Source organism: Gopherus flavomarginatus, chromosome 3, assembly GCF_025201925.1.
Source record: "Gopherus flavomarginatus isolate rGopFla2 chromosome 3, rGopFla2.mat.asm, whole genome shotgun sequence".
Taxonomy (NCBI): Eukaryota; Metazoa; Chordata; order Testudines; family Testudinidae; genus Gopherus; species Gopherus flavomarginatus.
In genome coordinates, this window is record NC_066619.1 from 56,965,345 (window position 1) to 57,037,433 (window position 72,089).

Genomic DNA, 72,089 nt, shown 5'->3' on the forward strand with positions numbered 1-72,089 from the left:
TCAACTCATCGAACTATTCCAAATACTCTAGAAAGTAGCAGCATATTTTCCCTATCTAGAAGGCATTATTATTTGTTATTTACTTGTGTAACACACTGGCCACCTTCATCTGTGTGTCCACCTTTATCTGATTGATCTACAGAAGATAGTTCTACTGCTGCCCCCACCTAATGGATTTACTAGGGCTAGATTCACAAAGAAGCTTAGGCATGATGACATTCAGCATCATCACATCTAACTTTTAGGCACCTAAAAAATCACTGGGATTCTCAAAGCCTGAGTTCAGCGTCTATGCTCCCTATGCAATGAACGGGGAGAGGCAGGTGCCTCAGAATGGAATTCACAAAGGCCAGCTCCTTGCCTAAAATAGCCAACAGGAGATGCCATGCCAAGGGCTGTGTGCTAAGCCCTACCCCTCTCAGAGATAGGTGCCAAGACCAAGCTGCAGTGAAGTGCCTCCCCCTGCTTGGGATTCTTAGCTGCAAACCCTCTCTTGGTGCTGGGTGTCTACATCATATTAGCAATGGGGGGGGGGGGTTATGGTGGTGCCCACCTTATAACTTTTAGCCAAGTGGTTAGGGTACTCACCTGGGATATGGGAGATCCCCCCATTCAAAACCCCCTCTAGCTGAGGGGGAACAGAGATTTGAAGGGGAAGCTGCCACATCTCAGATGAGTGCTCTAATCACTGGCCTATCGGGTATTTCTGAGGTGGTGTTCCCTTAGTACTCCTGCTGAAGTTATTCCTCTGTGGATTATTACCAATATGTATATATATTGTCTCAGGTGAGCTGGAATCCCGGGTCCCTCAGGTGAGTGCTCTGACCACTAGGCTACAGAGTTATGCTCATGTCTGTACCCAATGTGCCCGCTAACCCAGTGATTCTTTCATTATTTATCCACAGTGGAACAACTTCAACAGATGATATTGAGGGAGCCCCACACCAGAATATCTCATAGCCCAGTGGACACAGCACACACTGGCAGATTCCAGTTCAAATCCCTTTTCCCCCCTCACATGGAGGTGGGACATGAAGCAGGGGTCACTCACATGCTAGGTGAGTGATCTAGCCACTGGGCTAAAAGTTTTAAGGTGGGCTATCTTGTGTAAACTCATCTGTAGTGGCCCGATATCTGAGCACGTTTACTGGATCAGGCCCTGCAGGTGGTTTAGGAGGATAACTACCTGTCTTCCTCTGGTTTGTGCATCATTCTGGGGCTAAAGTGTTCGAATGCCTGGCAAGGGGCTGCAGTGTGCATGCTCAGAGACAGAAACATAGGTGCTTAGGCAACTTTTACAGCAAAAATATAGGCATCTGCAAGGGTTTAGCAGTTGAGGGGCGGGTTGTGAATCCCAGTGTGGCCTGATTCTGGGATTTAGTCACCTAAAGAGACCGTTAGGCACCTAAGTTCTTTGACAGATCTAGCCCTTAGTCTTCAAATACAAGTAGTAAAAGCCTATGCTTTGGAGACAGAAGCCCCCAGGTTTAATCCCTGCTGATGACTGAGTCATATTACTGTAGTACCCGGGGCCCCAATCAGAATCTGCATTCTTACAAATATACAGTAAGAGACAGTCCCAGTTTCAAGGAGTTAAATATATATTTTGGTCATTAAACTTTAAATTTTTAAATTTAAAAATGAGAACAAAATGAAACATCATCACAGAGAAAAATAGAGGGACCAGTTCTGGGCTGTGCTCCAGCTACTTTGTATGGCTGCTGGTGCAAACCAAACTTAAGCCTGATGAAGCCAACCTCCAAAGTGTTTCTCCTGCGTAGACTGTTCCTTGTGTATATTCCTTCACCCCACCCCCAGCTCCCGTCATAAGGGGCATGACCAGTCGAAAGAAGCCCTGGCCAAAGCTCATCTGAGATCCTGGCTGCTAAAGCAGCTTATTTAAATCTGAAAGTCTAAACAATTTAATACTGAGAGAGTTTATGCCAGAAAAGCCTGTCACGTAATATCTCATGGCAGACTGCACTCTCAAATCTTCCTTTATAAAATACTGCAATATTGTCTCACCTTTGTTCAAGTCTTTGGAAGAGAAAGATCCTGTAGGAAAGTCTGACCTTATTCAAAATATGGTTGTCATGCAAAGTCCAGGACGGTGATATTGTGAAGGAGCAAAGGGAGCAACGTTCTCTGATCTATTCCCTCTTTATCTTTGGAAGGTACCTGAATGTCAATTTCCAGCTTAGTATGTATATAATACTTAGAACTGGAATCTATATGCATTCCCACAATAAAAGGTGACGATCTCCTTTCTGTACAGCCAGAGGGTCACAGTCTTAAGGAACTAGAGTGGAAGAAGAATGCTTCCTCCAAAACCTGAAGGATATAATTTGTCAGTAAAACTATTAAGAAAATGAGTCTCTTCTGCCCTTTTGTTTGCCCACCCTAATTTTCAAAAGCAGGGCTCTTCTTGTAAGAATAAATTCCATGGATAGCAATACCACTTATCTGCTGAAGTCTCAGACTCTGAAAAGCAGAAAGGTTGCATAAACAATAGAACTATATGATCTGTAGTGTGCTCAGTGGATCGTCTAATCCAATTTCTCTGTTTCCCATATTTTTAGATTTACAGATGTTTCTTAGGAACCTTCAAAAGCAATACTCCTATGTTAATGCATAATTTACAGACAGTAACTCATAGGCTGCTTACTGCAGATCCTGTAGGGCAAATTCTGCTCTTACTTATATCAATATAAAATCACAGTAATTCCCATTGACTTCAGTACTTCAATTGCTTTCAGTTGTGCCGATGTGAAATTTGAGGAATTTCAGTGATTGCAATGGAGTTAGTCCAGTGTAACTGAGAGCAATGGAAATCACTCAGATCACAGGAATTACTTCAGTTACACTGGTATAACAGAGCCGTCAGGATATACACCAGCTGAGGATCTGGCCCTATGTGCTTAGATGATGTCTGGTAACACCTCTATTGAGGTCACTTAGATTTTTGCCTGAATAGTGCCCTATGTAAGTAAGGTGTTAACCTGTAATAATTTAATTCTCTGTGTGCTTTTGTCACTGACACACAGACAGTTACACTCTGATTATTGCTTGTAAGAACTTCACTTTCAGAATTGGATCATTCCCACTTTTCCCAGTGGAGATTTGAAAATACAAAAATACAAAATGTATTGTACCATTCTGATAAGCTCCAAGGAACCGTCCAGTTTGCATAGTACATAGCAACAAGTGACCTGTTAAATGATGACAAATCCTTTAGCTTCTGGCTTTAGACCTTTGACCTCTTGACATTAGGCTGTATCCAGGGAGCAGTCTTGAGAGAAGAATGCAATAAACTGCTTGTAATCTAGTGGTCTCAAAAGAAATTACATCAAAACCAGCTGCTACACCTCTAGTCATTAAAGACTGACAACTTGTTAACTAAAATAGGGTCATTATATTGTGAATGGCTTGTTTTTGCAGTAGCTAAAGACCCATCTCTTTCCCCCTTTCAGAAACCCCAGAAAATGCCATTGCAAGTAAACATGTCCATTCACCATTTAAAGGTATGTAAGTGAACTGTGGTTGACTGCAGCATCGCCTTTTGATTTTTGATATGTTGAGTTGTGCTAATTAATCGGCTAAGAATTTTGTGATCTCTACAGAAATACTGTGATTACTCATACTGTGTGATTCCGCATTTCCAGTTGCATCTGAATTGATATCTAGTATTATTTGCTTTGATTTTGAAGCAACGCAGGATTGCAAGATTTCAATTGTTTTTTTTTCTTTTTTTAAAATCAGTAGAAGTAGATGTGAGGGTTTTATCATGACTTAGAATCTACATTTGCTATTTGGATGCTTCTTTGTGCTACAGCTTGCTAAAGATTTAAACCAGAAGCTGCAGCAGACTGTGCCTGACAATGGATATGCCAAAGCTATGCTATGGGACACTTAAAATATAACATACATCTTTCTAGGGAGTCCATCCATCCAAACAAGCATTTGAAATACAGCAAACATCACTACTAGGTTTAAGGGAGGACACTGAAAGTAGGTGCATGGAGAGCACATCAATGGTTGAAAAACATGTGATGAATACATTCTGCTAAGTGCCTCTTAGGAACACAGCCAGTACAAAGGCAACAGTGCTGAAAGCATCCACAGAAACAACTGGAATTGCCACCACCTGGGAAATATATCACTTGAGAAAGGAGAGGAAAAGAGCAATGACAACAGCCATAATGTTGCACCAAATTGGGAGTCAATGATATCAGAACTCATTATCTACAGCCCAGCTCACCAATGGCATAGGTAAAAAGGAGGAACGCTGAGGAAAGGCAAGTAGGTTAAGCCTTCATGGTAGGCAATAACAGTTGGCTGGAGGGACCCTTCTATACTCTACTCTTATTGTTAAGGTGCCCCTGAATATGACCACTATCTATATTTTGGTTCCCAGCTATATACCACAGGTAAAATCCTGGCCCCATTGAAGTTGATGGGAGTTTTGCCATTGACTTTAAGGGGGCTGGGATTTCACCTCAAGTCCTATTAAGATGTAACAATAATAATAATGATTAATATCTCTTTAGTTCATGCAGATGTTCAGCTTCCAAATGGATGTTGTGAAAAGGGAAAATATATGTTTCCTGGTGATGCAGGTAAGAAATGTATAAAAACTGAAGGTACCTAAGGAGATGAGGCAAAAATATTGAGCTACTATGAAGTCCAATATTATTCCTGAAAAGCAGGTGATGTTTTCTGGAAGTCTGTTTGCGCATGTGTATTAAGGAAAATTGGCCTCATGGAAAATGCTTGCAGAGATTGAGTGTGAAAGTCACTAAGCATGTGTGTAGGTGGAAGACATGCAAGACAGGGAAGATGGCAAAACAGCAGAGAAAATTATCAGCTGTTAAATTGGAGTCCCAGCTGCAAAACACCCAACCACTGGTTGTCAAAAAATAAGGTAGTGTTATTATGCAAGTTAATACTTTAATATTGCACTAGCTCAAAGTGGAGGGAACTTTACATTGACTGTACATAGGAGTAAGAGTTTTTTCAGAGAAGCATTTTTCTGTTGCAGATTTGTTCAGCATTTGTCTTAGGAACTGCTCATGCTTATGTTCATATGCGGCCACTTGAGATCTATTTTACCCCCATGCTACTCTCAAAATTTCCTATGGACCAGTGACTTGATGAGCAGTTCAGACCTTATAATAACCTTATGAGTCCCTACTCCAGAGGGGATGGAACAGAACAGACAAATAGCCATTGTTTGGTTGTTTAAAGTACCAAGTTGTTTTTCTCAATATTTTCCCATGTTTCTTAGCAAAAGAAAATAAGATAATATGTTCAACTATTGTATAAAAAAAACCTTACTTTCTGAAAAGCCCCGTAACGATTCATTTGGATGAGTGTTCATCTGCCAAATAGGCTTTTGTTTGGGATTCTGCAGAATACTATTTTGTCACACACCCTGTTCAATATGTATGTGAGAAGGATGGAGAGGTGGTCTGGTTGTTCATGTCCCTACATGTGAGATTCTGTTTCATTGCACTTATTTGATCAACTTAGCCAATGACTTGGGTAAGGCTGAAGTAGCTAAGACTTAAGGCTTGGCTACCTGGGAAAACTATGGCAAAATAATCAGGGGGTATGAATTTAACAGTAGCTATTCTACATTAATTCCCTGTGTGGACACTCTTATCTCTCACTGAATGCCTTTTTGCAGTTTAGCTAAATCCACTTCCTATAGCAATAGCTATTTCCTTGTGAAGGCAGGCCCTTAATCACATGAGATGGCTGGTAGATAGGGGCAAACAATTGAAGAATTGGCACAGGTTGTTTCAATTGATGGAGCTTGCTCCTTTTAACCTACAGAGATCTAGTACTTATGGTTCTTATTTATATCTTGGGAATTATATTCAGATGGCCAGGAAGTTACAATGGCAAAGTGCTTCCTGGCCAGAAAAATGCTTCACAGAAAGTTGCAACTATTCCTTCTGCTGCAGTCCTCGCCACAGCAATCCACATCTCTGTCACCTCACAGATGGATTGCTATAATGTGCACTATGTGGGACTTCACATTAAAAACACTTGGAACTTTAGTGGGTGTAAAACATGGCTGCCCACCTGCTGTATGATGGTTCTCATAGGGAACCAAGATCTGCACCAGATCATATCCATAAGAAACTGAAGGGGCTGGTTTTAACATACCAAGCCTTAAATGGTTTAAGCCATGGTTATCTGAGACCACTTCATTCCTTGTGTGATATCATGTCAGTTCAGATCAGCTGAAGTGCTCAAGATAACGCACCCTGGTATAGACATAAAGAGGTTGGAGACAAGGCCTTTTCAGGAAGAGGTCCTTGATTTTGAGCTTACTATGCCCAACAAACGGAAAGGAGGAGTCACTATTCTAGTGGAGTAAATCCCTGTGTAGTCAATAAACAAATGATCTGAAAGAAAAGCACTACACTAAGGCTCCCCAGTGTCGAGGAACTGTCATCGCAATCCTTCGGCCACTTTGTATGGGGACACACTTCTGTAACCATTTATAAAAAAAACACACTGGCACAGTTATCTAATCTAGCTATACACAATCACGAACACATATTCACAAGAACACTTTTCTTAAAATCCTTTTTTGTGTTGAGAGAGAGAGAAATAAGAGGAAACAGACAGACACAAAGTAGAAGGATAGAGGTTATCAGAGAATCTTTTCTTTGTTTGCAGCGTTGCTCCTAGCAGAGAAATATGCTATCTTTTCTTGCCTTTTGCTCCCTGACATTATAACCCATATATGTTATGCCAACCTTCCTTCCCAATTACTCCTAAGCTGCCACTCTCCAAACCATAAAGACACACATGCTCCTTTGGTTTGCATGGGCTATTCTTTTTACTTTTTCTTAAAGAGGATAAAAATATTAAGTCACCTCCTCTGACAATGTAAATTCACTCTAGACTGAGGTGAATGTGACCCTAAAATTCCTTCAAAATAAAAATGATTTTAAATCAGATTACTTCCTGATGGGAATTTTGTTGGATTTTCTGTCTCATCACGGAGGGGGTGGATTTTCCTTTTCTTTGTGAAATATTAAAAAGAAAAATAATAAGCAGAGGGTTTTAGTCTCTGGAGCCACATACTGAGGGAGGTACTGTCTCCTTAAATGTACAGGAGGCCTGTAGGAAGGAAACTCAGTTGGGACCCAAAACCAAAGCAGCTTGAAGTCAAGTGGAATAGAACTTTAGGTTCATAAGAGACTTTGTTGGATTGAACTCTTGGGGTTAATCCTTACAATTATTTTAGAAAAAAATTGCTTGTGAAACCCTGTGAACTAAATGATATTCTCACCTCTGACTTTTCTTTTATGTATTAATTTTGTATTTATTAATACTTATGTGCCAGTTTATTTCCTGGAATGAAGGATGCTCTCTAGTTGCCCATGAACATAGGTGTATAAAAAAACAGATTTCTGTGGTCTACATGCTATGGACTAATTTTGCACAGTAATGGCAGTAAAGGGAGGTGCATTTCTCATTTTAAAGGTGTTAGACCCCCAAGTTGGGCCCCAGGGCCAGACAACAGGTGCTCCGGCCTCCACCCCCCAACGGAATTTTCTCCCAGCCCCCAGAACTGCCACTGATCACATAGCTGCTCAGAAAGCAGAACTTGTAACAGGAAACAGCACCTTGCGGTCGGCCGACCTGAGGAGGGGAAGTTCCCCCACGACAGTCGCTTCCTGGGTAGAGATGCTGGGGCCCGATTGCCTCCCTTGTATGGGCATGAGCCACTCGCGACCCTGCAATTGGCTTATCATAAATTATGACGAAAAATTCGTTATATATTCCTGACCCCCTCCCGGGGACGGGCGGAGAGAACTCGAATTCCCGTCGAACCGTATCCAGGCCTGATCACCCTGAAGCTCTCCCGGCTCACGTGTTTCCTGAAGCCTGACTGCTTGCCGGCCGTAATGAAACTTTCATGGTTTGTGTGTGTAAGTAGAATTAGCTGTTAAGTATAACTGTATTGTTAGATAAGAGGCAAAGACTGGTTCCAGCCGCCCCAAGGCTCCTGCTAGGGGAAACCCGTTAACCAGGAAGCCTTGAAAGCAAGGGGGGCCAGTCAAGCCTCACGACCTGTGTTTAGTGAGATTAGCTGCTGCATTTATGGTTAATAATAATACCAATATCACTTTTACTAACCCCTGGGACGACCTGCATAATTACTGGGACTTAGAAAAATACCAGGGCCAGCTTCTATTTGTAATTGTAGTGTTTGTGTTATTTGTTCTAGTATTATATTGTAAGCCCAAGTTGTAACTAATTGTGTGGTCCCTTATCCTTATCTGTGACTCATTTAATAAATCCTCAATCTTTAACACTACGACTGATTGCTTGCGTTATCCCCGTCACTACCCTTGGGCACTTGTCACCCCCCCCAGGGCATCCAGTGATCGAACCTCCGCCCTATTCCAACGCTCATTACCCGGTAGATAACGGGCACCTGGTGGCCATATCGGTGGAGCGAGGGGTGAGAGCAATCTGTAATCAACAAAAGGAATGGGCGCAAAGACTGGCATTGTTAGATGTCATTACTAAGTGAAATCCTTGTATTTCAGTGTTGCACTTCAGATTAGAGCAGCCTCAGAGATGTCTTAGTTTACACAGCCACTTAAACCAATTTTACCTAACACCCAGCCAGAGAATATGCCTTATGTCAACTTTATACCACTTTTGGAATTTACACATTGGTTCACAGAGTCAGCCAGCACAGGTGCAACCTCATCTGTGCAAGAGAAGAATCATTTCAAGAGTACAGAGTGGGTAGCATCCAACTATATACTATATACTAACTGTTTACTATATATTTGATACAACCAGTAGAGAATGGAACCCTCTGTATACGTGAGCAAAGCATGACCTTAATGCTAGCCAATGCAATCAGCGTTTTGATTTCACTAATAAACTCATCCTGTATCTAATGCTCATTTACACTAAGGGCCCATTACACCAATGTGACAATGTAAAAGAGCCTTAAAGTGTGTACAAATAAGGCCTAGTGGTGTAAAGGAGTCTTAGTGTAAATGAGAATCAGGCTTTAAAATACAGAATTTGAATGGAGTTTTAAAATGCTTTCCTTGATATTTCTGAAGTGAGTTGTTTTGTTTCAATTTAGATGGCTATCTTTTATTCCTTACGATTTCAGCCGCTCATGAACTCAGACTCTGGGCAGCTTTTTTACTTACCATATTGTATTTTGTGAAACCCTGGCATGGCCCTCTGTTGATCTATGAAGATTTATTTTATAGACTGAAATGTATGTTTTAGGGACCAGTGATGTAGAAACTGACAGCCTTCAGGGTGTAGTCATCTTTGTCTGAGTCACTTGTAAACTGCTGCAACCAAATGATAGTTTACCAGCATGCAAAGCCATTAGAAATGCACAACTGACTGTGAATGTATTGGAACAACATATCTGATCTCATTTGTTGTTTGTTGTACATGCTTAAGTTTATCAATCAAAGCCTATAAGCAGAGAACAAAATACGGCTATCTGATTGAAATCAGACTTCAGTCCTCTGTCCAATACAACAAATAATAAAGTGTAGATACTATCTCATATAATCTAGATTATAAAGCCTGCACACCAGCTGTTAAAACCTGAGCACTGCACAGTGGTTAGCAGGCTATCTCTCAAGGCAAACTAAAGAGAAATATAACTGCAGCCTATATATAGAGAGAGAAACATAAATATTTTATGTAGATTATATACAGAGGGTCTGACTCTTTTCTCGCTTACATTAGTTTTACACCAGTATAACTTCATTAAAGTCAAAAGATCTACTATGGATTTACAGGACTGTGGAAGAAGAATCAGATCCTGAATCTTCAAACTCTGTACATAATAGGTTTCATTCTTGAGCGAACAGGTTTTGAAAAAGCATGTCTCCTCTGCTCTCCTGTGTCTTTTATTTGAAAGTGCCTCTGGAATATATCCACTCTGAAATATATTCAGTACTCTGGAATATATCCACTAAATAACTTCTGTAACTAAGTAGCTGAGTTCCTGAATATCTGAGAACTTGTTAGAAGTCACAGCTTGGTAAAACCTTCGGATTTTTTTGTATTGATTCAATCAAAATCTTACTGAAGTCAACAGAAAAACTTCCATTGAGTTTAATGGAAGATGAACTTGGTCCTAAGCAGTTTGAGTATTCTTTTAAAAGAAAGCATGGAAACCTACAGGTTTGTAAAGTAGTTTGTGTTTTGTTTATATTCAATATAGCCATGGTTCATATTTGGCATAAACCATTTCACCTATTATACACCCTCTATTCTGGCTCAATGGTGGTGTTAATATTGACTAACACAATAGTTTCCATTTTCTTGCTGCATTTAATCTACTCATCAATTTTCCATTAAATTTTTAATTCTTTTTATAGCTTGCTTCACACAGCCTTTATACATTTTTTCCATACTAAAATAAGCTTGATTTGCTTGCCATAAAGAGTTATCTGCAGTTGTTAAATGATTAGTAGGTGGCATGTTTTGTTGCATTTACTTAAAAATAAAAAAGCAAATTTTTAGAAATGCTTTTGTCAGAAATGTGAACACCACCTCCATAGCTTTCATCTACTGTTTTGACAGCTCACTGAATACTCTTACAACTTTTCCTATATGGTAATATCTCCCATTAATTAATACCTTTTCTCTGCTCCCAGTTTTGATAGATTTCCAGGAATCATTAACACAACACTCACAATCACAATTGTTTAGATATGTTTTGCCCATGTGTGTAAAGCTCTTGAATAGTAAATGTTGTCTAAAGAGGAAATTAATGTGAACATTAGAAGAGAAATGAATGTTATTAAAGTTTTGTTGTAGAAAGAAACAGTCCTGGTTTACATTTCATTATTATTTCTCCAGCTTTGTAGAAAACTTTGCTGAAACATTTTTTTTCTGTGCATGAATCATCTAAGATAGTAGAATTTTCATGCTTGTAGTTTTTTATGAATCCAGAGAAGCAGTTTCAATAGTTTGCTTCTCACACTCTTTTGTTGGGTTGTCTATGGAAGGATCCCACACACACAAATTTCAGGTGTCAGCAGTATTTTTCTAGGAGACAGGTACAGTGTGTGTGCTTGCAAGACACTGAAAATAAAGAGTGAGGGTGAAATCCTACCCCTAGTGATGTCAGTGGAAAAACTTCCATTACCTTCAATGGTCAATGGGAGGTAACATGGGTCCTATATGCATTTCTGCTTCCCTACTGCCACCTCTATGATATTTATCACCAAGGTTTGCAAAAGTGCACCAAACTGACAAAATAATTCAAGGCTAAAATCTGCAATGAAGCAAGTTGTGGCTAGAGCTTGGAAAGGACAAGCTTCTAACTTTATCATTTCATCTCCAAACAACACATATGTGGGAAGCAGCTACTCATCCATCTTAACGAGGTGTCCAGAACTGAACAAATAATATTTTCAAATGATCAAATTGTAAATGTAAGTAATATGCATGTACTCAAATACAATTGCTAATTTGCATATGAAAATCAGTTAATTTCACACCCAAATGTGTGCTTCTGCAGGCAATTACTGATTGATGCGTGTAAATGAAGATTTTGTGCACTACGGGCTTGTCTACACCGGCAATTTACAGTGCTGCAACTTTCTCGCTCAGGGGTGTGAAAAAACACCCCCCTAAGTGCAGAATGTTTCGGTGCTATAAAGCACCAGTGTAGACGATGCACCAGCACTGGTAGCTATGCCCCTCATGGAGGTGGGTTTTTTAGAGTGCTGGGAGAGCTCTCTCCCAGCGCTGTGCTGAGACCACACAAGGCATGTTAAAGCACTTTAGCGTTGCCAGTGTAGACTAGCCCTCAGAGGGTGAATCCCTTAGTTCTGTGGGCACAACTAAGACACACATGAAAATTTTAAGACTGGTCTCTTGCTTCTTCCCAGAATAAACCTGCCCCTTCTGATGTCACCCTATGAGGTATATCCCAATTCCTTGCTCTACCACTGACTTCCTGTGTGACCTTGGGAAAATCACTCAGGCCTTGTCTACACAGGGGAAATTCACAGGCATAGCTATTATCATTATTATTTGGATAATCGTCATGCATACAAACCCAGTCCTGGACCAGGATCATGTGGTGCTAAACTATTCTGGAATAATGTAGTATTACAGAATAATTGCCCAATTTGGACACTCTATTCTGAAACACAAAAGTTATTTTCTACTGATTGCCTGAAGTCTGACTATGTGTCAGTTGGTTGGGGAAAGAGAGAGTAAGAGCTATGTCCTGTGTATACTACACCTAGAAGATAAGCACTCTGGGCCTGATCAAATGTCCACTAACATCAATGGAAAGATTCCTACTGACTTCAATGGGTTCTGGATCAGGTCCGATATGAGGAAACCTAAAAATATAAAGTGATGCAAACAGTGTGAACTTGTGATGTATGGAAGAGAGCACCACTATCCTCTAATGAAAAAAAGTAGAAGACATGCTCTTAAATTTGACTTCTGGCATTATTATTTTAAGCAACAAAATGTCGTACCAATAGCTCATGTTTCCTGCTGCTCAAACCCAGAGAAGAATGAATCTAGCCAGTAAATATATTACACGCTTACCTAGAAAAAATGAATGGAATGACAAAGAAATAATATGTGCCGTAGGGCATCATGTCAGAGGCACTACCACCAAAAGTAACATTTCTAGGAATGATATCATAGCATCAATGAATACTTTCCTTCTCCCATGGATACTGGATAGTGCTTTCTCCCATCCCATCCCTCATGCTTGGGAGAAGCTCCCCATAAACATCTGCAATCTAACAATGTATCCTCCTTCAAAACCCTCCTTTAAACTCTCCTTTGCCATGATGCCTACAAAAATATTGACAATGGTTAGGCTGCTGGTGTGCTGAAACCACTGCCTCTCATGCTGACCAATACTGTCTCATTGGGTACATCTACACTGGAATAAAAGACGCACAGCACAGCTATCACCAGGATCAGCTGACTCAAACTCGCGGTGCTCAGGCTGTGAGACTAAATATTGCTGTGTAGACATTCAGGCTCAGACTGGAACCCAGACTCTGAGATTCTACTCCCTCACAGGGTCCCAGAGCTTGGGTCCAGCCCAAACATCTACATAGCAATTTTACAGCCCTGCAGCCTGAGCCCTGTGAGCCTGAGTCTGCTGACTTGGGCCAGCTGTGGGTGTTTAACTGCTGCGTAGATGTACTGTAAGTTTCCTTGCACTCTCCCTTCTGTCTGTATTATCCCTATGTTGTCTCTTGTCTTATACTTACATTGAAACCTCTTTTTGTTCTGTGTTTGTATGGACCTAGCACAAGGGGGTCTTAGGTCATGACTAGAACTCCTAGGCGCAATGATAATACACATAATAAATAATAATAAATAATAATACTGGCAGCTATGCCAATGGAGTATTGTCATTCAGAATAATGTACATGATTTTCTACTAACACCAGGAAATAATGCCAAAGCAGTATTTACCCATATTTACCTTGCATTTGTCACTGTTTTTTCAGCAAAAACTAAGTTGTGTGCAAATAATTCAGATTGATTATGTGCTACCACATCAGAAACCTGCCATTCCTGGTGGGAAACTGTAGGTGTTGCTGAAGCTGCATAGTTGGGAAGGAGAGGCAGGTGGCCTAAAGGTCCCTTCAATTTATTGTTTAATATTTTTTAGTCCCGTCTCAGATATCCTCTGTTTTCCTTCTTGGATGATATACTTCAGAATGTATTTGGATTTTACACATTCCTCAGTTGTTTGGGTTTTTTGAAGTAAATTCCCCAGAAAACCAGCATAAGTGGATTTTAACTTGCTAGTGAAGCATGCTCCAAGACAAACTGTGTAAAGTAGTGAACAGCCTGCGAGAGCTATGGATTATCTTTAAATTGAGAAAAGAAAGATCTGTACAAAGTTTATTGTGTTCCAGGGGACTTGAGAGAAAATGAAAGTGAGTCTCTTTATTGCACTTTAAAGGGAAGTTGGTTAAAGAGACAATACTCTAAAGACAATACTTGAAGTTTAGCCTTCAAGTTCATCAATTTTTTTTCCTACTGACCAATTCTCTGAGCACAATCTGTTTCCAGTCTTTTTGTCATCAGAGTGGAAAGGTCAGCACCCTTTGACATGGCATGAGCCGCTGAGTGAATCAAGGCAAACGACACCGCCAGAAACACAGAGAACAGAGCTATGCTTAAAACAACTTCAGTATTGCATCAACCTCCAAGCAAAGGAAGTTGTTCAGAGGTCTCAGGGAGTAAGGACATTGTTTAGCCCCTTGATTTCCTTTGAACTATTGGATGCCTGCCATCTTTAAAAACTTTGTACTGATATGTCCACACACCCTGTTGAGACATTTCAAGTTAGGATATCACAGTGCCGCTCTCATGAAGCATTGTTAGAACAGTCTAAAAATAGGGGTGTCAACAGTAACCCTAAGAGAATGGAAACATTCCATCAGTTTAACACAGGTGAAGAAAGAGACTTACACTTACCACAATGGGAGAAAACATACCATGAAACGTGAAAAAAGTTGGTATTTTCTAGACATAGGTAGTGAAAGAATGCCTATAACCTAGCTCCTTTATACTAATATAGCCTTACTCAGGGATTGGCAACCTTTGGCACGCAGCCCGTCAGGGAAATTCGCTGATGGGCCAGGCCAGTTTATTTACCAGCCACATCCACAGGTTTGGCCAATTGCAGCTCCCACTGGCTGCGGTTTGCCCTTCCAGGCCAATAGGGGCTGTGGGAAGTTGCGGCCAACACATCCCTCAGCCTGCACCGCTTCTCACCACAGCTCCCATTGGCCTGGAACAGCGAACCACAGCCAGTGGGAGCTGCAATCGGCCGAACCTGCAGACCCTGCAGGTAAACAAACCATCCTGGCCCGCCAGCAGATTTCCCTGATGGGCTGTATGCCAAAGGTTGCCGATCCCTGGCCTTACTCATCAAAACAGACTAAAAGCATTTCCCTCCAAAGTATGGTTTACTATGATATGACATATTTGTAACTTAGGGCAGATATACACTTAAAATGCTGCACCAGCACAGCTACACCACTGTAGCACTGAAGTGAAGATGTTCTTACACCAACAGGAGAGCTTCTCCCATCTCCCACCTCGCTGAGGGGCAGTAGCTATGCCAGCGGGAGAAGCTCTCCTGTCAACACAGCACATAGAGGATTAGGTCAGTATAACAACATCGCTCAGGGATGTGGACTTTTCATACCTCTAAGAAATGTAGTTACACCGATATAGATCTGTACTGTAGACCTGGCCTTAGATAAGAATTATATTAGCAATTTGAAGCTAAATTAGATGTATGCTCTTCCCTAACTTTCTCCTTTCTGTATGTGAAGTTGCTTATTATAAAAGCTCAATAAAATAAGAATACGGTGGGCCAAATTTATTCTACTAGTTCACGGGTTATTATAGAGAGGAAATGCATGGGATGTTAAGCAAGGGACACACTAAATATTTCAGCATGTATCTATGATAGAAAAATTTGTTGACAATGACCAGTTTTTCAGCATCAAGGTTCTCCAAGCAGAGTTGTTGTTTTTCCCATTTGATCAATGCAGGGGTGAGTTACTGTGCAGCCTCATCTCTCCCCTCCAAACCTCCTCATCCCACCCCATTCCCAAAGGATGATGAACCCTGTTAGATTCTAGAAATATGGAGACTAATACTGTTCTACCATTGTACCAGGCCTGGTGTGGCATTACAACCACTTGTGGCGTATATTCATGGATGCTGCGGACTCTGTATGCCACCTCCACCTGCATTATTCTCCCAGATTACCGTTATTTACTAACAGGCTGAAACAAATGCAGTGTGAAGGAAGGAGGACCAGATCTTCCCTGTCCTAAGCAAGTTCAACTCTTATTCCAGGAATGCATCTGGCTAATGGACAAGAGCATCAGTGAGAGATGTCCAGTACTAAAGCCTTTGGATTGCATCATAGACAGTTTGCCAGACCAAGGCCTTATCTGCAGTGAACGCTAAAAGGTCATTATTTTCCTTCACCAAAGTACCTTATCTACAAAGTCATAAGCAGACTATGTCAGGTGGTAGACCATCTGATTAACCCAGAATGATTTCATCACAGTTAAGAAGAGTGGAATGTTTTGTGATACAAGGAGTTGTCAATCAGTTTTGCAAATAAACATTTTGCAAAGGTTTCAGGGTAGTCTCTCTGGTGCTATGTAAGAAGTGTCAATGCAGGAGGAAGAAAATGCACCATTTCCCCAGATTGAGTTTCATTTTTTTACAGAACCAACACTTCAAAATGCTGTAAGAGAGGTCCACTTGACCTTCCGTGAGATGGATCATTGCTTTGGCCTTCATGGGTGATAGAATTCCTAGGCCCTGCACTGACGGGGACCTTAATATCTATGTCGGGGTGCTTGTTGTTATCAATGCCTAAACATGCTGTGGTCCAGCCCTTGATAAAAAGTAATTTAACATTAATGATCTCAATAGTTACCTCCCTTTTCCATGGAAGGTCAGTGAAAAGATGGTTCAGCTATAATGCATAGCACAGAAGAATATTACAATTCTATATCTGTAGAGCTTCACTCTGTTTCACCACATGCATCTCTGGCCATCTACCTCTGTTGGAGACATTGTGGGACAAAGGCAATTCAGCATTTATTAACTGACACTGTCCAGTGGTTCAAGTCCTGACAGAGGTGGTTTGTGATTTATCCACTCTGCCTGTGTCCCAATCACCTTTCAAACCCCCATTTAATTTGCTTTGAGATTGAGAAGATGAGCTTTTCTAGTTTTTAGGTGTTTAAGTAATTATTACACTGCTCTCTTTCTCACAGTTAAAAATAAAATACAAAACAAATCTCTCATGATAATGCAGAAGGCTGCAGAAACTATGACAATGGGGAGAGACAGATTCACCTAGGCTGGATCAGGGAGTTGTTTATTATATCTGATTGCACCAGCTGACCCTCTTCTTTAGCAGGGAGGAATCACCTGGAAGGACAGAAGGTTGTACTGCCACCTGACTTTCTGTGGGATCCTTCAGGGTGTGGAGAGGGAATCAGTTTAATGCCAACTTGTGGCCTCAAATGTCTAGATTTTTCATGGAGAAAAAAGCTTGTTTCACCTTACTTTTTGTTTGTTACTGAATTTTAGAATAATTTTGATGTCTTTCTTTGGTAGATTACCAATGAAGAACTTCACAGAAGAAATGTAGTGTAAGGAAGAATTTGACTACAAGATGGCTAACAGGATGCAGTAGGAAACTGTTACAAGCAAAAGAGGTAGCATGGAAGAAGCATGAAGAAAAGACTGGAGAGGGGTATATGCAGATAATATTCAACGCCTACAATAAGTCTTGATGACTGTATGTTATATTTTAATATCACTTTTATTATCCCTGATTTATTACAATAAAAAGTGACTTTTTAAATAAATGAAAAATAGGCAAATGAGAATGTGGAGACTTTTCCTATTTTAATGGCACTGTTCCACAATGTCTTGGGTCAGGGGGAGAGTTTCTTGTGAGGAAGTTTTTAATGTAAGAAGAAAGGCTGTGGTGTTGTTGGTTTTCTGATGTAGCCTCCTTGGGGGAGATCTGGCAAGCAGCAAGGATGTTTGTTCTCTGCCTGAATCTCTAACTAGAGTTAATCCTCGAAGCACAGTTGCTCCCTGGGAACTGGGCACTGGTTTGGACTGAGGTCCTAGAAAGAGGAGATTGCCTGCATACTGTTGTGACTACCTGTGTTCTAGGACCGGTGTATCTATGGAAATAAAATAAGTTGAACTAAGAATACACTCAGATTCTATGTCACTGATTTCTCCTTCAAGAGGGAGCCATTCTGCAAGGCTCCAAAATCTGCTACAGCATGGCAGAGGAATGATACTATCTGTCCATCTAACTACATATAATGTACTTATCACCATGACATTGAAGTGCCTAGCTGAGTTCTAGCAGATTATAATGGTGTTAGCAGATTTTTTTTAAGATAGATCATGTGTGGGAACTGAAATTCTAGAGTCCAGACACTCCTTTTAAGGCTTTCCAAAGTTTTAACTGAAGAGATTTCATACTTATCTTTCTTGCTATTCCTAAGAACATACTCTATGCGCAAATGTGCAAAATTTACAAAGGTGATAATGAGCTGTAGGAAATATCTGCTATAACACAAACAGGTTAACATCAGCAATTAAAAGGATATGTAACTACATGTAACTACATGCTGCTGAAAGGCATGACTTAAATCATGACCTTATATCTGATTCACATGTAATATAAATGCTTAACAAGGTCCTAATAGTGCTTAACAAGGTCCTAATACTGAAGGAACAGTTGATATGCAAAGTGGTGTACTGCATTGTCAGTGATTTTGGTATTAAGGATATCATATCAATTTTCTATGTACATATTTTTATGAATGACAGGGCAATTAATAGTTGCTAAGGTTAGTTCTAGGCTCAAAAGTGACAATGTAAAAATGGTACTTTCTTACTCAACAGATCTGTTTCTATCCGTTGACCGTAATGGCTCACACATTTTTACTCTACTTTTTCTTCCTGTTACCCTGCATAGTCAACACAACTAAGAGTGTGGTGAGCTGAATTATATTCCTTCATAGACATCATCGACAGACTCATCAACTTAAGTCAGATACACCTGTGCACCCCACTACAGACTGAGGTTGCACCAGTGTAATTGAAGACATTAATTTGGCTTGCAAAACTTTTCTTATTGCAGATAATACCTCAAAAGGAAAGAACTCATCTTGACTGTCAGATCTGAGGTGGAATTTGCAAGGCTGGGAGTTAGAAACATAGTGCACATTGAATATAGAAATCATTGACAGATAATACATGTGGAACTCTACAGTGCCATTTTTACTGTTGCTTTTCAGCATAATGCCACACTTTAGTTATCCTATCTTTTATATTACTGTTTATTGTTATGATGAGATCAGAGCATAAAATACACATGAACATACACCTGCAGCATGTCTTCCTCCAAAATGGTATTTTTTGTATAGGGCTTAATCACCCAAACAATGCATTCCTACACCTGTTCTCTCCTCATTTTTCAATGCAGACACTAAAGAATTGGTTTCCCTCTCCACTTTCCAACAGATAACGGATGTATCCTGGTCCTGGGTCCCTGACAAACATAAAACAAAATCATTGGGTGAGTGAAACATTAGCCCGAAACAAGACTTCCATGGAAAAGTCAGATGGAATTTAAGAAGTGTTAAACAACTAACAGTGTTCCATACAAATTTAATAGAGTTCCTTAGAAATTACCCTAAAACCCTATAGAAGGTAATACAAAATTATAGCTTTTTCTATAGTTTTTTTTTAATCCTATAGAATTCTATAATAGGTATATAATTATCTAAAAAATTATATAGAAAAATTCAAAATACTTATAAGAAGACTTGCAATTTTCTAATATATTTGGTGGGACATTTCAATAAAGACAATGATTGATTATAAAACTTTAATAATCTCCCCCTTTTAAAAAAGTTTATGAATTAGGTGTCATAGAGAAGGTAGATCACAAATGTCTATTCGCCCTGTCTCATATTACTAGAACAAGAGACTATTAATGAAATTGAATAATTGGCAAATTCAAAGCTGATAAAATACTTATTCACATAAGGCACAGTTAGCCTGTGGAACTCATTGCCACATATACAATTATGGATAAAAGCTACCAGAATTCAAAAAAGTTATTGGAAGTTACATGGATAACAATAATATTCAGTTATAATAGCAAATATTTAAAAAGAAGCATTTTGGGAGGGATAAAAACCCTCATGTGTCCATGCATAAGTCAATCTTTAGCTATATAGTGTTGGGAGGAAACAGTCTTGGGGCATGCTAGTTCATACCTTTCAAGTGTTTCTTCCTTCTGCCCTCAAAGCAGTTGATACTAGCCACTGACAGATACTGCAGGACATGAACCACTAGTTTGATCCAAAGTCTTCTGGAAACACCAAACACTTCTGTGACTATACCCTGCTCAACAGAGTTGTGTCCCTTTGACCGCTTCATCAAAGTTCCAAGTATTAATAGGAGCTGGTGGCAGTGAGAGTTTGCTGGACTGAGACAAACAGATTGAAGAAAGCGACTTGCTGACACCCACTCAGCCACCAGTGAGTCTCAGGGTAGGTCTACACTTATGGCGGTGTGTAGAGTACAGACACTGTATGCCCAGCTAGCACAGGTATAAATAGCAGTGTAGGCAGCGAGACACTGCTTAGGTGAGAAAAGTAGAGACAAGCCAGAACCTTAGGGTGTATACCCAAGGAGGTGGCTTGCTACAAACCCAAGCAGAGCCTTCCATGTCCACACTACTGTTTTTAGCAGTGTAGTGTCCCTAGGGTTGCCAACTTTCTAATTGCACAAAGCTGAATATCATAACCTCACCCCTGCCCTGAGGCCCCGCCCCTTTCCCCACCCCTCCCTGAGGCCCCCCCATTACATTCCCCCTCCCTCGATGGCTTACTCTCCCCTACCCTCACTCACTTTCAATGGGCTGGGGCAGGGGTTTGGGGTGAGGGAGGAGGGGAAGGCTCTAACTGAGGGTGTGGGCTCCGGGGTGAGGCCAGAAATGAGGGGTTCAGGGTACAGGGGGGGGCTCTGGGATGAGGCAGGAATTTGGAGTGCAGGAGGGGGTGAGGTTCTGGCTGGGGGTGTGGGATCTGTGGTGGGGCTGGGGATGAGGGGTTTGGGGTGCAGGAGGGAACTCCAGGCTGAGGGGTGTGGCTGAGGGATTTGGAATGTGGGAGGGGGCAGCGAGTTGAGGCAGGGGTTGGGACATGGGAAGGGGTACAGGCTCTGGTCTGGAGGTGTGCAGGGCTGGCACTTCCATTAGGCGACCCTAGGCGGTCGCCTAGGCTGCCAGGATTCAGGGGGGTGGCATTTTGTGCGCCCACGGGGCGCACGGGAGCTTCCGGTTCCACTCCCGTTGCACCACTGAAGAAGGACCTTCTGCCGATGTGCCGCAGAAAACAGCAGCAGGCAATCGAGCAGCTCAGTGACTGCCTCTGTCGCCTGCGGCATTTTGGTGGAGGGTCCTTCTTCGGCGGCGCAATAGGAGTGGAACCAGAAGCTCCCGCATGCCCCATGGGGAGCGCACAAAATGCTGCCTCCCGAATTCTGCCTAGGGTGCCAGAAACTCTGGCGCCGCTCCTGGGAGTATGGGCTGTGGGATGGTGCCAGGGATGAAGGGTTTGGGGTGCAAGAGGGGGCTCCAGGTTTGGGGGTCTCAGGGCTGGGGCAGGGGGTTGGGATTTGGGGTTAGGGCACAGGTTTACCTTGGGCGGCTCCTGGTCAGTGGCGCAGCAGGGCTAAGGCAGCCTCCCTGCCTGTCCTGGCACTGCAGTGCACTCCAGAAGTGGCCAACAGGTCCAGCTCCTGGAGGAAAGGGCGGGGCAGAGGCTCCGCAAACTGCTCTCACCTGCAGGCACCGCCCCCTCAACTCCCATTGGCCGTGGTGGCCAATGGGAGTGTGGAGCTAGTGCCTTTTCACCCACCTAGGAGCTGGACCTGCTGGCTGTTTCCAGGGTGCAGCATGGTACCAGGAGAGGTAGGGACTAGCCAGGGTCCCTTTTCAACCAGGCATTCCAGTCGAAAACTGGACACCTGGCAACCCTAAGTGTCCCGCTGCCTCCAAACTGCCAAAGCCTTTCCCTGATGCACAGAAAGACTGCCAGAGCCTTTCCCAACTGGCTCCCCGCTACCAGAGTCTTTCACTGCCATATGTAGCTATATACCACAGTCTGGATGCATCCTGCTTTCACTGAGGCATCTAGCTATGTGTGCCCTGAAGGCAGCTGCAGGTGTAGACAAGTCCTAATTGGATTAACAAATGAAGTGTTAGTAGGATGGTGACTGTCCAGTGACTAAGAGCCCTGGGCCTCAGCAAGCCACAGTGTTGTCATGTCTCACAATTTTATCATGCATCTCCTGATATTTGATGTTTTACTTAGAGGTCCAGTAGCTGGAGACAAGAGATTACATGAGAACCTCAACTCTGATTCAAAATAAATAAATGTTTAGCCTTCATGGTTTGCAGAGGAAATCTTGAAAATGTCACCTGAATGCACCCTAAAGGGGCAAAAAACAAAAGGCAAATAAAAAGAACACAAAGTATATATTTTTAAATCTCAAGATTTTTAAATCAGTTACATGATTTTGAAGACCTAACTCATGTTTTTTTGAACACTTTAGGTTGGCAGTGCTGAAGCCAGGCATTTAGTAATGGGGACTCTGGGGTTGGCCATACCCCTCATATACTGTTTGGGTTTTCCTAATTTATATAAGTATATATATAAAAATATACTTATATGATTATGGTTTCTCCCAAATTTATGGTTTCATTCTCCTAAGAACTTCTGAGTGCTAGCAAGTTGGGAACAAATACCTGTGAAACTTGGTTACATTTCTAAAATCTGGAGGTGGATAAGATTTTAGATGGGCACACAAGATAATTATTTAATTTATTTTAAAAGAGGCCCCTAAACATCATTGACTTACTCCTGCTAAAGACACCTGGCAGAAGGGTTACATACTAATATGGAAAATGTCAGTATGGGATATACTTATCTTCACACTTCACTCATAATGCTAGGGACATCATAACTGCTTGAGACTTTATCTCCTGTGTGTTAGGAATCCCTCCATATTCATCCCTGCACCCAGAAGCAGTTAGAGTGAATATAGCATCACACTGCTTTCCATCCTCCACATTACATAGACACCCTTAATGTTAAATTAAGTACATAACACATGTTAAACACAAAATAACTCAGAAATTAAATTAACACATTGACATGCAGTAGAAACACAGAGATAACACACCTTTCAAGTACAGACCTATATTGATATACTCACAGATGAGGCAGAATGCCAAGAATCTCCACAATTCACACAGAAAAACATTTTGGAGCAGCACTTATTTATAGTTAAAATTGATGCCACTGAGGGAAGTAACAATGAGTGGCATATCAGGAGAGAGCCCACAATGCACGCGGAGGGTTTCAAAAGAACCTCATGATCCTTAAGCATCAAAAACCTGCAACAAGGATCAAGAAGAATTAAAACAGATGGTGTGACAGAAGTAATCCACCTTGCAGCATAAAGTCATTACACTCACTGCCCCTACTGAAGTCATCTCAGTTCTGAGGCCTGATCTAAAGCTTTACAGCCTGAAAATGCTTTTAATTAGTGTATTAGCCTGAAGACAGAGGTGCAAGTAAGCCAGTACAGTCTGGTACGGCGTACTGGCAAGAGCCAGTATGCCGTGCTGGACCGCATCGACTTCCAGGGTGGGAACTGAAAGGGCTCAGGGCTGCTCGCAACTGCGGGCAGCCCAGAGCCCTTTTAATCCCTGCCGAGGCTCTGGCAGCTGGGATTTAAAGGGCTCAGAGCTCCCCGCACACCCAGAGCCCTTTGAATCTCTGCCACAGCTGGGATTTAAAGGGTTCAGAGCTCCCCGCCACTGCAGGCAGCCTAGAGCCCTTTAAATCCCTGCCGTGGCTCTGGCGGCCGGGATTTAAAGGGCTCAGAGCTCCCCGTGGCTGCGGGCAGCCCAGAGCCCTTTGAATCCTAGCCGCGGCTGAGATTTAAAGGGCTAAGACCTCCCCACCACTGTGGGCAGCTCAGATCCCTTTGAATCCCCGCAGCAGCTGGGATTTAAAGGGCAGCCCAGAGCTTTTTTAATCCCGGCCACGGTTCTGGTGGTCGGGCTGGGGTCAAGATTTAAAGGGCTTCAGGCTTCCCTCAGCGGCAGGAGCTCTGGACCCTTTAAATCCCTGCCCCAACCCTGCAAAGCTTGGGGTTCCCCCTGATGTCCAGAGCCCCGGGCCCTTTAATTTTCCCTTGAGCCCCAGGGGGCTCCCAGCCACCTCTGCAGCTGGGAGCCCCTGGTTTATTTAAAGGCTTTGGGTCTCCCAGCCACAGCTGGTTCCCCAGGGCCTTTAAATCTTGAGAGGCCACTCCTCTTCCAGTTGAGGCCACACACCCCTCAGGACTCTGGCAGTACTGGTAAGTCTTGTAAGTTACTTTCACCCCTGCCTGAAGATGAATATTTCCAACACACCTTTGAACAACATACTAACCCACATATTCCTTCCTACCAACACTACAAAAAGAAGGATTCTGCGTGGACTCCTCCTGAAGGTCAAAACAACAGACTGGATTTCTACATAGATTGCTTCCATTGATGTGCATGGGCTGAAATTGCGGAAAAGCAGCATCACTTGCCCCATAACCTCAGCCGTGCTGAATGCTATGGGTACCCACATAGCCCCACAGTATGCCAACATTTTAATGGCTGACTTAGAACAATGCTTCCTTAGCTCTCATCCCCTAACACCTCTACTCTTCTTGTGCTACATTGATGACATCTTCACCATCTGAACCCATGGAAAAGATACAACCACATTTGCTCTAATCCTTCAGACCTAGACAAACACCTACAAGATCTCTATCAAGCATTCTTAAAACTACAATACCCACCCGCTGAAGTGAAAAAAACAGATTGACAGAGCCAGAAGAGTACCCAGAAGTTCCCTAATACAGGACACCCCCAACAAAGAAAATAACAGAATGCCACTAGCCATCACCTTCAGCCCCCAAATAAAACCTCTCCAGTGCATCATCAAAGATCTACAACCTATCCTGAAAGATGATCCCTCACTCTCACTGATCTTGGGAGACAGACCAGTCCTTGCTTACAGACAGCCCCTCAACCTGAAGCAAATACTCACCAGCAACCGCACACCATACAACATAAACACTAACCCAGGAACCTATCCTTGCAACAAAGCCTGATGCCAACTCTGTCCACATATCTATTCAAGTGACACCATCATAGGACCTAATCACATCAGCCATGCCATCAGGGACTCGTTCACTTGCACATCCACTAACGTGATCTATGCCATCATGTGCCAGCAATGCCCCTCTGCCATATACATTGGCCAGACCAGACAGTCTCTATGCAAAAGAATAAATGGACACAAATCTGACCTCAGGAATAATAACATTAAAAAACCAGCGGGAGAACACTTCAACCTCTCTAACCACTCAGTGACAGACTTGAAGGTGGCAATTTTACAACAAAAAAATTTCAAAAAACAGACTCTAAAGAGAGATTGCTGAACTTGAATTAATATGCAACTTAGATACAATTAACTTAGGTTTGAACAGAGACTGGGAATGGTTGGGCCATTACAGTAATTGAATCCATTTCCCCATGTTAAGTATCCTCACACCTTCTATGGATCATCTCGATTATCACTTCAAAAGTTTTTTTTTCTCCTGCTGATGATAGCTCATCTCAGTTGACTGACCTCTTACAGTTGGTATGGCTACTTCCACCTTTTCATGTTCTCTGTATATATAAATATCTTCTTGCTGTATGGTCCAGTCTATGCATCCAATGAAGTGGGCTGTAGCCCATGAAAGCTTATGCTCAAATAAATTTGTTAGTCTCTAAGGTGCCACAAGTACTCCTGTTCTTTTTGTTGAAGATGAATGAGATCTGAATTTACCCTGACATAACTACTGCCAGGACATTTGCAGAGCACGTTGTGAGTTCAGAAGTTCCTTGTCATTGGTGCTGTGTCTCAGATTTCCAACAACCCTTAAATTAATTCTCACTCAAAAAAACTTGTTTAACTGAGAGCCCTATTCTGGTCTCACACTGTAAGTCAGGTGTAATTTCATTGAATTCAGTGGAATTACATCAGCACAAGGTTAGATTTAGGCCCAGAATAGCTAAAGGAAATAATGTAGAAAAATATATAACTGTAGAGTAAAAAACAAACCTCAGTATCAAAAGACTAGAACTGACCAGTTAAATTAGCTTAGATAAAAAAATATAAATATTAGTTCATATATTCAGTTAATAACAACGATATTGACATATGAAAATAGCACTTTACACTCACCAATAACAGCCTTGTCTGGCCCATAAGATACATTTACAAACTCTGCCAACATACACCTGACTAATTTTTGTTTATAATTATTGATGTATATGTTGAAACTAGGGCTGTCAAGTGATTAAAAAAATTAATTGTGATTAATTGCACTATTAAACAATAATAGAATACCATTTATTTAAATATTATTCAATATTTTTTACATTTTTAATATATTGATTTTAATTACACAGAATACAAAGTGTACAGTGCTCACTTTATATTTATTTTTTATTGCAAATATGTGTGCTACAAAAAAACAAAAGATTTTTCATTCACCTCATACAAGGACTGTAATTCAATATTTTATCATGAAAGTTAAACTTACAAATGTAGGATTATGTACAAAAAAAACCCTGCATTCAAAAATAAAACAATGTCAAAGTTTAGAGCCTATAAGTCCACTCAGTCTTACTTCTTGTTCAGCCAATCACTCTGACAAACAAATTTGTTTACATTTGCAGGAGATAATGGTGCTAGGGTGACCAGATTTCCTGATTTTATAGAGACAGTCTCGATTTTTGGGGCTTTTTCTTATATAGACACCTATTACCCCCCATACCCTGTCCTGATTTTTAACACTTGCCCTCTGGTTACCCTAAATGGTGCCTGCTTCTTCTCACAATGTCATGTGAAAGTAAAAACAAATGTTCGCATGGCACTGGTTCAGGTTCTGTAGTTTCCACATCAGAGAGTTGCTCTTTTAAGACTTCTGAAAGCATGCTCCATACCTCGTCCTTCTCAGATTTTGGAAGGCACTTCAGATTCTTAAACCTCGGGTTGAGTGCTGTACCTATCTTTAGAAATCTCACATTGGTACCTTCTTTGTGTTTTGTCAAATCTGCTGTGAAAGTGTTCTTAAAACAAACAACATGTACTGGGTCATCATCTGAGACTGCTATAATATGAAATACATGGCATAATGCAGGTAAACAGAGCAGGAGACATACTATTCTCCGCCAAGGAGTTGAGTCAAAATTTAATTAATGCATATTTTTTTAATGTGCATCATCAGCGTGGAAGCATGTCCTCTGGAATGGTGGAATGGTGGCCAAAGCATGAAGGGACGTATGAATGTTTATTATATCTGGCACATAAATACCTTGCAATGCCGCTGCAAAAGTGCCATGCAAACACCTGTTCTCTCTTTCAGGTGACACTGTAAATGAGACGCCAGCAGCATTATCTCCTGTAAATGTAAACAAACTTTGTCTCAGCAACGGCTGAACACGAAGTAGGACTGAGTGGACTTACAGGCTCTAAAGTTTTACATTGTTTTGTTTTTGAGTGCAGGTATGTAACAAAAAAAATTTACATATCTAAATTGCACTTTCACGATAAAGAGATTGAACTTGTATGAGGTAAATTGAAAAATACTATTTCTTTTGTTTATCATTTTTACAGTGCAAATATTTGTAATGAAAATAATATAAAGTGAGCACGGTACACTTTGTATTCTGTGTTGTAATTTAAATCAATATATTTGAAAATGTAGAAAACCATCTTAAAATAGTTAATACATTTCAATTGGTATTCTATTTTTTAACAGTATGATTAAAACTGCAATTAATCGTGATACATTTTTTAATCATGATAAATATTTTTTAGTTAATCACATGTGTTAACTGTGATTAATCAACAGTCCTAGTTGAAACAAGATAAAGTGGCATAGGAGCTAATGCAGAATCAGGATGTCATTGCAAGGAGAATTATGCATAGAAGTGTTTTCCTTGTTCCAGCTTCCTAACCTAAGCACCTGCTAAGGTGTACAAGAAAGGAGCTCCATTGCTGCACACCTTTCAAGAATGCAGCAATGGAGCTCCTTTCTTGTTGCCATGCCAGACACATAAGAATCGCCCCCCTCCCCCAAACTACCATGTAACTTTTTCACATTCTTTAGAAAGTGCCGCTGTGCAAGATGCCTGCTCTGGTTTGCTCCTATAGTCTGTTGAAGCAGAGACTGTGCTTTTGCAGTGTTTGGCGCTCTACTGGTCTAGAATCTAGGACAATTTCCCCTCCTCCTCACCTGCCTCACTTTGGCAAATGGCTTCACATATAACATTCTATGTGCCATCATTTTATCACTACAAATGTAAACTGTTGGCACTTGATGGCTAATATTTTCTCTATTGATCTCCGTGATGGAGATGGGAAAGGCAACAAGGAATAATGCTAATCACAGCTGGTTAAAAAATGGAAAACATTTTTTGGGGGAAATTTCAAAATCAATTTTATTTTTGCAGATTCAAAAAAAATTCAGAATTTTACAGAAAAATTTGTTTTCAAAGTTTTCTCTTCAAAATTTTTCATTTTTTTATTTTTCTGTTTTCATCTAAAGACAATGAAGGCTACTTAAGCAGACTCATAAATGCTGCAATTTTCAACTCTGTAGGGACTCACACAGACATCAATGGCTTGATTCTCATTTACAATAAGGCCCCTTCACTCCACTCTTGTACTACAAATGGTCTCTAACACGAATGAGAATCAGGTCAGCCCCCAAAGCAGTGCTTAGAGGTGGTTACAGGTGGGTAAAGTTTGTTTTGGCAAATAATAAATTTGCCACAAAATGCATTTTTATAGGCACTGAAACTATTTGTGAATTTGGGTTGAATCTGGCAGGAAAAAAAACTGAAAATAAAAATTTTAAAAATGTCAAAATGAACTGTTTTAAATTGGCATTTCAAATCAATATTTCATTTCAAAACAACATTCTGAAGTGACATTCAAAATATTTTGCTGGACCCAAACAAAATTTTTTCCTTTTTTCATTTTGTTGAGAAAAAATGAAAAAAAAATCAGTTTCAGTTTGAAACAAATCATTTTAATTTTTTTTTTTTGGTTTGGGCTTCAAATTGATGAATCAATATTCACTCATTTCTCTGCATGACCACCATGATATGCCTTATTCTCCAATCCCTTACATTTATTTCACATTAATATAGCTCAACTGAAATCAATGGATTTATACCACTGTAAAACTGGAGTTACACAGTAGAATTATATTTTGCAGGCACCAAAATGGCTACTATGAGAGATTTAAAATGTGAAAGCTTGAAATACACAAGCAAGAATGAAATGTTGTTGAGTCAGGTCTAGAGAGAACACTATACCAGCAGGAGGTATCTGAGTTCTTTTTTCAGTTTTCTTAACAAAAAAATATTATCACCAAAATGCTGAAATTCCTCTTCAGTGCCTCTGACAGACATATATAGTAAGATGCAAAATGATGTAAATGATTCTAAATAAAATTGCTGGGGCGTTTTCCCCTTACCATTTGCAGCTGTATTGGAGAAACACTTGTCCCTAGCTGCTGTGTTTGATACACAATTGTATAAGACTTCCACACAATGGTGTGTATATAAGACAGATAAACTGCTTCAGAAAAAGAGCATATTGGCCAGAAATTGGTTAGTAAGAGGATCCAAACCAAATTCCATACTTTTTTTTAAAAAAAAAAAGGCTCAGAGAAGTTTGTGCGTGAAAAGAACAAATTATTAATTAAGTTTTAAACATATATTTTTGACTACTCACTCCCCTTTGCAGAGTCAGCTGCCATATGCTATATCTGTGATTCCTTTCCTCAGGATGAGTGCTGCATTTGGAGTAATGTTCTTTAATATCAAAGGCAAATTAGAGATAACAACTGCAGTTAATAACTAGGTGTCATCTAAGTTAATTTAGTGTAGCAGAAATGTCTTAGCTAAGGGGAGAGGTCTTAATCTGAGGCTACACCCAGGAGCGGCGCCAGGGTTTTTGACGCCCTAGGCTGATGGCCATTTCGCAGCCCCCCGCAGCCCCGGTGGACCTACCGCAGTAATGCCGGCAGATGGTCCACTGCTGGAAAGGCTCCGGTGGAGCTGCCGCAGTGATGCCGGCGGGCAGTCCGCTGGTCTAAAGGCTCCGGTGGACCTGCAGCAGGTCCACCGGAGCCTTTAGACCAGCTCACTGTCCGCCGAAATGACTGCGGCAGCTCCACCGGAGCCTTTCCAGCAGCGGACTTTCCGCCAGCATCACTGCGGTAAGTCCACTGGACCCACGTGCCACCCCCCTCTGGCAAAATAGCGCCCCCCAAAAATTCTGGGGCCCTAGGCCATTGCCTAGGTCGCCTAAATGGTAGCGCCAGCCCTGGCTACACCCCCAGTTGGGTTGCAAGGAAGCACAAATCACCAAAATCACCTGAATGAGACATGCAAGGGGAGTCAATGGGAGGGCGTCTCCTGTCGACATAGCTTAGTGTGGACCCCATAGTAAGTAGATCTAAATATGTCAACTTCAGCTACATTATTCATGTAGCTGAAGTTGCGTAACTTAGATCGATCTCCCCTCATAGTGTAGACAAGGCCTGAGAATTCAAGTCCTACTCTATTACAAAATTCCACACCCTCCCCGCCCACCCCCAACCACTCTCCGGGGTATGACAGTTATTACAACTGCATGCGCTCTTTCTAAGCAAGCATCTTATTCTTTTATTAAGTTAAAGTATCACTGAGGACCAGAGAATATATACATAACTGTTCTAGTCCATGGAGGAGTGTTACCACAGCTCTTTCAGAAACTGAAGACGGGAAGGAGTGATTAAGGTAAATCACTCACTTTGTAAACCTCTCCAGAGAGGGAACACCTCCTGAGGAGGTTTGCACAGACTGGTTCAAAGTGGGTTTCCAGAGACTAGGAAAACAAAGAAAGGTCTTTTGATTTAAAGAGGCTATAGTTAAACTGATTCAGGGTTTCCTTTCTAGCTCAGCAAACAGACAGGACCATCTGTCCAAGGGCTCCAAATCTTGCAAAAGGATTGGAAATACTTTAGCCTGCTAGGGCCCCATCAGCCTGAGGGGTGACCTCTAGTAAGCTTTTAGCATGTGCACAGGAATTTTTAAATGTCTTGCTTTCACCTGAAGAATAAGGTGCTTGCTTAGAAAGAGTTGTGTGATAACTTGTAACTGTTGGCAATACACTGACCATAGACTTTGGACAGAAAGGAACACACCAGTGCTAGCTATTAGGCAGACTGGTTTGCTGAGGCTATCACAGTGTGAAGTGGGGAACTGTGCAGCCTTAAAAGCCCCTGGTCAGAGGGAGAGAGACATAAGTCTCCTCCCAAAAGCAGGGACAGCTGGGAGCTGGAAAACTTAAGTGGGTGCCCTTGAGGGACCTGAGAGTGGGAATATAGTTGCAGTTACTCTGAAATTGTGTCCAATTTTATTACAAAATTTCCCTGCCAAACATTCTCAGCAGTGCTTTACATTATCAGAACAAACTGTTCCTGACAGATCTATTATCCTATGGGCTAGACAATATAGCCTTGTAACTTTTGATGGCTAGCTACTTTTTCATGGAGGTCACAATGTCTGGTCTCATCATGATTCCTTTCCATTTCTCCCCTACATTTTGTCCCATCCAGAGATCTTCCTTTTTCTTTAATCCAGTTACCACAGAATCTAGACACTAGTTCTAACAGTCAGTGCCTTTGGATAGTGCATAGGCATCCAAATCCGGTAACTCTTCCATACTACAAGGTGTGCCCCAGGAGCCTTTACATAGGTTAAGGAAGCAAAAAGAGTAGAGAATTTCCAAGTAAGGATGATAGGTAGGAGAAGCTGACCAAGAACAGGTGAATTAAAATTAGGGGAGGAGCTTTCTGTATCAGAATGGCAGATGGGTAAAAGGACTGGAACATAATCAGACTGCTAGTAATTGCCTTAAAAGTGGAAAGAGAAGTGATTAAGTCAGAAGTAACTACTGAGTATCTGTAGATGGGGAAATGACCTTTGATCTGATGCAAGTAGGTATAGCATAAATTGTAGAAATACAAATAAATAACTCAAATAAGGAACTGAGGGAATCAGAAGTAAGTTCATGCAAAATAAGAAAATCATGTGGAAAACAACAGGCTGAAGAAATAAAATTAGTGAGAGGCCCCCAAAGAAAATCACTAAATAATGCATGCATCTCTTGAAATGTGCTGGTCCTGAAATGTGTTAGAGAGATTGAATCAATGAAAATATGAAAACCTTATATTCATTAGCAAATGCATTTGAAGACATAACATTGTGAATTGAGACGTCAACAACTGTTAAAAGCTGGGAAAAATAAATCACTAAGTCAGGCAAGAAATCTCTAATAAAAACATGTGTAAGCTTCATTGGGCAACATATAATCACAAGAGCAAAAGAGAGACAAGAAGAACAGATCAAAGTATAATTCTCAAATTTCAAAGGTAGGGAAACTGGGTCCCAGTCTCACATGAACGAAAGACGCATACAGTTGCACCACACCTGCGTTGATTTCTTTTGATGAAAAAAGTGGAATGGGAACTAGTTTCCAACAAAAAGGACACTCAAAATTCTGCCAGCCACATCTCTGAAATCCCATTTATAATTAAATTCAATTCTGATATTACATAACATTGGAGTGGGTCTGGCTTAGAAATGATAAAATACCTAGACTTTCACAATGCCCATTTAGTTTACAGTAATCTTATTCAATAAATAAAATGTATTTATCTTAATACACTTCTTCCACCGAGTGAGATGTTGGTAGACACTCAGTGACCTTTTTGCTACAGCCAAAAAGTCCATAATAGAAGTTGTCCATGAGTTATGTAACACATTAGAGGGTGTGTGGGATTTAATTTTGCATGTCTGTTTCAGTGTACAAAGTGTTACAAGCAGTGGGTGGGTCTTGAAAATCACCAAAAAATGTATTATGCAATTTATGGACAGCTTCTCGGAGTGCAAAATTGCCTGTACTACCGAAGCTCATTTTAGTGATACTAGACTTACTTGAATAGCAATGGGAAAAGGAGAAGAAATAAAGATTGTGGTGCCATTAAAGATTCTACAGCACATGACATTTATCATAGATTGACAGACTGAAATGCTGGATTAAGGATTTACTACATTAAAAAATAAAATAAAAAATAATAAAATCATGACATCCTCTCTATTGGAATATGACCAGTTCACACCTGACCACAAACATTTAAGTCTTTCTGCTGGCTAACTGAGCAATATCATAGTATAATAAAAGCAAAAACATTTTAAAGCTAAAGGCCAGATAAAGGCACAGACCAGAATTAGTAGATATTGCTGAGTCAGTTTTGGATAAACCACAATTGGTAGCAAGAGGCATCTAAACCCAAATGTTCTCACTTTTTCTCAAAATTATCCTCCGAGCTGTTGACATTTTTCCTCAGAAGTAGCATCCATGCCTCTAGGACATAAGGTAAGGTTCCAACTATTATTAATAATGTTAATGAAAATTGCTGTCTGTTTTCCCCTATGGACTTCTAATATATAAACTATTTGCCCTAGTAGCTGTCAAAGCTTTCTTCAGCTGAAACTCAGTAGATTTCTATATCATGAAGCTTTTTGGTGCACCTTGGATAACCCTTTCCAGCCTTTTAGAAAACTTTCCATGTAAATAGCAGTTTTCAGTTACTTATAGCACAGACAAATTTGGGTGAATTTTCATGAGGATGGCTCAAGTCACACCTTTTCACAAACTAGTCTAGTTTCCTGCCAGCTTGCCTGGCAGGCTGTTGGGGAGTTTGCTTCCAGAGTTTGCGACACTGGTGCAATCTCACCATGAAGAGTGCCCCAGGGCTGGGAACCCTGGGTTTCCAGGGATTCCAGGCTTCAGCCAAGATCTGAGAACTCTCCAAACAGCTAGGCTTTCTGTTCTGTGGCAGGGAACCTGGGAGCCCTGGCTGAAACCCAGGGAGCCCCACAGAGTAAAGGACAGAGCTGGGTGCAATTATTTCAGCAAACAATAAATTCACCAAAAATACATTTTTTAGGATGCTGAAACAAATTGTGAATTCTGTGAGTAGTTTCAGAAAAAAATGAAAAAAACATTTTGGAAATGTCAGAATGGTTTGTTTTGAAATGTTTCAACATTTTGTTTTGAAATGACATTTCAAAACAAAACTTCATTTCAAATCACCATTCCAAATGTTTTCTTTGACCTGACCAACATTTTCCCCATTTTTTGTTTAATTTAGAAAAAACAGAAAAATTCAGTTTTTGATTGAAACAAAAACCAAAAATCAATGATTTGCTCAGCTCTAGTCAGAGGCGGCCAGGGGGTTCCCTAGAGTCAAGGCAGCTGTCTGCTCTGTTTTTTTTAGGAAAAAAAATCAAACCAAAACCAATTTTTGGATTTTCCTTCTGTGGGACGTTTTGAAATGTCATGTTTTTGTTTCAGTTCAAACCGAAAACTTTCTTGAAATGTCAGAATTTCCCATGGAATTCCAGGAATTATGACTTCCAATCAGTTCTACCAGCAGTCACACTCTGTAGCCGAGTCAGTTACATTATTTCTCCCATCTTTCTCAGAAACATCTGAAATATTTTTTTCTGAAACTTTCCAAAAATAGTCCATCTGAGGCAGACATACAACATAGGAAATTTCATCCCAAATACAGAGACGACCCATACCTGCTGATAGTGGGAGAGGACACAATTTAAAGGTTCAGCCACCCCCGAAGCAGCTCGAGTAACTCCCCCCCCAACCTCAGTTTCCCCTTTCAGAAGGCAGCAATCCTGCCCTGCAGCAACCAGGGGGCCTGCCTGCACCATGTGACTGAGCTGGGCCAGCAAACTCTTGCAAAAATCTGGGGGGCACTTAACCCCCATTTGTCCCTCCGAACATGTCACCTCTGCCCAAATAGTTAAAGCCTGGGAAAGTTATGAGCCAATAGAAAACATGGTCTTATAATAAAACGTGTCAGGCAAACTAAGCTATGGGCAGCCATTTCTGCCAGATATCAACAACAGGCCAGAGCTTCAGCTGGAGTAAATCAACATAGTTCCACTGAATTTGATGTAGTTATGCTGATTTGCACCAGGTGAAAAATTTGGCCCAGTGGTCCTCAGAAAATTCATGTCTATTTATCATTCCAGAATACAAAGCCCAGGATGTTAAATAGCTACAAGAAAACTGCATCTACTCTGGTTACTACAATGCTCTGAAAGTTCACATGGTGAGAAACATTTGTCATCTTGCAGAAGCTGTGAATTGTAGTTGAAAATACATTTTTAATTTAAAACTGGCACTTCTGAGCCTTTTCTGTTATCAGCTACCATCTTTCTGACAATTCACATAATTTGTGACTGTAGCAGCATGAGAGTCCAATATCAGAAATTATAAATCCACTTTCATCCTGCTTTAACTGCTTCACTACTGGTCCTTTGTTGCACTTGCACTGCCAGAACAGCATGCATTTGCCTCCTCTGCACAGCAGGGAGATTGCATATGCTAATGTATCGCAATTTTGCTGGTAGTTAGTTCCAGATGCTCACCCTGACCTTGAAGTGGAGAAACCTCATGCAGTCTTTGTAGAGGCAGAAATTCACTCAGAAATAACTACAACCTCTTTATCAGTAATACACAATCATCTTTATCAACAACAGTAATCTCTGTCAGCAAACTGACAGTCTCAGTGACCTTCCAGCCCCAAACTTTGAGTCCTAAATCCCAAACAGGGTAACCTTCTGCCCCATGCACTTGTCGCTGTACTGGTGCAAGCCTGGAGTGCTAGGTCCTGCTCACTGCTGTGTTAGCTGGCATCCATCCAAATGGTCAATGTGCTGATCAGGGCTCCTGTACTGGGTCTAGGCTGACCTGGTTGTGGCCGTGGCTACTGCTCACTTCCTGCTCCAGGTTCTGGGCTGCATTGGGCCAGACCTGATCTTTCCAGCAACAGCAACATGTGTTCTAGTCTTAGCATGCATGTCCAATTTTCATCCTCGCCCCTGTGTCAGCTGGTTAATCCAGATAACTGCTCTGGAGTGACATTCCTTCTCTCCAACAGGACGGCTGTCTGGATAGCAGCAGAAAGTCAGGGGTGGGATTACTTCCCAATCCTCCAAGACCTGCTCCATTTTCTAGCCCATTCCAACATCAATCAGGGCTCATGAAGGTACAGCTGACCCTGCCATGCTCTAGAAATTCCACATTACAGCAGCAGATCATGACACACTAGTACATGGATCCACATTGGAAGGTATCTATTGCCTGACATAACTGGTATACACACCAGACACAAGGCAATCCTGGCATGACTGAGATACTGGAATGGCATATACACACCCCACACTGGAGAAGAAGGGGTTAAGGAGCCGCTCTAAATCCAGGAGGCCCAGCCTTGCCACAGCTGCACAAGCTGGAGAAGGAGCCCAAAAAAGGAAGCAGAGCAGGTCTGAAGGTGTTAGATAGTGGATGGGAGCAGTCATGGGGAAGTAACACCGCTGGAGCTTTTGGTGCCTGAGACCTAGCAGTACTGACCTGCCTAAGACTGCAAAGGTCAGAAACGTTATTTTGTGTTTAGTTCTTCAATTTACCCTGGGGAAAAAAGGGGATTCAAGTGGGAAGGGATTCAGGGAAGCAGTTGCTTAGCACCCCAAGGTGTTGAGTGTAGCTGCCCACCACTGGGCACTGGATTGGTGCCTGGTAGAGAGAGTGGGAATAGGCTCCTCTACCAACTCCTAAAAAGGGACAACAATAGGAGTTTATTCCTCTGGGAAAGGCTCCAAATGTACAAGGGTCCAGACCCTAAGTCCTTTACCTAAGAAAAAGCCCTGAAGCCCTTGCAGGCATCTGAAGACTTTCCCATTGTAACCCTTCTGCCCCGCTGAGTTGGCAGCAACAGGGGCCGGGTTCAGTATCCAGGGGTTCCGTTTCAGTAACACAATGCATAACCGGCTCGAGCCCCCACCCAGTGACCTGGGAAAATCTTACACACACCCCTAGGCGCCTCAAAGAGGCAATGCTTCCCCTCTCACAAGCACAGAGTCTCAGTGTAGCAGAAAAGGTTTAATACATGAGATAAACAACAAACACTAAATTGGGAAAACACCTCAACTAGAGTTCATAGACCAAACCATGAGCAAAGACCCACCCCAGGAAACTGGGCTGTGTCCTCTTTCCTGGGCTCTTGAATCCAGCAACCCCCCAAATCACCCACAGTCCCAAAAGTCCCACAATCCAAAAGTCTCTATCCTGGGTCAGTGCAGCCCCAAAGTTCGAGAGTCTATCTGCAGAGGTCCCTCCCCCCAGCCTAGGTAGAAAGGGGCACCTTACGTGGTCCGGGGCCAACTGCCCTGCCTCTCCTTGGGTTCTGCTCCCGCCTTCTCCACGAACTGCTCCGCTTTACCAGCCGCTCCACTCTGCTCCTCCAGCCGTCCTCACAAACTGCTCCGCTCCACCAGCTGCTCTGCTCCACCAGCTGTCCCGTGAGCTGCTCCAGTTGTCCCTGCAAACTGCTCGGCTCCACTCGCTCTGTGGGCCACTCCACCCGTCCCACAGCTACTCCGCTCTGCCAGCCGCTCTGCTCCACCAGCTGTCCCGTGATCCACTCTAGCCATCCCCACAAACTGCTCCACTCTACCAGCTGCTCTGTTCCACAGTATAGCTTCAGGGTCCCCCACTAGTTAGCACAGTACTCAGTGCTCTCAGCTCAGTGATTTCAGCTCTTAGTGATTTCAGCTCATAGTAGGGGAGCCCCAGTGCTAGTGCACCATTAGCCAAAAGTGAGTTCAGCTCAGTAACCTGTATCTGGATTCTTAAGGGAATAAAAAAAATCAACTCTAACATTCCACAGTGGAGAGAGGAGGATGTGCAATTGGTGTTCTAGGCCCTCACAAGGGGCCCATACCATCAGGTACACACAACAGTCCCCAACCCCTCTCCCTTCATGGGGTTTTGGAACCCATGTCCCATGTTTAGCAAGTACCACCCAACTGAGGTTGAGTCATCTTTGTCACAAAGCAGTCCCACAGCTCCCCATTCACACAATCAGGGTGACAAACTTTTTTTTCCTCTGCCCCAATAACAAAGAAATTGGGGATCCCAGAGCTGTTAAAATAACCATCCCAGTCTGCTGTGGGCTTATGCTAAGTGGAGGGTGGATGCCAATGCAAATCTTTCCCCATTCTTTGAAATTCTTGGAATTCTTTCCACATTCCCTACAATTCACCACCAGATGTCAGGGTAGCGCTCATCCTGACTCTGCTTACACCATTATTGGACTTTTTTTGTGTAAACTCCTCAAGGGGTGGACTGGAACACGTGACCTGGCTAGAGGGCTTAGTTGCCAATGAAGGGACAGACCACCACAGAGCAGAACTATGGTAAAAAAGAGGACATGTACTAGAGAAAGGCAACCTGCTGCACCACTGCTTGACCACTAGGCAGCACTGGTGGTAAATGTTTCCCTTTAGAGGTCTTCTGTGAAGCAGGATGTATGGGAGTCTCAGGCAGCCCTGCCACAACTATTAAGCAGGAAGGGCTGGAAGCTGAGGGTCAGGAAGGAAATCTCAGGGGAGTTTCATCATCCAAAAGTGCGATCAATTGGCTGTTTGGAGTGGGGTTAAAAAAGTTATGGGGAAAGGGGGAGTTGAGTCTGAAGGTTTAAAGTCCAAAGTGGTGTGGGGGACTATAAACATGTTCTGGGAGAGAATGGCGGTAAAAGGAGGTCCCTGAAAGTGCAGAGCCCTGTGTAATTGCACATTAGGACATGCCTAGGGCTTGCTCTGGACAACAATGAAGTAGTTAGTACAGGTTTCAAAGACCTTCCCGTTTAATATTTAAATAAATGTTTAAACATTTATGATCTTCTTCTAGCTGATAGACCCATCTTGGATCACGCTGGAAGATTTACAGCCTCCCTGAAATTGTGCTCTTCCTGCTGTATGATAATAATAATTTGTTCCTTTATAACATATTTCATCTGAAGATCTCAAAGCACTTTACAATATACAGTCATTAGTAAAGCCTCACAACATCCCTGTGGTGCAGGGGCTAGATTATTATATTCACTAAACGGCTGTTAAAAGTGGAGCACAACAATGTTAATTCTGTCCCTAACATTAAATCGAGTGGAGTCTGTGGTGTCCCCCCAGTCAGGGCCACAATAAAAGGGGCCCACATTATTATACCAACAGGGCCCTATAATCATCCAGCATCTTAAAATCTACATTATGCAGGGCTGGTGTCAGAGCAGTAAACTACTAATATTTCAGCTTGTGCCTGCCTACTTCAATTCCAGTGTGGATGGAAAGTGTTTGTGCACTAGTCACAGTGATGTAGAGTCCTCCCATTTCCATCCTACAGCACACAAGTGAAGGCTTAGTATCTGGTCTAATTTCTTCATGCTACTGCATAGTGAGGGCTTGGCTACACTCACACTTTACAGCGCTGCAACTGGGGTGTGAAAAAACACCCCCCTGAGCGCTGCAAGATACAGCGCTGTAAAGCGTCAGTGTAATCAGGGCAGCAGCGCTGGGAGAGCTCTCTCCCAGCGCTGCCGCTCTGACTACACTCACACTTCAAAGCGCTGCCTCGGCAGCGCTCCCGCAGCGCTGCCGCGGCAGCACTTTGAAATTCCAAATGTAGCCATACCCTGAGTCTAGTCTGCTGGAAGCCACTTACCTTTACAAACAGTGTTGCATGTACCATGGAACTCATTCAATGGCTGTTTTGCCAGCTGCATCTTCTTCTCCAGTGGTCTAGTTTATTCAGATAAAGCATGTCTCAGAACAATTCTAGCATCCTTTCTTTCAAAAGCACATTTCTTTCTGTTTTATGGGCCCCTTTGCACAAAGATATTTTTGAGCTTTGCCTCCAATAAATAAGCTTAGTTACTCCAAATGAATATAAGAACATAAGAATGGCCATACTAGGTCACACTGAAGGTCCATCGAGCCCAGTATCCTGTTTTCCGACAGTGGCCAATTCCAGGTGCCCCAGAGGGAATGAACAGAACAGGTAATCACCAAGTGATCCATCCCATCGCCCATTCCCAGAGTCTGGCAAATGAATTGTTCATTGCAGTAATAATTCAGGAACTGCAGCTCTCAATCTCTGCCTTTCCCTGGGTATTGCCAAAACAACTTCTACACCACTTCAGGAACCTTGTGGCTACTTCTCAAAGCCCCAGCAAAAAGCTTTCTTGCTGATCAAGGAGTGAGAGCTGAACAGTCTCCTTGGTCTCTAATCTCTGAAAAGGACTAGGAAATGGCAGAAGTTTCCAGTTTCCCAAGGGAATTAAGAAAGTTTATTCTCTTCTCCTACAGCCCCTCCAGACTTCTATAAAGGCCTTTCCAAATTTGCCATAAGCCACTGCTTCAAGGAACTGTAAACGGAGCTGTAATAGATATTTAGAAGATAGTGTAACTCCAAGAGTGCATTAAAGAGCAAGTGTGGATGCAAGGCAAAACTGCACCTGAAGCAGCATGGCTAATATAGATATACTGCTCCAATGCTTTTCCACCAGTTCATTTACCAATGCTTCAGTTCTCTGGTGTAAAAACGGACTGGGAAAAAGCTCTGTTTTAATCTTTTTTATATCAATATGGCTGAAAGCAAAAAAATCAGAAACTTTAAAAAGGTATTTGTCTTCCCTTCTTAAATAATTAAATTTCTAAAAGCAATAAAATCTTTTATCTATCCGATAAGGACTTTGCAGTCCATTAAGTGCCTTAGGCCCTTAATCTCCCAAATGGGCCCCAAATCATAAAGTTTGAGGAGTTAAAGCTGGAGAACACCTAGGTCATCTAGTTTATCTCCCTGCGAAATGCAGGATTATTCCCCAGAGTATATTTTGTAGTGCTATTTCCAGGCTAACTTAAAATGTATAAAGTGATAGGACTTAACACTACTTCACTGAGAAAACTATTACCCAGTCTAAAAGACAGCTCCATTAGGAATTTTTCCTGATATCTATCCTAAATTTAACTTTTTCTCCTTTCATCCCATCACTGCTGGTTATGTCCTCTTGTTCTATCCTAAACAATAGCCCTGCTTACTGTTATTTACAGTTATCGCAAGTATCACCTAAGTCACTTGTTTACCCAAATGAATAATAACAGGCTACTTAGTTGGTCGTTATTGCTCTTATTGCTATTAAAAACTAGGCAATAATGTGCTACTTCTGCAAACACAGTACTGAAAAGTGAGATGAACATTTTGAAATGGGCAAGAAGAATATTAATGCACAAATAAAATATGAAACGTTTTGTCATGTTCTATTAGTAGTTTTCATGTTAGCATCATTTTGTATTAGTCTTTGTTTTCATTAATCTGATATGAAAATTGCTGAAATGATTGCATGGTCATATCTTGTTAAGGCAATCAAATGCTAAAATTGTATGATATTAATATAAGATGATAGAAAGTCGCTAATACTATAGAAAGTTGCTAATATGTTACGATAGGTCATCCAGGAAAAGTTTGTGTTGCTTTTATGTGCTTTTTCTGAACGACTTTCACTCATACTTACAGAGGGAATATAGGGTTACATGGAGATGAGACAGAAGAGCCTGCTGCTAGCCCTATATTAGATTCTTTTATGACTCTGATGGTTTTGGGTTGCTCTGATCCAAAGTACATTGAATTCAGTAGCAGTCTTTCTGTAGTCTTTCCATTGACTTAAAAATGTCTGCATTTTTCTAGGAAAAATGTAACATTAATACATTTTCCCCTGAATACACCGTTATGGTGCTATTGGATCAATCATAATATTAACATAAGAACATAAGAACGGCCGTATCGGGTCAGACCAAAGGTCCATCTAGCCCAGTATCCTGTCTACCAACAGTGGCCAATGCCAGGTGCCCCAGAGGGAGTGAACCTAACAGGCAATGATCAAGTTATCTCTCTCCTGCCATCCATCTCCATCCTCTGACAATAAATGTTAAATATTAAAAGCTTTTTTTTTTACTTTAACAATACCTTTAAAGACATATGTGCTTTGCTACCCAGTTATGGTATATATTGGGAAGCAACAACATAAACATATTAATTCAGCTTTTAAGAACAGGTAATTCTTCTTCTGATTTGCAGGAACCTTCAGCAGTGACAGAAAGGTGGCATACAGTACTTACATTCCATATCAGTACAACTTTCCATTCTTGCTTTCAAGGCTGACTTGCTTTCAGCATGATAAAGCAGAGTAATGTTTCTATCCAATCAAGTTTTGATTTTCTAGTCATCAGAAATTCAGACCCTGTATGATTTTTCTTAATCCACAATTCATTGATTTTTTTAAGAGCTACTTCAGGCCAACCTGGCAAACCAACATTTGGCTAAGAGATACATCAATTTTGCAACCAGTGCTCTGGTGCTGGCAAATGAGTTGTCTAATGATGTCAAGTGTTTGGTTGGAATGTTAATTTAATCTGTTTCATTTAGGATGTCTCCTCTAGGGTGACCAGTCAGCAAATGTGAAAAATTGGGACGGGGGTGAGGGGTAATAGGAGTCTATATAAGAAAAGGACCCAAAAATTGGGACTGTCCCTATAAAATTGGGACATCTGGTCACCCTAGTCACCTCCGTTAACAGTCAGCCTGAAGTTTTTTAGATTGGCCTGTGAAATTATTAAGCCTCCCCATGAAAAATGTTTTGGGGGTTAAATTTAAAATTGAATGTTAACTGCCCTTGGATTTGGAGATCACAAAAATGGAACTTATCCTTCTGGCATCGCCAATTTCTGCTGGATCTCTAAGGCCCTCAATCTGATGTTTCAGACCTTATTCATGCGAATGGTCCAGTGGTTCCCAAACTCGTTCCGCCACTTGTGCAGGGAAAGCCCCTGTCAGGCCGGGCTGGTTTGTGTACCTGCTATGTCCTCAGGTTCAGCCGATCATGGCTCCCAATGGCTGCGATTCGCTGCTCTGAGCCAATGGGAGCTGCTGGAAGTGGCAGCTCGGCCCGCACCACTTCCAGCAGCTCCCATTTGCCTGGAGCAGTGAACCATGGACACTGGGAGCCGCGATTGGCCGAACCTGAGGATGTGGCAGGTACACAAACTGGCCCAGCCCACCAGGGGCTTTCCCTGCACAAGTGGCAGAACAAGTTTGGGAACCACTGGAATAGTCTGATTAAAATCAAGGGAGTTAATCTGGATTTATACTAATGTATTTAAAATTTAAGAGTTGTATTTCATCCCTGACTCTAGCCCTTCTTGTGTTTGCTCCACTGGACTCCTTCTTCTAATATTGTCAGTTTGTTTAAATTTATTTGTGGAAAGAAAGATTATGTAAGTGGACTGGAAGTGAAATACAGCTTCTTCTTCTTTTTAACAATGTTGCAAAAAAAGCAAACATCATTCTGGGATGTATTAGCAGGAGTGTTGAAAGCAAGACACAAGAAGAAATTCTTCCACTCTACTCTGGGCCACTTAGGCCTCAACTGGAGTATTGTGTACAGTTCTGGGCACCACATCTTTCAGGAAAGATGTGGACAAATTGGAGAAAGTCCAGAGAAGAGCAACAAAAATGATTAGAGGTCTAGAAAACATGACTATGAGAGAAGATTGAAAAAATTGGGTTTGTTTAGTCTGGAGAAGAGAAGACTGAGAGGGGACATAATAACAGTTTTCAAGTATATAAAAGGTTGTTACAAGGAGGAGGGAGAAAAAAATGTTCTCCTTAACCTCTGAGGATAGGAAAAGAAGCAATGGGCTTAAATTGCAGCAAGAGCAGTTTAGGTTGGACATTGGGAAAAACTTCCTAACTGTCAGGATGGTTAAGCACTGGAATAAATTGCCTAGAGAACTTGTGGAATCTCTGTCATTGGAAATTTTTAGGAGCAGGTTAGACAAACACCTAACAGGGATGGTCTAGACAGGGGTGAAAGTAAAATTGAACTCTTACCGGTATGGGGGCTGGCTCCACCTCCCCCAGAAGGGGTGGGGCCTTGGGCAGAAGGGGTGGGGTTAGGGGTCCACGTCCCCCAGCCAGCCCATCCATGCTACCTGGCCCACACCACCTGGGGCTCCAGTGGCAATTTAAAGGGCCCAGGACACCGGAGCCCCGGGCCCTTTTAAATCGCTGTCCCCGGGACGGCTGTTCCTTTTGCCCCCCCCACCATCGGTGACCAGGGCGGGCAAAAAGGCTGACATTCAATGCTTTAAGAAGTATCCTTAAAGCGCTGCAGTAGCAGCGCTTTAATGTCAACTGTACAGGCTGATACTGGCAGCCACTTTTTACCGGTATGCCGTACTGGCCCATACCACCTTACTTTCACCCCTGGCTCTAGTCCTACTGTGAGTGCTGGGGATTGGACTAGATGACCTCTTGAGATCCCTTCCAGTCCTATGAATGTTAGATTGTCAAAAGTTGAGGCTGATAGGAACAGGCAGGGTGAAGATGAATTATGTACACTGAATACACACAAATGATATTTAGGCACCTAACTCTCATTGCAAGTCAATGGGAATTAGGGACTTAACTGCCATTGTACTTTGAAAAATCTCCCCCAGGCACATTTTTATGCAAAATGTCAAGCCTTCACAGCCGATGTACAGATATATCATGAACTATGATCATTTTCCACATAAACTGGAGGATATGAGGTGTGTGTTTGCTAATAGAATTCAAACACCCATAATCCAGAGGCCACTCATGTGAAGGGGAGCTGGGAACTGTGTGCATTAGTTACTTCTCCCAGGCCCTACTTCCCTAATGGACACTGGCAAAAATAGACACATATGTACTGAGAGAGAAGGGAAAAAAGGCTTGAAAACCATCAGATTAGCAAGGATGTGGACGGGTGGGGCATCATCTTCCTCTGCAGCATGGTTTGTCTGCTGGGATTATCACATTTTAAAATGCATAAAATAATTGATTTTTAAAGGTGTTATTTATGTCTTTTTTTAAATATGCTTATTTTAAATCCCTGAAAGGTTTTTTTTTTAAAGATTCTGTTCAAATTAGTTACGCTAAATTCTAACGTTTATCTTAATGTAACATTTCATAGACTGAAGAAATCTTTTTACTCCGAAATGACATTATCTATCTTTTACAAAATGATTATGATGATTGCTTGGAGGGTTTGTCTTAGGAAATCTAGCCCTGACACACTTTACTTTTGTAGAAAACTAAATTTATCTCAATTGGCTCTTAATGTTATCTGAAGAAGGGAGCTATTTAAAATTAGCTGCCAGACAGAAATGATCTTAGTTGAAATTAGAATATATTTCATGAACTGGCTAAGCTGACTTTTGGACACTACAAATATTATAACACAATTTACTAGTACCTGAAATATGTTAGAGGGTACGTCTTCACTACCCGCCGTATCGGCGGGTAGCAATCGATTGCTCGGGGATAGATATATCGCGTCTCATCTAGACGCGATATATCGATCCCCAAACATACTTATATCGATTCCTTAACTCCACCAACCTGAATGGAGTTGCGGAATCGACAGGGGGAGCCGCGGACATCGATCCCATGCCGTGAGGATGGTGAGTAATTCGATCTTAGATACTTCGACTTCAGCTACGTTATTCACATAGCTGAAGTTGCGTATCTAAGATCAATTTTCCCCCGTAGTGTAGACCAGCCCTTAGACTGGGATTTAGAGAAACCATGTCTTCTTTTCATATATTCAGTACAATGTTCCAATATTCTGAAAACATTTTTAGAAAACAAGATATATGATACTGCTAACTTTTGTAGGGCCGTTTGGAGTGCTTTGCAGGATCAGTAAAACAAATTAACTGGAATAACAGCTGGGCTAATCAAGTGCAAGTTTAAAAAGCTGAGACTTGTGTTTAGGTTTTTAAAATGCCAGTGGACTCAGCTAATTACCACATGCTGTCACAGTTAGAGCAGCCGGGTCATGTTATCAAGACCTTTGTTGTCCAACGGCAAAGAAAACAATGGGAGGAAAATACGCGATACCTGAAATAAAGATTTTGGGCAGCAGATGCCAAGTCCAGCCTCTTTCCTTCTTGATTGCCAGTATGAGTAGAGTTTATTCAGATGTGACAATTAAGCCTCAGGCATTTGAAGAGACTCTCTCATTTTGAATTAATTTGTATGCAGTTTTTAAAGTGTTTCCATCGTAGAGTGAAGGATTTTGCAACATGCTTCCATGAGACACTTATAATCTTACTCACTTTACTCCATCATTCAAATTAGAGCATCTGCGCTTCTCTGTAGTAGGATTCCTGGAATTTCAGCATATGAAACTACTAGGTCAAATTCTGCTCAGACCCTGTGAGCTTTTGATTTCTCTATCACTTACATGGGTGTAAATCCAGAGTAACTGTTCTGAAGTCAATGCTGTTACACCAACTTAAGAGCTAGCTGAGATCAGAATCGCTCCCTGGCCCCTCAGAAAAGTCAAAATGGGTTGCATGGGTTGTAAGTGAAGAAGAATGGGCCTGGTATATTAAGAAGAAATCAATGTCAGAAAATGACAACACTTTTTATTTTTAATTCACTTGATTAATTTATTTAAAATTCCATGCTCTGAACACTTAGGATGAAGTGATGTACCCTGCCTTGTTTTGCCACATAGGGCCTGGTGTACACAAATCACAGGCTTTAAATTTACACAATCACATGCTTCATTATCAACCGCAGCATTATCAAAGACAGCAGAGCAAATTCAAAACAAGACTGTTTTGTTCCACCTAGGATCTCAGTAATATCCCTTATAAATCAGTATCATTTATATGGCTTCTTGCTTTCTAGCTCTGCATAAAGCATTGACCAAACACACTACTTTCTTGCTGCTTTCTATTTGAAGACTTATGCTGCTTTTTTTTTTTAAGAAAGAGAAAAAATATAGGTTATGAATATTGACACAGAAGCTATTCTTTGTTTATTGAAGTCTTGTTTACATAAAAGCTCTTCACGGGCTACCCCCTAAGTCTAGAGGTCCTAAACTAGTGTCAGGGAGCTGTCTGGGTATTTTTTCCCACGTATTGCACTGCTAGTCTGCCAACAATAGAGGCCCATTAACGTTTGGCCCTTCAAGTTAGAGCAGCCCAAGCCTTAGTGGCAGGACGTCTGCCCAATATGTAAAATAATGGAATGAATGGATTCCTTGGAAACAATGATAACAAGACCTGGCTGAGCTAACTGTGACAGCATGTGGTAATTTTCCAGCCCGCTGACCCTGTAAAAAGAGCTTGAACACAAAGCTTAGACTGCAGGGCGGGTTGGCCTGAATAGCTGCAAACAAGTGCAGAATATCTGATGATGTCATACACACAGTTTGACAGCTGGGGTAGGATTTTTTGTAACTTGCATTTAACTATTTATTTTCCAGTATGTTCGCACTCCCAGAGTTCAGCCCTGTAATCATCGTCTGCTTTAAAAATACAACAAAACAGAGTTGTCCTGTCTTAGAGTCAAGTAACTGCATAATTTCATGACAAAAAATTATATCAGTTCCTAGTGAGGTGAATGCTTAGGGAATGGCGGGAAAGAATTGCTGTAGACTAATGCATCAGCTCTGCATTCAGTCTGGGGGCCAGGTTTTGAATCTAGCTACTTCTGAATTCTAATACACACTTTGAATAGCATAAAGAAGTATTGTCATTGCCTCAGTCTAGTCATTACATCAGAGAAAACAGACAACCAAAGTTATCTAAACTGATTACTAATTGAGTTTTGGTGTCTGGAAATTAAATAGATTAAAATAAGTTTGTTTAGTATTTGAAAATTTGTGTCTCTCTGAGTATATGAACGATTGTAAGTACACACCTGTGTCTATCTGTATAACTTAAGTGGACATGTTCATGATCATGTGTGAAACTGTGAATTAGAAAGAGGTACTTTTACCATGTCTAAAACTGAGATGGACTTCCTAAGTGCACTCACTGTAGCATACTACATATAAAATTTGTACATATTTTGATTACATCTCTCTTCCTCTCCTTCACCTTTCTAATGCTGTTAATCTTTTAGATTGTGAGCCTTTGGGGACCATGCTAGGCATACTGTGAAATTGTAATAATAGAAATGTATGTGTGTGTGAATATAAATGAAATACGTATTGTTTGTATCTAATTTTCCCCTAAACTATCCATCATTAGTTGACCAAACTTAGGAAAAATAATGACCACATTTATAAAAATCAAAGATAAGGTTGAATTAAAAAAAATCATGGGACCAAATTTGGAGCCCATTACACAGTTTTGACTTGATCCTTAATTACATCCAGTATAGCATATCAGTCATACAAACTATTGGTGTCAACATTTTTTCTCAAAACAACAAGCTCTGTTAAGTCCCATACATCCAGTGTAACAGAAAAGTGTGAATGATTGCTTTTATTTTTTAGGACCAGAGAAAGGAGTTAGATTGCTCTATGCATATCCTAAAATGTTAGGCAATTTTATTGCCTTTTCTCTTTTCAGTGCAATGCATGCCATTAGAAATATTTTTAGCCATCTACAAGGTTGTGCCATTTGACAGGGAAAGAAAACCGCCTTCTCTTACACATCCATTTTGGTTGATCCATTGAGTGGTCACTTAAAGGTGATCTGCAAATGAAAAATAAATTGGATCTTTGCCCTTTTTTGCCTCTTACTGATGCATAAAGAAGGTTTGAATATTGGTGGGGGAGAGGTCAAAAGGTTTTTATGAGTTGTTTTTAAAAATACCTTGGAAATTTGGGTCTTTTCTGTCCATTAAGACTCTACAGTGACTGGAGAACTTGTAAAATGATGATATCATAAAACAAGAGTCAAAGGAATTAACACTGAGCAGCTGAAAGGTGGAGGGATTTCTAATCAAATTATTTAATACCCTTTGTTTTCTGTTTGGTTTTGTTAACATCAATTAACTTGAATGACCAAATTAACATTTTGGAGAAAAGAAGTCTGTGTTATAGATTCAATAACGTCAGCCGATCAATATAAGGTATAAGAGCACATAATATACACATCTTTGACTCCCAAATGGTCCTGTACCAAGAACATTCTTGGTATTCCTGACATTGCTGAAGAATATGCTGCAGAATAGGTTGGGAATAATTCTTTTGGCTGGTAAAGATCTCTTATAACCATCTTGTAATGAAAATGAGCCAACAAAATGCAACTATGGAAACAGATGACTCAGAACTTCTAATTCTGGTTACTATAAAGGAGACGTGACAGGGAGTTCAGTCTGCCTGCAATTTTGCTGAGCAAAACACATTGCACTTTGACTTATGGGACATTGACTGCATCCTACAATTAATCAAGAAAACATTTGCAATGGGGCAGAAAATGGTCCGTCAAACCATGGTTGATGACTTTTTAATTTAAAAAAACAATTTTAAAATGTCTATTTTTTTAAAATGAGTAAATACATCAAGTGTATAATTTTTAATTGAATACATGAATTGCATCATTATTATTATGAATTAAGGCCCACTAAGTAACTTTTTAATGCAAATAATTAAGTAAAAGATCACATATGGTATAATTAAATAATTCAAATGGTTTCTTTTTTTAAAAAAAGTGGTGAAAAATGAAGTAAAGATTGCATATTGTAATATAAGGTATAATTTGGAATTAATGTATGTTTCATTGTGATACACTGTTACAGATGTGTATCCATGTTAAATGTTCAAATGAAATGTGTCTAAGAACATATGACCTGGATTTTTCTACAATAATTTTGTACAATGGGTCATTGTTTGTTTTGGGTTTTCCCCAGCATAGCACATAGTGATTCCTATTCATGACTGTTTATTTTTATGTACTTCTGAATAAGTAAGCTTAGATTAATATTAAGATAATAGGACAAGTTACTCACATGGGTAAGGATCAAGTATAAAGTGTGTGTATGCTATTTAAAGTACACAATATTATTAAAATATTTCAGATGTGTATGTATCTCTCTCTCTGTATGTGTAGTTATATCTATATCTCTTTGGATGTGTACTAGTAAGAGTACTGTACACATTTATTCATCTTAAACAGTAGCTTTTTTCTCCCTCTCCCCCCACGATTGTCAGTCCTCAGAAGCTCGTGCTATAGGAGACTGTAGTTCTGTGCTATGAACATGATTAAACCATTAGACCTGACAAGTTGATTGTGTTTACAAAAGGTCAGGATCTGCTGTAGTTATGCTTTATCTTCATCACATGTCACAGGTTGGGGTCTTTTCCACAGTCAGTCACTTTGTTGTCAGCATCTGTACTCTTCACATTTAAGGAGGAGAGTCAAATTCCAACATACATTTTAGGAATCCTTGTTCTTTTTCATTCTCTTAATAAAATATTCTTTTTCCACCAAAGTTCTGATTTAAAGAAAAAAAAAGATTTATAATACTGACAATGCGGTTTGCATATGCCCATGGGAACATATTCATTTTTATTTATTTTTTGCTGTCATAGTTCCTTGGACAAAACCTCCACTAGCAGAAAGTATCTGGAGGGAGAGGGAAGGGTAGAAGTAAAGCAAGGTGCCCATGCACACACAGCTTCCCTCCTCCAGGTAGCCAAGATGGCTGTAAAATGGATTGAAGATGTCACTGAGGTGGGTGGGAGCCTGAGTAGGGTTTCTAAGAGATGCATTGATCCATGGGACATCTGTAGTGAAAAGACAATATGTTCTTCCCAGAAGTGCATCTTCCCCACCCCACACCCTTCAGCGCTCTGCAGACCTCAGTGAAGAAGTGGAAAAAATCTTTCCTAGTGGCTATGTAAGAATGCATATTAGAGATGTTATGGACATGGACTCAAAGATTTTCATGCTTACAAATGTAAAATACTTCTTACCAGAGTAACAGATAACCTTCGTAGAAGTGATGGCCGTGTGGGTGACTTACTAGGAAACCAAAGTCAGGCCTAATTTACATATACATATATACAGGATTTTAATCAGAGAGAAATGCACCAATAATTTTTTTTTATTTGTAGAGGACTGTACATATGTAAAGTGCTTTAAAAATGCAAATAATACTTTGCATTTCTGTAGGATTCAACATTCTCAAAGCTCTTTGTCTATAAATCTCACCAAATTAAACCTAACAGCTTCCGAGTAAGGTAAGTAATTACTATTATCTCCATTTTACAGAGTAGAAAAATACAGAGATATACACTGCAGAGATATACACTGACCTGTCCAACACCACACAAAGATGCTGCTGGAATAGGGATAAAACTAAGGTATCTCAATTTTGTTCTTTAACCATCTTCCAAAATCTACTAATTCAGTAAAAAAAAAAATAAGATTATGTTTAGATTATCCTATGCTTACTTTTTTTAAAAAAAATTCTAGCCCTTGCTTGATATGTGTATCCTATTCTACAGTACAGAGATATGGACTCAGGAAATTGTGTTCTGCTTTAATAAGACTATATTGATTCTGCAAAACCAAACCAGGGATAGTTTGGGTCTAGATTCAATTGCAACTCACTATTTGTGGGATTTGGATAAAAAAGTTTTGATTTGGAATATATATTTAGAAGAACATAATTTATAACAATGGTTAAAATAACCATGCATTGCCACATAAGCCAAAAAAGTTTTTTTATTCAGCTTTACCAAATTCCAAGTCAGAATGAGTGCTCAAGTTTCAGTCTACAAAGAAAGAGGGAAGAGGGGGAGGGAAAGAAAGCATATATAGCCTTATATATACACAGAATTAGTTTTAAATTGGTTAAATTAAATCGCTGCAAACCCTTATGTGGACATACTTAAATTGGTTTGCACTTGGCTTATGCTAATTTTGCTTCATTCAGTTTTCATTAAAGCAATGCAAAAATGACTCGATCTTTCAGAACAATACTTTTTCGTAGTTGACAAAAAGGAGATGTTTTCATTATCTGGAAATTCCAAAGATGTCTTTGAAGCAACATTTTTACTGTTACCATTATTAATATATCTTTTGCTTATTTAAGCACTGGTTCTAAGTGCTAAATAGTCAAAAATGACAGTGCAGAGTTCAAAGTGACCAGATGCAAGATCACCACAAAAGTGAAATTTTTGATGTTTTATAGACTCCTAAAATAGAAGGGTTAAACAGGATTCATAGTAGGACACCCTGTCATTTTTCGTGGGAATCTTTTTTCTTTTTCTTTTTTTTAAGGATTCTAATCTCGCTATATTATCTGCAATTCTTTACTAAGAAGTTTTGATTTGTCCTTTTTCAGAAATTGGGTCCATTTCCTAGTTCCATAGGATAAGCCTTTTTTTCCCCTGCTGTTTAAAGCAAGTATTTCAATGTAAATTCTTGATTTCTTGCCTTATCTGTGCTAATTAACGAAACCAACAGAAGAACCCTGAGATGTTTACATAGCTTTATTCACCTTGTATTCACTTTCCTGTGTTGTGCATTATCTACATTTGGGGATGGATCCTGGAAAGTGCTAAACACCCTAGCTGAAGATACTCGGCTTTGTCAGCTCCTGTTAAAGAACATGGATGTCAAGTGCACTCAGCAACTCCAGCAGGTGCTCAGCACTTCACAGTATTGAGCTATGGTGCTTATTGCAGGCTCTTAAAAAGAAAAAATAAATAACATTGTTGTAACACCAGGCCTGCTTCTGCATGTCTGCCCTGGCCTCCATGCTTAGATGCAAAGCCAGCACGTACACTGAGCTGTTTCCTGTTTTTGTCTTTGCCAGTAAAGGCTAAGGGTTGACCATTCCAGTAAAGGCTAAGGCTGAAGTTTCACCGCTCTGTTGCAACTTTACAGATACTTTACAGATATTTTGCAAACAGCTTGCAACAAAATATCCCCCGCTCTTCGGGGAAACTCGGCGAAACCCTATCTATAGTTAATTTTACCTTATTTGGTAGACAAGAAGCCCCATATAGCTGTCAGCGATTTCTTCACTAGATCTTGGGGGGGGGGTCACTTTGGGTATATCTATCCTGCCCACAGTTTGGCAGGCAGAGAGGAGAACGCACCTGAGTCACTTGCACCCTGAGTGCACCCGTAACCGAGCCGGATCACATCGAAGCCTCTCTCAGCTCTCGTGTTCCAGTGGAGCTTACGCGTCTGCCAGCCGTAATGTTTTTGCATTGGTTTGTATTAGTAAGTATGCTTTGTAATTAATTGTTTTTGGAAGTTAACAAGATTTTCTTTTTGAGTTAACTGTATATTGTGTCTTTCTTTGTATGAGTATATTGTCTGTTTCCTTGTATAAATAGAGTTGTTAGTCAATACTGTTTCTGTATCACTAATAAACCGTTAAGGTAAAGCCATACGTCTCAGTGCCTGCACACTGTGCCACAACTGTTCTCCCTCTAAACATCCAAAAACGAACCTTTATCGTTTGGTCACCCCTGCAACCTGGTAGATAACAGGTGTGCATCTGACTACTTGGGTCCGCACATACTATCGGGTGACTAACAAACATGACAGATTGCACACTATTTCTTACTATTCTGAACCCTCCTTCATGCTTATTTTCTGTAATGCTCTGTTCCTTAGAGAAATAGAGGAAGCAAAAGAGAAATACTTTTAGAACATTAAAAAAAAAAAAAAACCTTAAAGGTTTCAGGCCAATGAAGGCCTGCATGAAATGTGAGGTCTTGTGAGCTTCATAAACTTTTAGAAATGTTTTACAACTTTGCAAAACACATTCAAGTTTTGTGAAACCATTTTCTATAAATCATACTAAGGAGAGATTCAGCATAAAAAACTATCTTTTTCCAGTGTGGAATACCTGTGTTATGCAACGAGTGAAGAAAATCATGGAAGTGTGTTGTTATTATTTCTATCCAGAAATGAAAATAACTGGACCAGTGACCAGCTGCCTTTTCCATGGAGTACTTTGGTCTTGTCTAGATGAATAGTTAGACATGTAAGCTGGGGTATATACGAGTGGCTCCAGGCTCACATGCCTGGGGCAGCAAACTGCGGGGGGTGACCTGCCAGTTGCTGCAAGGGTGACAGTCAGGCAGCCTTCGGTGGCATTTCTGTGGTTTCGGTGGTAATTCGGTGGTAGGTACGTCAAAGGCGCAGGACCAGCGGACCTCCTGCACAACCGCCGCTGAATCCGTGTGACCAGGGTGGACCTCCCGCAGAAACACTGCTGAAGGCTGCCTGACTGCCATGCTTGGGACAGCAAAAAACAGAGCCACCTCTGAGGGCTTGTCTACATCACAAAGTTGCAGCGCTGGTGAGGGGGTACAGCGCTGCAACTTAGGAGGTGTACACATCTGCAGGGCATCACCAGCGCTGCAACTCCGTGTTTGCAGCGCTGGCCTTACTCCCGTTTTGTCTCGGGTGTAGAGGATCCAGCGCTGGTGATCCAGCGCTGGTAATCAAGTGTAGACACTTACCAGCGCTTTTCTTGACCTCCGTGGAATAAGCAGGTATCCCAGCATACCTGAGGAAGCCTCTCTGGTAATCAAGCAGGTCTCCTTCCCTGCGGTTTGCAGGGGGGTTCGGGGAACGCGAGAGCAAACCGCGGGGAAGCAGGTCTCCTTCCCCGGTTTGCTTTCGCGTTCCCCGAACCCCCGTGCAAGCAGGTGTCCTTCCTCGGTTTGCTCTCGCGTTCCCCGAACCCCCGTGCAAGCAGGTCTCCTTCCCCGGTTTGCTCTCGCGTTCCCCGAACCCCCGAGCAAGCAGGTCTCCTTCCCCGCGGTTTGCAGGGGGGTTCGGGGAACGCGAGAGCAAACCGCGGGGAAGGAGACCTGCTTGCTCGGGGGTTCAGGGAACACTGGAGCAAACCGGGGAAGGAGACCTGCTTCCCAGCGGTTTGCTCTTGCGTTTCCCGAACCCCCCTTGAAGCCGCCCAACAGCGCTGCAGTGTGGCCACATCTAACACCACTTGCAGCGCTGGTTGCTGTAAGTGTGGCCACTCTGCAGCGCTGGCCCTATACAGCTGTACTAATACAGCTGTAACAACCAGTGCTGCAAAATTGTAGATGTAGACATACCCTGAGTATATATCTACAGCACGCTAGCATGCCACACACTCACTGCCTGTGTAGACCTACACTACTCTAAAACTCTCTAATGCACATTGGCCTACTGCTTCAAAGCAGAGCAGATCAGTGCTCACTAAGGAACTTTTAGTGCACAGCAGCAGGATCCACACAGACATTTAGTGCCTGGCACACTAGAGCATGGTGATTTAAACTCCAGCTTGCCGAGTATTAACTGTTCATCTAGACAAGCCCTTAGATGGTAAACTCTTTGTGGCAGGGAAAATCTTTTTGTTCTGTCTTTATACATCATCTAGCACAATGGGGTTCTGGCCTATGACTAGAACCCCACTAATACACATTAATGACAGTAGAAATTAATAGGCCATGCATAGGATATTTTAAAACATTCAACAATTTACGTAATATTCAGAGCCATGGTGGAAGCCACTTATCCACTGTACCAACCAGCCAGGTGTAACAGTTGTCTGTTAAATATATACTAGGCTCTATGACACAATGTGGGATTGTACTCACGAAATAAAAAGCTAATAGAAAAGAAATAATAACTTCAATACATTTAAAGCATGTTATTTAACTAATCTTAACTCTGTTTTACCATAACTTTCTTGTTCTATATTACACAGACTAGAAACAAATGTAGCAGTGGGAGGTTGCTCTTTCTCTTATAATAAGATTTTGCCAAAATGATTTTTGTCAAATGCAACATTTTCATTAGCCCACATTCCACATTCTAGGCTGAAGATCCAAAAGATAAATCTGATACGAACAGTATACAACAGCTTGATGACCTCTCTATGCTAAATGTAAGCTCAATGTTGATTTATCCTTCAGAATTATGAGATTATTTTCTGATATCTCTTACAACACTGATGTCAGCAAAGGATAATGTGACTATGTGACAGCTCTGAAATTTTGTCCAAGCCACATTAAAAGCTATAGTATTCAAACTTTCTTTCTCTTCTTTTATGATCAAATTTAAACTGGGTAACACTTATGCCTTCTTGTTGGCTGAATAAAGAGTGGCATCTTCTTCTTCAAAGAGAGAATGGCAAAAATAGATGAAAAAACTACTAATTTTGTAGGTATGAAAACCATTTTACTGGAACCCTGAGTCTTTAGAGAAGGTATAATCATCACAGATGGCCCACTTAAGGCTGTTAATGTATAAAATATTGCCTGCTGTGCATTACAAGGTTGTAATTTTCATCTGGGGGTTCCTCTGACTAAACAGCTCAATTGAGCTCTTTTGGTTTATGACATCAGAGGAATCCTCAGTGAAATTATAACCTTGGGAATTCACTGCAGATGCTTTTATTTCTACTGTAGACTCTGAAACGACTTACATATCACTGCAGAGGAAGTTAACAGTTAATTAATGTACAAGATCTACTGCTTTGGGTTATATCATGTGGGTATCAAAACAACAGTTTTAAAAAGAATATATTTTTTATTTATTTGTGTGTGTGTGTATGTTTTATTTATAGTGGGTTGAGCAATTTCTTTAGAAAAACATTCTTTATGGGCTAGATTGTAAGACTATAGTTTGCCCCAAGGAAGGGATAGTGTGCAGTTGTGCAGCCACAGGAGCAGACCAGGCATTAAGTAATGGGTTTGATGCTCTTTTGTGCCAAAGTCGATCTTGGCTCAAGCAAGAAGGGACCATCAGGTGGCCAGTTACAGCTACCTGATGGCTCCCTAACCTCAACAATGCTTTAAGTTGCTGCTGGGCAGCTTTATGTTCTGCCATTGTCTTGAAGCCTTAAAAGACTATGCCAGGGGTAGGCAACCTATGGCACACATGCCGAAGGCAACACATGCGCTGATTCTCAGTGGCACTCACATTGCCTGGGTCCTGGCCACCGGTCTGGGGGGCTCTGCATTTTAGTTTAATTTTAAATGAAACTTCTTAAACATTTTAAAACCCTTATTTACTTTACATAAAACAATAGTTTAATTCTATATTATAGACGTATAGAAAGAGACCTTCTAAAAACGTTAAAATGTATTACTGGCATGCGAAACCTTAAATCAGAGTGCATAAATGAAGATTCGGCACACCACTTCTGAAAGGTTGCCAACCCCTGGACTATGCCAATGGAAGGAAAGTGTGACAGAGCTCTGCTATCCTTGTTTCCTGCCAACCCCGTTAGCCCAGATACCCTCTATGACATGGAAATTCTAGCTGAACTGTAGCCCTGGAGAGAATCTGGCCTGGTGACACAATGAGTCATAATTCAGCCCCTGGTTCCCCCCCGGTTAAGGGGGGAATTAATCTGTGACAATCTTTTACGTGGTGCAAGTTACTGCCCCCTCCACAGCTGCACTAGTTTAGCTGCACCAATTTACCTGTGGAACATGGAAGAGACCAAGACGCCACCCCTCCCTGCCCACAATTCCTGTCTACTCATACCTGCACAGGAGGAGGAACAGCTGACCAATGAAGGCTGTTCCCTCCACCCCCACCAACACACACACATACACACAGAGCGCATAAGGGAGAGTAAAGCAAATCATAATCTTTTTCTAGAATTTAGCTTCTTTTTTGGTTACCAAATCATTTGTGAACCAAGTCTAACTTCTATTAATACATGTCGTATTTGTAACTATTCACTGAATAGTTTTGAAGCATAGTGTTCAGTATATGAGTTATTTGGAACCTGTTGCTGTTGACTATTTGGCAGTCATTTTTGTTGAGTGATTTGCCACCTCAGTCACACGATATGTTATATAATTGGATGACTGATACTTTTTAAACAGAACAACGGATAATGCACTTTTAGTACAAATGTTCTCATGAATACACATTTTGTGTGAAAAATCATTTAATATTCAGGATTCCAAAACATGTTCACAAAAACACTGTTGTATTCCATGGTATACATGTACAACAAATAATAATACCCATAAATCACAGGGATTGGAACTCAGCCCTTTTATCTTTACAAATATTAATGAATGAAGTTCGTGTGTGTGTGTTTACCATCTGACCTACTCTAATAATTTTGGCTGCTTGGTATGCTTATAACCATTAATGAGTGAGAGAAAGGAAAAAGGTATATAACTGTGATAGTCCTAAAATCCCAAAAGATCACAATATTTTGGGACATTACTTTAATTGTCTGGATAAAATATTGTTGTTTAGCAGATATCATTATGTTACATGACTATAAAGTTCCTGGGTGTACCCCAATCAATCAACACATTTTAAAACTTGACATGACTGTTTAAAATCATTTAGTTAAAATGTGTTCATGTTCACTTTTTAAAGCACATTCATATTTCCTACCCTGCCAACCTCTAAGGTGAGTTCTTAGTCATTTTAAAAGGCAACACGCACAGAGAAAACAAAAGGCAGTTTCATATCTAGCCATAGCACTTATCACTTGTGGTCACTGAAAATCCCAGAGCATTTTTCATAACAGAAGGGATGTTAACCCTAGTGTTCTGCAGAAATTGCAACTCAGGTAATTCTGCATGGCTAAGTTCCCCCTGGAGCTTTAGTTGATTAATTTATTCTTCACTTTGTGTCTTAAAATTATTGTGCATGTTGCTAGGCATTTTTCATAATCTGCTGTGCTTCACCCCAGAAGTGGCAGCATTTTAATGGTGGAACCAACCATAAAGATGGAATCAGATACTATGTTGATGAGTATAAACTTGATGATAAAACTTGAACTGAACATAATAGGATATATTTGTTGCATACAGTATCACAAGGGTATTATGAAGCATATTAGATATAAAGTATTTTGAGAGCATCTTTTTATGAGGCAGTATAGAAGTATATATTATTCATTATTATTAGAAAACTCTATTCCATTTTCTTCAGCTGTTTCAAGAACATTCTTCTATATAGATTTTATTACAGCTCCAATGTTGTTGATGTCATCATTACCATTATTATGCTTTAAATTATAAATATTTTTGCTAACTTTATATTATCTTTCATAGTGATGCAGGAACTGATTTGGATAAAATGGAAAGCTATATGATTGTTCACTCTAAAGCTTGGTCAAACTTTTCTAAAAAGTCTTTGAAGCTGTTTAGCTCACTTTACTTCCTGTAGAAGCAGGAATTGGGAAGTGTAGAAGCAAAACTGAAAGCAGAGGATCTAAATGTAAAACGTTGTACATGGAACATTTCTAACTGGCAACAAATACTTAACAGAAATCTCACACAAAAGCCTGATTTCTAAGTGAAAGCAGTTCCAAATACTCATCAGATACGCCTGCAAGCTTTTGGATTCCAATCTGAATCAAATCTCCAAACCTTTGGAAGTTCATCCATCACTTATTATTAGCATTTGTTTTATTTAAGTTCCATTTTAGCTCTAGCCCAACCCCACTGTGTTATTCAAGCTAAACTCTCCTGGAGTTCAACAGCAGTTGTGATTTAGGCAGAGGCCCATGAAAAGACCTTTAGTGTTATTTGATATTAAAACAAATTCAAACTGTTTGTATTCTACAGTAATCCTTTATTTTTCTTTATTAGTTTTCTTTTATCTCACAGTGTTCGCATATATCCATCTTTTGTAACTCTGTTGCTCACATCAAACAGCCTTGTCACTGTTTCATTCATCATATCATTCATAAATCATGATTTTCAGGGGTTAATATTTCAACAGTTGTAAATCACATCTTGATGTAATAGAACAACCTGGATTTGATTCTATTCTTTTTCCTCCAAAATTGGCTTTAACCTAGTAAATGCTTTCTAAATGATAAGACACCATAATGGTCAGTCAGTTCTTCAGAAAGTTATTCTCAGGAATACTTCAAATAACTTCACTGCCCAAGGAAGTAAAGAAAGAGGAAATTGTGTTATAATTAAAATATTGTCGATTCTGATGGTGCTAGAGAGACAAGGTTGGTATTATCAGCAAGATTAGGAAATTCCATTGTTCCAGAGTAGAAGCAAAAAATGTTTAATTATCTAATTGTAAAAAGCCTTCCCCATTAATAATTTCTCTTTGTTTTTAAAATCCTAAATGGACTTTCTCTGGCCTACCTCATTCTATTCTATTCAGGTTCTCTTACCACACTCATTGCCATGGTACCTGAGTACCTCATTGACATGGTCCTGCTCTATTCCCTTTCTCTTCCTTCTACTCATCCAGCAATGACCTCTTTCCACAACCTTACTCAACTCCCAACACTGTTAGTTTGAGAATCTTCTCTGCAACTTGAGACATCAGGGGAACCTTTACTGTATCACTAGGTCTCATCAACGCTGCAATCTGATTTCAAATCTCAGCTGAAAGCATATATTTTGCCCTTTATAAATCTGTATTTCTCTCCTTCTGGTATTATTTAATTCTGTAAATCATTTTGTGACACCATTTTTCTGAAAGATGCTCTACACAGACACCCACTCCTGCTGTACTCATGAAGGCCTCAAGCAGGCACCGTGCCTTCTGTTGTGCAGGAGGAGCCAAACTGCAGTTCAGCCCATGACAAGCAGCCTCCATTTCCTACACATGGAGTCAGATCTATTGGCAAGTAGAGCAAGTGGAGTAAATCTCCTCCAATTTTCGGCAGCACAAGACTCAGGAAATTCTGGTCCCATTGAAATCAATGGCAAAACTGTCCCTGAGTTCAATAAGGCCAGGATGGCAACCATGGAGTCTGGTATTGTGAAGAGCTCAAGTTCTGCATTTGTGCCTTAACCCCATTTTACCTTGTCCCAGTTTGGTAGAGAGGGACATAATCTGCCCCTAATTAGCTGCTTAGTTAACGCACTTCAAAAATATATGTGTTAAGTATTAATAATAATGAACAGAGCTAGTCAGAACATTTTCCTGGATTTTATTTTTACAAAAAAGATTTTTTGAGAAAAATTTCTGGAGAGCAAATTACAGTTTTTCAACCTGCTCTAATAAGTAATTGCAAACAATTGTCTATGTTGTTAACAGATTGTATAGAATCTGTCAGGTCATCTGTGCAGGAATGGGATCTGTAGAAATGAATCCCTTCTCAGAACCCTTTAATGTAACAGGCTGTGATTGAATAAAAGTGTTTTTGTCTCAAGACTTTTTCTTTGGCTATTTTTCATCATGAAAAGTTTTTAAATGTTTTATCAAGCCAACATTCTACTCCTCTTTCTTTCCCCTACAGTAATGTTTTGTGCAGGAATCCCAAATAGACCTTATAAATGCACCTCATGAACCACTTTATGACCCCACATATAACACTTCACATGACTGTTTAATTTCCTATTTAAAACAAATTAACTGTTGCATAGTCTAATCAGGACACAAAAGAACCCAGACCTTGTCTGGAAGTATGTGGGGGTTACTCAGAGGTTGTCCAGATTGATGATTCCACTGGGTGCATGACCTTAAAATGAACTTTGACTAAACTTTGCTCTTTGTGCACTTGGCAGTCTGTATTTGGAAACTGTCAATTGTCTACTGTCTGCATGTTAAATGTAAGGCATATGTTTGTATGGGTTTGGAGCTTATTTGTTTTTACAGATACCAAAAGCTTCCCCAACCTCATTTATATAAGTTATATCAATAATTCCATAGCTATTTCAGTCTCCTTTATTACGCACTTCTTTCATTAAAGAATATGTCAATCAGCTCTGATTTTCTCACCATTTCCTTTCCTTCTAAGCTGTGTATCATCATCATCATCATCATCGTCAAGGAAAGTGTGATGAGCAGCAAGTGTGCCTTGACTGGTAAATTTCCATGACAGTTTTTGCAAGGTTGCTTTATGACTAATGCTCTGTTTTAATCATAGCTGTCAGGGGAGTCAGGAATTCCATTTTATGGGGTTTTTTAAAAATCATTTTGAGATTTTTGGATTTGAACCAGTTTCAAGGAGAACATTCAGTTCTGCCAAGCTAAACAATGCTGTTTGCAGTGTTGTTGTAACCATGTTGATCACAGGATGTGAGAGAGACAAGATGCGGGAGGTAATATCTTTTACTGGATCAACTTCTGTTGGTGAAAGAGACAAGCTTTTGAGCTGCCCAAAGCTCTTGTTCAGGTCATAGAAGAGCTCTGTGTAGCTCCAAAGCTTGTCTCTTTCACCAACCGAAATTGATCCAAGAAAAGATACTACCTCACCCACCTTATCTCTTTCAAGCTAAACAATGGACAGTATGGCAGGCCAAGGGAGAGCTAGAATACAGCAACCACACTTGCAATACACAAGAGGATCAGTGAGAACTTTAATTTCTCCATGGTTTAATAATGCCCATAATGACTGACTTTTCCTGAACATTACCATGAGGAAATCACAGACTTTATTAAAGAATGTGGCATCATCACTGATTTATATGCCAATATATGTGCTGTCAGAACAGAGAAATGGAACAAATTCACTAAAGTAGACCTAAGAAGGAGTAATCAAAATTATTTCATCACAATATTTTTTTCAAACAAAATGGATTTTTGACCAAAATGAAAACTTTTGCTTTGGTCAACATTTTTTGTTTTCCCCAAAAAAACTTTTACTAAGCATTAAAATGTTTACCAAAATATTTTTTTTGAAATCAGAAAATGTTTTCATTTTCAGTTTATTTTCTTGTGAAAATTTTCACAGGAAGTTTTTTAAAAATTCAATATTTCCCATGAAAAATAATTAGCATTTTAAAATCTGCTGTAACTTGAACTCACATAAGTAATTCCCAAAAATATCGTTCCTGTAAAGCTTATTCACATAATTCTATTTGAGACTCTACTGACATGAAGGGGGAAAAAAGGACTTTTCTAATCTTTGGGCCTGATTGTCACTACTGTGTACTTCATGTAGTCATTAAATGATGAATTGAAAGCAAAGTGCCTATCAAAGACTGGAGTTCTGAGTTGGACTACACAAAGTGGCAGGCAGAGGAAAATCAGAATCACTGAGAGTTTACTCTGCTCCCAAAAGGAAGAATATAAAAATGGCCATACTGGGTCAGACTGATGATCCATCTAGTCCAGTATCCTATCTTCTGACAGTAGCCAATGCCAGATGCTTCAAAGGGAATAAACAGAATAGGGCAATAATCAAGTGATCCATCTCCTGTCATCAAGTCCCTGCATCTGGCACTGAGAGGCTTAGAGATACCCAGAGAATGAGGTTGCATCCCTGACAATCTTGGCTAATTGCCATTGATGAACCTATCCTCCATGAATTTATCTAATTCTTTTGAACCCAGTTGTAGTTTTGGCCTTCACAATATCCCCTGGCCATAAATTCCATGGGTTGACTGTGCAATGTGTAAAGAAGTACTTCCTTTTGTTTATTTTAAACCTGCTCTGTGTTAATTTCATTGAGTGACCCCTGGGTCTTGTGTTATGTGGAAGAGTAAATAAACTTCCCTATTCATTTTCTCCACACCTTTCACGGTTTTATAGACCTCTATCATATCCCTCCTTAGTCATCTTTTTTCCAAGCTGAACTGTGCCAGTCTTTTTAATCTCTCCTCATATGGAAGCTGTTCCATACCCTTAATCATTTTTGTTACCATGCTCTGAACTTTTTCCAATTCCAATATATCTTTTTTGAGATGGGGCGACCACATCTGCACACAGTATTCAAGGTGTGGCCGTACCATAGATTTATATAGTAGCATTATGATGTTTACTGTCCTATTATCTATCCCTTTCCTAATGGTTCCTGACATTGTTTGCTTTTTTGACTGCTGCTGCATAGTGAGCGGATGTTTTCAGAGAACCATCCACAATGACTCCAAGATCTCTTTGTTGAGTGGTAACAGCTAATTTTGCCCCGATCATTTTGTATGTATAATTGGGATTATGCTTTCCAATCTGCATCACTTTGCATTTATCAACATTGAATTTAAGCATTGCAGGATCTGCCCTATGCCTTCAGGGTGTAAGCAGCAGAAGCAGATACTCACTTAAGAAGACATCATTTTTGTATAAATATCTGAAGAAATAAAAGATAAGAGGAGAGAATTTAAAAAAAAAACAACACACCTATGATATATAAGTAGGAATGTTTCCAAGCACAACGTCTGCCACAGTTTTTTATATGAGATGTCACAGCTCTTTAAGGGTCATTTCAAATCACACCAGGAGTCTGTAGCTTGGCACCATAGGCTGTAAATCTAGAAGTAATTTTCAAAGAGTTGTTATGAGCTATTTGCCATAGCTATGAACTCTGGTTAAAAAATAAAAGAAGGAAAGAAAAGTAAAGAAAATAAAGCATCTTAACACACAAGCTTCAACTCACAAATTTGCTGCCCTCGGCCTGGTAGCCTCACTCTTTATTGCAGACCTGAATATCTAGGCTTGCCTCACTTACCTCTGAAGAATGAGTCCAATTAAAAACATTCTGAAGAATGAACCCAATTAAAAACAAAGAAATATTTAAAGCTCCAGCACCACCACAATACAATCCTGAAGAGATTATAGTGACTTCTCAGAGGCTGTATCCATGTTAGGAAACTGTATACCAGTTTTTCAGTCACACTGCAGCTAACAATGATGCTAAGAACAATGTATGTGCAAGTGTAGGCAGGACCAGATATTTTTGGCAAATTCCTGAGCCCCTCTCTGCCTTGCCACTTACACAAAGCGTTCACAAAGGTGTAGTTGCACCATTGTTGGAAAACAGATACATAGAAAAAGCCAGAGAGAAATGAGAAACTTCTGAAACTGATAGCACTCTTTTCTAGTCTGCAACAATCGAAAGAGCCAAAGGGAGATAGGCCTAGGGCCTCAAAGGATCTGTCTACACTGCAATAAAACACCCACGGCTGGCCCATGTCAGATGACTCGGGCTGCAGGGCTCAGGTGGTGGGGCTATTAAATTATAATGTTCAAGCTTGAGCTGGAGCCCAGGCTCTTGGATACTTCAGGGTCAGCAGGGCCAGCGCTACCATTTAGGCAGTCTAGGCAATCGCCTAGGGGGCCAGGATTATTGAGGGGGGGAGCAGCTCCACCGGAGCCACGGACCAATGGACCCTCTGCAGGAATGCCTGCGGCACCTCCACTGGAGCCACAGGATCAGCGTGGAGGGCGGCGAAATGGTTGTGCGCCTAGGGCGCAAGAAATCCTAGTGCCAGTCCTGAGGGTCAGCAGTGTCAGTTCTGGGGTTCCAGAACCCGAGCTCCAGCCCAAGCCCGACTACCTACACTGCAATGTTACAGCCCCACAGCCTGAACCCCACAAGTACAAGTCAGCTGATGCGGGCCAACTGCAAGTGTTTTATTGACGTGGATATACCCAAAGGTATTTAGAAAGTCAATGGAGTTATAGCATTAGCTGTGGCTATCTAGAGCCACTGGGTAGATGGGCCATTAGGGGAGAAATATAAAAGCTCTAGGCTGGCATTTGACAGGACTTGGGAGCCTAACTCCTGCAGATTCCTTTGCAAATCCCAGCCTTTAATCTTCCTTACGGTATACATCATACCATGCCTCTGTGGTGTATGGAATATACAGCATTTTGTGTCCCACAGCTGGTTGTCTTCATGGCATGCCACCTTTGTTTACTGTTAAGATAGCTTAGGAGGGAGAGTCATGATAATGAGAAAGTTCACAGAACAATTGGGAAACACTTTATCATGTAACAAAGCATGTGCATTAGGGAATCAAAGTCCCAAAAAGAGAGGCATAAAAATATTTACAAGAAGCTGGAATTCATAGTTTTTAGCACACAGACATTTTCTACAACCTGTTTCAAGATGCTATTTTATTAAAAACAATTTTAATATAAATATATTAAACATATAGAAATAGGCAATAGTCTATCAAGCACAGGGCTTCTTTAACCTTTATTAATCACTTTGCAATTATTATATGTTAGCCACAGAATTCAGCTTTACTAATAAGTTTTTGTACTTAAATCTCAATAGCTACGTTATGCTCCATAGCTCCACTATACTTGTTTGGTCAATCTGTGTCTATGTGCCTAGGCAGGAACTGTGATCCAGATATGACATCCCCTTTTTCACCTTTTCCAGTTTCCAAACAGAGAAAATTCTCCCAGTGAAGTCAGTGGTCAAACTCCAAGAAACTCTCAGACTTCAGTGGAAGCAGGATTGGACTCCCAGAATAGCTCATATTTGGTAAAATGCCATATCCATAAAAAAAAATGAAACAAAATGGGGATTTAGTATTCCTACTGCATGAGAAATTCACTTATCAATCATTTGCTTCCCCAATGACTAGATAATCAGGCCAATAGATATCAAGCAAGCCTCAAGGTCTGGGATATTATTTCAGAAATGTGACTTCCATGTAATTATTTTGCTTTAGCTAGGCAACCCTTGAGGAATTTCTCTTATCTTCCATGATATTCTAGGCACCTCTTTTATAAAGTACATCCCTGTCCTGATGAAGTTCTTAGTTTCTTTACCAGCCCTAGTACATTCTTTGAGTGCCCCCAATTTAACTTTTTACTTGAGTTCTGAGGTCAATTCAGTTCAGTTTTGCATACTCACTGAATAGCAATTCTTTCTCCTCTTCCCAATATACTTCCCTATTCATATTTGAATACATTTCAAAAATTTCTATACTAAAACTTTAAACCAAAGTTGAAAACATTTATTTCCATCACACTTCTTCCAGCTAGAGAAGCATCCAAATGACATCCAAGTCAATATATAATGATCCCTGAGATTTTTCATCATTAATAAAAGCTGAACTTTCCTTGGCCTTCTTTCTAAATTCTTCTGGTGGAGTAGCAAAATTCTCTGTGACTAGATCTACCAAGTTTTCACCAGTAGTCTGGTTAACAATAATATCTAGCTAGAATCCTTGAATTTCTAAAGATTCACTCTGTGATACCATTCTTGTAAATAGATCCACTCATGGAGAGTGTCTTTTTCCTCATAAATAAAGATGAAGTGCATTTCCAGGTCCATATTATTGTAAGTTTCCACATCTTATAATTCTATTGTCTTTTACTTGCTGGGGGGGGAGCGGATTTCTCTTGAAGAATGTTAGGTCTTGTTTCAAACCGAGGTAAGTTGCACCACTACAAATCGTGCTGCATCACTAGAAGGGGTTGCAGCTACATCAATGGATGAAATCCCAGTGCAGACAAAGCCTAAGATAACTCTCCCTATCCAACTACCTTCTAGAATATACATTCTTCTCATGCCAATATAACAACTAGGAGTATGTCTACACTACAGCAGCTACAGCAGCATAGCCACAGTGCTGTAGCTTTGCAACTGTAGCAGCGTAGTGTAGACACTTTCTACAATAACAGAACGGTTTTTCCATTGATGTATCACCTCCAAGAGGTGGTAGCTAGGTCGATAGAAGAATTCTTCTTTTGACTTAGCTGCCTCCATAGTGGACTTAGATTGACCTAACTACATCACATATGGTGCAAAATTTTTCACAACTCTGGGTGATATAGCTAGGTGATCTAATTTTTAGACATAGACCAGGCTAGATAAGTTACAGTTTGTGGCCCGTGATAAAACCTAATTTCACTTCTAAAATGATTTGGCAAGATAGCAATGACAAGTAAAAGCTTCAAATGGGTGTTTGTTTAAAATGTAATAAGATACAATTATTTGCCATTTCATTAACATATAAAAAGTACGAAATAAGAAGAACATGTCTGAAGTTTAAAAAATAAATGAGAAAACTCCCCAGTTTATCTAATACATAGATTCACTTTGTGTAAATCTATTCACCACTCATTTTCTAGTAAGCCTTTTTTGGAGGATGGGAGGAGTGATTCCACAGTGTCTACTCAAAGGTACTGTATTTAGGGGAGAGGATTGCTCACTCTCTTTACCTAAAATGTTCTTTTTTCCTCACCCCCATAAAAGAACAGTCAGTTATTAATCTGCAGACATAAGATCAACCTGTTATTTTAGCACTGGGACTTTCACTTACTGGGACTGAAGCTCTAGAATTTAGGAGTATGATTATTTAGTGCTCTCATACAATTGTAATATTGGTATATTAGAGTTCTGTTAGACAGCTGATGCATAGTACTGTACCTCTCTGAATAAGCAATGCTGTAGCTCTGTTTCTTAGTTGCAAGTGCCTGAGTGGAGGGAAGAAACTTTCATGGACCTTAGACAACATGTTATTGAATTTCAGAAGATTTAGAATGTACTGGCCTGATCCAAAACTCAATCTTTTCACTGGTGTCACTGATATTGGATCAGGCCCTAAGTCTGTAATTCAGTAAATGCTTATGGAACTCATACTCCCATTCTGAGTTTTCAATCATTTTTATGGAATATTTTCAGTTAAGAGCTAAAAAAATTATAATAATTAATATACTGGAGTGATACCTAAATGCTATCTAATTTTAAGTTTGTGTCTTCCCTCACCTTACCTGCAAGGCTGAACATAGGAGATGAGACCACTATGTTGCCTTAAACAGCATTGCTTGCAGTGGTTCTCAAATGAAATTTTGCTGTGGCTTCATGTGCAACCACTGCAAATTTGCAGCAGCTGTACTTTTGACTGTTAAAATATTATACTAGTGTCAGTCTAGTCACATGGCTGTTTGGAAGTGTCATGTAAATAAAATAATAAATCTTGTCAAGGTAAAGAATAATATGTACTATTAATAATACTGCAAAAGTTACCTGGTTATTACTCACTATTATCCATTTTTTAAAAGTTCGTTGTTACGAAATTGCTAAGATTTTTTTGTAGCCAAATAATTGTAAATATGAATGATTTTTTTTTATTTCAAAAGGGTCTTGAAAGGGAACTGTTCAATACTTCAACTTCCAATGCAGGCTGTGGTGGCTGCATGCCCCCCAAAATTCATGATGGCTGCAAATGAAATCCCCTGGTGGCCACATGCAGTCACAATGGATGCACCTGAGAATCACTGAAGAGCCTGAACTGCAAGCTTGTCACTGACAGACTAGCTACTGCCTCAGGTAAGTGTAGTATCTCGTGCTCTTGAATGAGAACTCTGTTTGGTATATTACCTCTAAAAAGTTACTGTGATTTATTCACTCAGTCTCCTATGTCGTGGTTAGAGTTAGGTTGTTAATTCTTTTACATCAATGATCTTGAGTATAAACATTTTCCTGAAGTTAATACAAAAGTATTAGAAATGTATTATACAAATTTTTTTTGCACCAAGAAGAACTAGTAACATGAACTTGAGAGAAGGAAGAGGTTCTCCAGTACGAGGGAGAGATAATGGGGATCACATAAGGATAATTCCTGGTCTTGGAAAATCACTGTAGAATAAGACACTTTGAACAAACTCAGAGGCCACGTAAATGATGATTAACACATCAGTAAGTGGGTGTGAGTGTGAGTAAGCATAAGTACTGTAGGTGTATCTTACAAGCCAAGAGGATTCATACTCATTGTATTGTTTTTATGGTGATTTTAAGGTCAAAAGGAACTGTTCTAATCAACCTAGCCCAATGATTTCTGATTGAACTAGAGCATACATTTTAGAAAGACATCCAATTTTGACTTATAGACTCAAAGCAGAACGTATCCCTCCCCAATTTTTTTTTTTTTGTTTCATCCTCAGGTTGGTTGCTTTTCCTGCTATATTAACTTAAAGCCTACCCAGCCCCAACAACTAATTTTACATGGTTAAGGCCTTGCAATATGTAAACATAAAATATGCAATTTGTCTTTGATTTGAGCCATGATACTGCTTTGCTTTGAAATCATGGCTGTATTACAAAACTGACAGTTTTAATGAAAAAAGTGGGTTTCAAAAGCTGCTGTCGAAAACACACTGAATAATTCTCCAAATCATTAATATTTTACTACCCCAATATTCAGGATGGCAGTAAGAAACACAGTATTATTTTATTCTCCATGTTTTGGGAGAGAGAGAAAAATTCAGTCGTGATCAAATATGCATTTGTTATAAGTAAAACCTATGCCTGAGAAGCAATCTCTTGTAATCTCTTGCTTTAAGAGACCACTCCAAAATAGTTGATTTGATCCCTTTAGAGGTTTCTTAAGGGGGCTGTCATAACATTTCTTCCCAGATCTGGACCTTAGCGTCCAAAATATGGGTGTTAGCATGAAAACCTCCAAGCTTAGTTACCAGCTTGGACCTGATACCGCTGCCACCAGCTAAGAATTATACAGTGCCTAGCTCACTGTGGTCTCCCCAATACCTTCCCTGGGGAACCCCCAGACTCAGATGCCTTGAGTCTTACAACAAAGGGAAATAAACCCCTCCCCTTGTTTCCTTGTTACTTCCTCCCAGGCTCCCCTCCCTGGATGACCATAGGAGATTCCCTGCTTCCAGTCCTGGAAACACAAGTACCGAGAGATCTAATCTCTCCCCCTCACCCAGAGGGTATGCAAAGTCAGGCTTAGTAAATCTAACACAAAGAGATTTTCCCCTTGACTTCTTCCTCCCACCAATTCCCTGGTGAGCTGCAGACTCAATTCCCTGGAGTCCCTACTAAAGAAAAACTCCAACAGGTCTTAAAAAGAAAGCTTTATATAAAAAGAAAGAAAAAAGGACATTAAAAATAGGCTCTGTATCAAGTTGACAATATACAGGGCCAATTGCTTAAAAGAAAAAATAATAAACAGCCTTATCCAAAAAGAATACAGTTTAAAACATTCCAGCAACTACACTCATGTAAATACAAAAGAAAACAATATAAATCTATTGTCTTACTATCCTTGTATTTACAACTTGGAAACAGAAGATTAGAAAGCAAGGAGATAGAAAAATCACTCTCAGAGCCGAGAGGGAACAGACACAAGACAAAGAACAACGAACTCACACCCAAAACTTCCCTCCACCCAGATTTGAAAAAATCTTGTTTCCTGATTGGTCCTTTGGTCAGGTGTTTCAGGTTACTGGTGTTACCCCTTTACAGGTAAAAGAACATTAACCCTTAGCTATCTGTTTATGACAGGGGTCCTGAAGTTTATATCCTTTTGTTCCTTCTTTCTGATATATATCAAAGACATGTAAGGTCTTTAGGGGGAAAAAAGCGGTTAGTGCTTTTTCTTCCTCACCAACCCCTTAAAAATATGATGGATTCCAAGTCTGGCCTTCTTGTTTTTCCAGGAGGTCTCAGAGGGTACATCTATACTGCAGCTGGGAATGAATTTCCTTGTGGGTAGGCAGACATACTCCAGCTATGTTTGAACTAGCATGCTAAAAATAGCAGTGTAGCAAGGGTAGGATGGGCAGCAACTCAGGCTAGCTATCAAGAACATAGTGAAAGGGTCCAGGCAGGTTTGTGTTCATGCTGCTAGGTCATGCTGCTGCCCATGCTACCTGGCTACACTGCTATTTTTTGTACACTAGCTCAAGCAGGGCTAGCACATGTCCACCTACCACAGAAAAGTAGGTGCCTTTCCATTTTCAGAGGGTAGAAACAGATGCATTAGTGAGTAATTCATTTGTGAAACATCTCTAACAGGTTGTGTGCTTATAGTGTTGAAAATGAGCCAAGATGTACAACCATAATTTGCAACAATATGTTTTTTTTAAGTTAAATGCAAAATGTTTAGGTAGTGAAACATTAGATTCACCTATAAGCAGGCAGCAAATTACTGAACGCCTCATTGCGGTTTTACATAAATTGGGGTGTATTATAGCGTAGCTTGTTAGATTGACTGCACACAGCGCATGCAGCCTGCAAGCATGCATGAGGTCAGAAACGGGCTCCTTATGGCCCATTTTTACCGGCAGCACTCCAGTATTGCATTAAATGTAAAATCTTTCTACTAAGGGATTGGTTTCTGCCAGGACAAATGAAGGAGGAGGTGGAAAAAGGAAGATGGGACAACTTTATGGTATGAGAACCCTTCCCTGGTTCCACAATGATAGTGAAAGGCAGCCAATTCTAAAGAAGATAATTTTCCCATTGACTAGGAGGATCCTACTACCAAAGCATTGTCTTCACATTCCTCTCATAAGTATCTCTTGTGCCAACTCCCTGTCAGCTCTGAAACTCCCAAACTTCTTACAGATCAATCTAGGAACAGATCAAACCAGTGGTCCAGCTAATCTGATATCCTACCTCAGGCAGTCGCCCTAAGAAATGCTTCACAGAAGGAACAAGAAAGCCAGTAATGGAATAACCTGCCTTGAGGGAAGTGTTTTCCTCACTTCCACTAGTTAATGGTTGGTTGAATGGGGGAGCTGGCACTGGTGGAGTACTAGCCCAAGAGGTGCTCTCCCTCAGGCACTAAGTAGGTATAAGTGACAAACATCTTCTGCAAGAGGGATATTGTGACCCTAAGAACTCCTCAATGCCAACTGGCAAAGGGTTCACTGTTCTGTAACAGTAACACCTGACAGGACTTACAAACTCACTGCAGCCCACATATTGATTTCATAGTGTTTATTGAAAAGGATCAAGTGAAGTATCTAATAAAAACTTATGTCACACTGAGCCTCATAATCATTGCAAGATATGTGCACAAATAATATTTAAGAAATTGTATATGTGTACTAAAAATATGTTTTGAAATCTGTGTCCAAGGCAGAGTGGGCAAAAAAGTTTTGGATCAGACAAAGGATGTTGATTCACCTGTATCTCTGTCAGGCATGTAGATTA